Below are 72,089 nucleotides of genomic sequence, written 5' to 3'. Positions count from 1 at the left end.
TATTACAGGCAAAGACGGGGGATTCGAATTAAATCCGAGAAGAACGTTCTCTCTGGTAATAACAATTTTTCTTCGGAAAAAACACGTTAGCATAAATGAAAATAACATGTTTTAGAATTATGTTCGGGTAAAATTGCCAGATAAACTTAACTAATGAAAGGAAATGTGTTTTTAAGTCAAAGAGGGGATAATTGCATATAAGGAGACGCGTTATTGATACAAGGCGCCATTTTTGAAAGCATTATTTGAAAATCGAGCTTAGAAACGTCTTGGTAATTTTTGAATTATTCGTATTATTAATAAAACGTATATAAATTTATATAAACCATGCCGTCTATTTGCGTACCGTATTGTACCTCAAATACAAGAAATAGAAAAGATTTGTCTTTTCACGAGTTTCCAAGCAATGAAAATCTTCGGTTATTATGGTTAAAAAGCATTAAACGAAAAGATTTTCAAATGAGTGAAAATGGCAAAGATGTAGTATGTAGTCTACATTTCAAGGAAGAAGATTATATTTCAGGTTTGTATCTTTATTTAAAAAAATTTCTATCAGTCGTATAACATTCTTTCAGTATTGATTAATAAACAATTGTTTTTTCAGGTTTAAAAATGCGTAAGCTAAAAAAACTAACTGTGCCAAGTGTTTTTCCTGAGTATCCTAGCTATATGCAGCCTAAACCTACAAAGAAGAGAAAAAATTTAGTACGTGAACCTACTAGTGAACTTGCGTGTGTCCTTTCCTGTAATTCTACTACACATGTTGAAAGTGCTAGTGCAAGTTCTTCAGGAAAAGATATTTCTGAGGTGGCTGTAGATGAAATCGAAAAAGAAATTGTAGAAATAAAAAAACTCAAAGTCACCATAAATAAGCTGCAATCAAAAATGTGGCGTCAAAACCAAAAATTACAGCAGCAACAAAAAATAGTTGACTCATTAAGAGAGAGCTCATTAGAATTTAAACAAAAGCCTTACCTGAAACTTATACAAATAATTGAAGATGCTGCCGAGCCAGAAAGCCAAGAAGCCTTATTCTTGTTAGATTTAGTAAGCAATTATAAAAGTAAACGTCCCACATGGTCAACAAACACTGTACGGCTATGTGCAATCTGGAACTTTGCGTCTCCTAAAGGTTACCAATTTTCAAGGAAAAATGGTTTCCTCAAGCTCCCATCAAAGATGACACTGAAGAGGTACGTTGGAAAAATTGATGGTGAAACGGGAGATACAAAAGCCATCAAAGAAAGGCTCATGTCTGAAGCCAACAAGTTGGATCCACACGAAACCTTTGTGTCATTGATAATTGACGAGATGTCTATTAAACCACAATTAATTTATGATAAGAAATTAGACAGAGTTTTCGGATTAAAAGATAGTACAAAACATATAGAGAACATACATACTATTGATTGCTCCACTGAGAAAATGAATGCTCCAAAGCACACCGTAGTGGCAAATCAACTATTGTGCTTCTTAATTCATGGGCTTTCAGAGTCTTACACCATACCAGCAGCCTTTTTTTTCTAAGCAACTAACAGGAGGTGATCTATATGCATTAACAAGGATGGTTATTCGGCAAATTGAAGATTGTGGTTTTTTTATCATAAGAATTGTCACGGACAATCATAAAAGTAATGTTGCGATGATGAGGAAGCTTGGAGGAGGAGTTCTAAGTCAAAAAATTCCACATCCAATAGATGAACAGCGTTGCCTCTTTCTCAGTTTTGACCCAAGTCACATTATAAAAAATTTAAGAAACAAATTGCTGGACATTGAAACAGAAGATGGAATTGAAGGCATATCCGGCAAATATGTTACGGAGCTATATGAGCTGCAAAAAGATGAGCCTGTTAAGGCAGTGAGAAATTTAACAAGAGCCTGCGTTTACCCTAACAACTTGGAAAAAATGAAAGTAATAAGAGCAATCACTTTATTCTCACCACCCGTTATTGCAGCTCTACAATATTTAAAGTCCCACAGCTTCAGTCATTCCAAGGCTGCCAAGTTTAAAACAGCAACACAAACAATAGAGTATATGGAGATAATCCAAAAATGGTTTGACATACACAATTCCTGCAATAGGCATTTTGCTACTGAATCTCGTAACCCAAACAAGAGTCATTTGTTCTCTTTGGACGATGAACGACTTCTTTGGCTGAAAACCACTTTTCTAGAAAATATACATCAGATTAAAGAAGTTGAAAAGCAGTTAATTTTGACCAACGAGACTTACCAAGCAATCAAACTGACAACTGAATCAAATGTGATGTGTATTAAATACTTATTAGAACATGGGTTTGAATTTGTTGTTACGAAAAAGCTGACAAGTGACCCTATAGAAATGCTTGGCGGTAAATTTGGCTCGTTTAAAAATTAATTTATCGTCATTAAAAAAGATACAATTTTACGACTGATATTTTTGAGTTTATTTAAACATAATCTTTCAAATAGACACAAGTTTTACCCAACCTGGACTTTTCCTTTAAGAATTCCGTGATTAGTATACAGTTGGAAATGGGGTGATTTCAGATATTATAAATTGTAAATCGAAATCACCTTTTTTCAAACGGACATATGCCTGACATATCTTAACTTACAGCTAATAGGGTGAAATTGTTCTAAATTTATTGTCAATATTTTAAAATTCAGAACTGAAAACCCTTAATTTGGTTTACCTCTAAGAAATTTAATTTTTTACCGAAAAATATAATTGCATAAGACGCACAGTTATTACACTTGTAACTATAAGAGTTTTTGTTAATCGTTAGCATTTGTGAGCAATTCTGGACTTCAAAATTATTTGATTTTAGTGAATAAATCAGTGTTCCCAAGTGAGGATGCAAATTTAAAATTTAAATATAATTTTTAATGTGGAAAAATTGAACCAAGCATGAAAACCTTTCCGGTTTAACTTTAACTATTATATGTACTGTGAGGAGTTAAAGACTGAAGGTCAGTATAAAAAAATACTTGTTCGCAACGATTATTGAAAACAGGGTTGTAATTTGGCAAATTTAGATTTGTCGTACACAGCAGTCATAATGACAGCGCAAGACATGAAATGGAATCAAAATTATTGCAGACTGCTAATATTTATATTAGTTTAAAAGTAACTTGAGCAATTTGTTTGGATATTATGACGTAGTTTTTATCCTAGAAATAGAGATTTTGGTCCTAAATTTTAATGTCTAAATGATTAAACTAATGTTGTATAAAATATTAGACACATTGTTCAAAAGTGGGAAATGGGTATCAATTCTTCTTGTAATAGGCATAGTTAATCATATTGCGCCCTTTAAATTTTTTGGGGAATCTTTAAAAATGGAATTTTGGCAATAGTTTGCAATTTTTTAATAAAATTATCATTGTGAATTTTAGATGTTTAGGAATAGACTTAAAATAATTTTTTACCTTAAATTTAAATATTGTTTTTGGAACAATGATTAATCTTATAAATTATAAATTAGCATATTGTTGCATATCCGATATGGCAAATAACTTAATAATGTATCTGTAATTATTTTCAAATTTAATCAAAACTTATTATGGTTATAATGACATCACTTAAAGATATAATAATCTATAAAATTTTACTGCTTTAAGTTATAATTTAAAATTAATTTAAGCAGTCTGTCTCTTATTCTCAATTTAATTATGTATATAATATTAAAAATGAAACATTTATTTAACACAGTATTATTTAGTCTCTGGTAAGGTGCATTTAAGAAGGCTAATATTGAGACATTTAAACCCAAGACTTGCATTCACCTTAAATTTTTATTTTCAGTAAATATAACAAAATTTTAACTGTTCTGGTGGCTCATTAATTATTTCCGGTAAATTTCGTTTTAATTTAACGATATTTTAAGGTTAAATTTTAAAATTTACCAATTAATTTGGGCATCTTTGAGTTTTACAAAATTTTTGGCCAAATAAAATTAACCAAGAGTTTGGCAATTTATATTTATTTTTCCCGTTTTTGGGTAAATATATTTCTACCCAAAAATTTAAGTTATTATACTTTGACCCAAGTTTGGGTAATTATTGAGCCAAATTTGGGATTTTTTAAATTTGGTTAAAATTCTTGAATAGATGCAATAGTGACCCATTTGTTGGTTTTATAACCGTAGACCAGGATTTAATTATCGGCCGATCCATAGCAATATCACTTGGATAATTTGAACTTATTTTTCGATTATAATAAATTCGTTCTTATGCCTATAAATTTCATAGTAACGTGAGAAGTGGAGGTGGCTGGCATAGGTCAAAGCCAATAGCTCGGTTCGAGCTCGTCTCACTGAATTCGTATATGAGCTTACGGTTGGTCTGGGGCTCACAATCTAAATTTCCCCGCCGATGTGAGGTCTCAAGCTCAGTAGATTTGAAACCTAAAAACCGTCTGGAGCTCGGACTCACTGTAGTTGTAAATATACGGGCAATCTCGGGCTCGCGCTCACTATATTAAGAAATTGACGGGTGGTCTCCGGCTTAGGCTCGGGCTAGCAACAACTACAATTGGACATGTGATCTCGGGCTCAGGCTCACTATAGGTACTTACAAATAAAATGGTGGCCTTGAGCTCGGTCTCACTATATTAAAAAAAACTAAAGGCTCAAGCTCGAGCTCGATGTTTTATCGCACTATTTATTTATCAAATAGCCCAATAAGTGTTTTCAAGCTCCATTCCGGCATCAATGGCACACCTGGAGGACAGTCGAAGGTGGTCAGGCAGATGGCGCTAGCTTCTAACGCTTTTTTTTTGCCAAAATAAATTTCGAACGTGGGGTTAATGCTAAGCAATATCGCGAGTTCGAAGGGGGTCGAGCTCATCCTCAGATACGAAAACCGAATTCAAATCGGTCTCGGGCTCGGGCTCACCTCAGATGTGAAAACTAGAAAAATCGATCTCGAGCTCAGGCTCTTAGGGCCCGTTCCAGAGACGAAAAAGTCTCGTTAACTAACGAAAAAGGGGGCGTGTCTTGTTAATTAACGAGACTTTTTCAAAAACGCGTTCCAGGGACATTTTAACGAGACAAAAAGTCATGTTTTTTAACGAGCTAGACGAGAGCTCCGGAGCTCTCGTTAACGCGTTCGGAGGAGAAAATAGTGAAATAATGGTGGCGGAGTTTCTTCGAGCTAACGTGATAAAACAAGGTGTAAACAATATCGAAACAGATGTCCCGCTGAAAATATTGTAACGCGAGTGACCCAATACTATGAATTGAATATAAAAAAAAAAGGATTTTTGGCACTACCAATCAAACATTTACCTGAAACCACGTTTATTGAGCTACAAATGGGAATGGCCAAGGCCCGAATTGAAGATACCCCTTAGATTAGATTTTGCTACGCAGGTAAGAATTCGTTTATCATTATTTTTATTTAATATCAAAACGAAAAGAAGAAAGAAAGATCTTTCCGTTTTAATATATTTAAAATGTGACTCTGGGAGCAATTGTAATATAAAATAATCGTATTATAGATCATCATAATCATCTGCTGTATTTGTTTTGGAAAGGCGGAAAATTGTTATCGACACAAAACTGTCAAGTTGAGTGTTTGTCGAATCATTCACAACATTAGTCAAATTATTTTTTGTACTCATTATATAAATAAAAATTATTTCAATTCTTAAAATAAAAGAATTTATTTATTATTGTAGCTATCATTTAAAGAGAATGGGGAACGCATCTCCCTTTTGACCTGATACCCAATGATAAAAACTGCCTAATATACTGAATGAAATGTTTATTGAGCCCCTAACTACTTTTATGGGTAAAAAATTACCGGAAGGAAATAACCACCTTTGAAAAATATCCAAATGAAATTCAAATCTACCGCCAAAGTAGAAGGAAAGTGAGGTTGACCCATCGATCGCAGGTTCAGGTTTAGGTTCGGGATCGAGATCAGGGATTTAAGGTTTGAAATGGGGGTAAAATCGTCGAAAAGTCGATGTATTTATGATATTTCTCGCGACGATTTGTTTTTTCGTATATCAACATATTGTGTTCAGGCCAATATTATTTATCTCCGCTTACCTCGAAAGACACTTGAACGTATATCTTATCGCGTTTTATCGTACGGAATAAGTTGAAATGATGTAAAAAGTGATAACCTAGGCGGGGCGCGCGCGGATTACCCGGGGGACGCGGTTAATTTGAATTTAAGAATGTTTTGACGTCATGGAATATTCGTTGTTAAAGTAGAATGTAAATGAAATGTTTATTGAGCCCCTAACTACTTTTATGGGTAAAAAATTACCGGAAGGAGATAACCACCTTTGAAAAATATCCAAATGAAATTCAAATCTACCGCCAAACTGACATTAAGTGAAAAAACCTGCTTGAAGATGGGATGGAGACAGCTCCGTTGGACGATGGGTCAGCTGACAACAATAAAGAAATAAGTTCCATTGTCGTGGGAAGTGTTACATCTGAAAGCTAGAGAAAAGGTAATAAGTAATATTCATTAAATTAATTTAAAAGTAGTAGACATACTGCTGGTAAATGTAATTATGTTTCAGGGTTATTAATTATTCGTTCATAAGGTGAGGTCACTGAAATAAAATTTTCAATTTCCTTTTCAGCCCGAACAAAAGAGTTGAGTATGGTAACCAGAATTTTATTTCTATTGTACAAATGACTGGAAAAGGAGAGAGAAAATTGTGCATTTCGTTTAGAAACAATTCCTAAAACCCATTCAATCGTTCTTGATTATTTACTACAGACAGAGCAACGTGGTCTAATGTTTCAGCACTGCTAGCAGCAATAGGTTTTTGTTTTTTATAGCTTCTTTTGTCACCTTTAACAGGTATACCAATTTATTACTTATATCTTAATTAATGTCAATCAATTTTTCACAGAATGTAAGAAAAGAGCAACGTAAACAAGACATAAAACACTTTTGGATTTTTCCTTTACCGTTGGCTAGGCGGATTTGGAAGTGGGTTTTCAGCCCTTGCGTCTATTTAAAAATGTAACTGAGCTATATCTGCTAGTAAGTAATACATCTAAACTGAGCGTTTCTAAATATACCCATTTTATTGACAATATCTTGCATTGTCAATCTTTGGTGCCGTTGTTTTGTCATCAATATGGAAATCCTAATTAAATTTCAATTAAATAATGATATCCTCTACTTAATAGAAATATTTTACCACGTCTCTTTGCAGCCCAATTAAGGGGAGCATTACCGACCTCGCTCGGTGGAGTAATCATAGGAGTAATGTGAAAACACCCTGTACTTGGCGTACCAATAAAAAACCACTCGTTCTCGCTGGTGGTATGTGAAACTGGTAGCGCTTGTAAAAGGTACGGGGCTTTATTTATATTGTTACAAATTGTAATGTATATTTAACAATTCAAATTTTATATTTAAAGTAAATAAAATTAAATATTTATGAAAATAAAGTAGAGTTTAATGTACTTGTTTCTTCATTGCTGTACTACCAATGCGATTTTCAACACCTGCTATACCACGAATCATAGTTTCGCCAATTAGTTTCACCACTCTATTCTCAAGTGGTGTCAGCTCATCTCCAGTTGATTTTCTGTTCTTTATGATATCTTGGGCCAGTGTCTTTACGATGTTTTTAAGAAAGACCATTTTGTTCTAATTTGTAGGAGAGTTCTTTTTGTCCCCTTACCAACGGCTGATACTTCTTTTGCCATCTCTTTCCACGCTTTTACTATGTTATTGTAGGCTTTCACTACTCACATAACTCCGTTGACCAAACCCATTCTAGTTTTAAGCCCAGCAACAATTGCTTCCTTTTGCCTTTCATTCAACCCGAGTTAAACTTCGCCCTTAGCTCTTCTTCTTTGCTAACCCCATTTTTAAATAAATAAATAAATGCAAATATTATATAAAAACAAATGTAAATAACCACCAAAAATTGTAAATTTATAAATTCAATTTAACAAATATAATAAAATAACTGATAAATAGCCGAGATTACGTAGTCGAAACTCGAAAGTGGAAAATTTCCACTGTTTACAAGAAAGAAATCACAGACAACGCTAAGGCTTAACTGAGCGATTGAAGTTACCCGCTTACCGCCGATATTTTCCGGCGTTTTTATTGGCTCCGGACGTGGGCGGAGCTTATTAAAAAAAGGCGAAATAACGAGAGCGGGAGTTTACGAAGTCTCATTAAAATGTCTCTGGAATGCGTTTTTATAACTCTAGTCTAGGTCTCGTTAAATCGGTTTCGTTAAATCGCGAGTCTTGTTTTTTAACGAGACTTTGGAAAACGTCTCTGGAACGGGCCCTTAGTACGTTAATTTTTAATAGGTGCTCGGGCTTGAGCTCCAAGTAATGTGAATCACGAAATGGGTTCAAGCTCGAGTTCGAAGTAATTTGTATTTTAACAGGGGCTCAAGCTAGGGCTCACTAGTTACAATATTCGATCCGCAATACCTCAGCTCGGTCTCATCTCAAGCTCACAATATTAATATAAAATACCTGAGCTCAGTCTCAAATTGAGCTCGCGCTCAAAGGGTGAGCCCGAGCCCGTTGACCTATGCATAAAACCGAATCTAGTAGACGATGCGTGAAATAAAGCCCGAGAGAAATTTCCGCTTGAAGAACTCATATTCGTACTATTTTCGTTTTCAATCTTGTAATTTCAAGTGAATGTGATCAATAGCTCCATTTGGGAAATACAAAAGGGCTATAACGAAATATATTAAGAAATGCCGGTACGTATTAAAGCAAAATGAATTATGTCCACGTCATGCGTTAAAAAGGCTTAAAAATAAGGGTCTACATATACATATAGTAATTTTGCCGCTTTCGTGTCTACCGGAAAGTGAAATTCTACTTCAAATGAACATTGCCAGTCTTCAGGTTGGTTTGGTAAAGGTATCGCGCATTTATTTTGAAACAAATTGTTTTAACATTTATTTATACAGTAGGAAATTAGCTATTCTAATTAGTAGTCTAGTAATAATGGTAATATCAATCTTGATTTGACCGTAGAAAACGAAGATTTAAATTTCTAAAATAATAAGTAAAACAATGCTATTAACATATCATAAGTATATAATATATCTTGAACGAGGTGCTACTCGAATTAGGGTAAAAATATTGACGATTCGAAATGCTAATATTCCCTCGCGTTGGTATATCTTCCAACTTATTAACAGGATGATGCAAAAACTTCTATCCGTAAATAGGATCTTGATGATAAAAACAGCGAAAACATATCAATTGAAGAGATTTATCCATGAAAAAACTTGTAAAACCTGTTTATAAGCCATATTTTCCCGTTGTTAATTAGTTTTACTAATGTCTGATGTACTTCGCCTCCCAATATATTTTCTTGAAAATGGCCGAGGACACGGTTCATGCGAAAAATATAAGCATTATAAGAAGCGGGGTTCTTAGCTCAAAGCAAAGACTATATAAGCTATCGCAACATAGACTTACGTGTTCTGCGGATAATAGTTTGACCAAGCATCAGTGCCATCAAATAGTCGCGGAAGGAACTTTTCGTTAAAAAAATCGCTCCCGGCGTCAGTCGGTAGGATGGTCTCAAAAATTATATTAGCTATAGCTAAAATATCCCATTTCAAGTTCTAGAAAGATAGATGCCAGAAAAGTGCAACTTGTTAAGTTCCTTATACGAATAATACGGGGCGCTAGGTGTTAAATTGTCAACATTTCTACGACACAGAGATGCTAGTCTAGTTAGCGATAGCTTATATAGTCTATGGCTCAAAGATTTTAATTGCATTGCATACTTCTGTGCATATGTTTTAACCAACGCAACTTATTTAAATTAACTCAGTAAAATTGACTGTGTCAAAGTAACAATGCAGCGATATGGAAAGGAAGTAGGTATTAATTTTAATTGACATATTTTCGAGCCTTTCTAACTAGTACACTGTGAACATACTGTGTTAACGTAAACATTGCGTTAATGAATATAAAATGAAGAAACAAAAATATTACTCTCATTATTATTGGAAATATGTTAATTTAAATATGATTATGATTTCATACTGTGAAGCTAATTGGTTTCCAAAGATGTTTGAAAAATGATAAAAGCTTGTCATCAAATTAAATTTATAGGCTTATATTCTATCTTGATATCGCTGCTATAAGATCGTGTTTCCCAAGTCAAGTGCTTTGAGCACAATTAAGGTATAAATACCATTACAGCATTTTATTCAATAGTAATTATGTTGATCCATTTAACTTTGAAAGTAAATTCATTTTAAAAAAATATCTTTCAGTTGCACACTCTTAAAAATAAATTATAGACCCTCTCACCTTAATTGCAGAAAATGGAAATGTAAATAAAAAATTGAGACTTTACTGATCTTTTAAGCACACCATAATGATGTAAAGTTATCGTCGATATTTTCAAGAATTACAGCTGTTGAACCTGGAAAGTCAAATGTCGATATTCGTTACCACTTTCATCATGATCAAGTAATATTTTCCCAATCTTTGGAAAATTTTACACCAAAGGTTTAGCACTATGGCTATTGCTTAAGTGTTAGTGTATAGTGTACAATTTTTTAAATTAATAAATTATAAATCAGAAAATAAACGACATTTGTTGTCAAGAAAATCACAATTTGAAAATAATGTATAAAATTTTGTTAACGTTTATGCGTTTCTTTTTAAACAGCAGGTGAAGCCACCCCCTCGAGAACGTGTTGGAAAAACTTGTAGACGAAGCTTAATGCTGAACAGCCTACACTCAGCTACTCATCCCTATGCGTTTTCGAGGGGTGGTCTAACCTGTACAATTCTAGCTTTTACAACGTCTTACAATTCTAAAAATCTATTTTCGTTTAAATTTCATCTTAATTTCTACTTTTGAAACTTCGCGTTCTTCCAATCACTTAACAAATTTTAATAAAATACCACATTTATAGTTTATTAGTTTTTACAAAGGCCATAGACTGGACTGTTCGAAAACCTAAAGCCTGTGTCGACGACGAAAATTTCTCTTTGTTCGACACTGGTATATAATGTGCAACAATTATCAAAAATGCCTCAAAATCCAATAATTTTTTATCTTTTTAAGGAGAACCGAAAGAAGTATCAGTGGGTTTGAAGATTCTTCAGCTTTATGATTTTAATGAGGAACGGATGGTAAGGCTGGTAATTTTAAAATATTTCATTTGGTGTATTGTTAATAAAAAAATTGTATTTTAAGCAATTCACAATTCAAGTTCTGCTCATGCTTTTCTGGAAAGACAATTTTATCCCACTGGATGGCTTAAACATAACTTCTCCTGTTATTTTACCCAAGCACATTGTCAACTGCATTTGGCAACCGGATATAGTTTTCTACAACAGCAAGGAATCTTCTCAATTTATGGTAACATCTCCAAACACCGTAATTGAAATCATGGCTCGAGACATTTTGTACAAGTACAGCAGGTAAGTAACGCAACACTTAAATCTAAACATTACCCCACATTAGTGATGTAAAATACCCGGGTATTTATAACGCAGGGTAAATACCTTAGGTACTTACCCGTGTAAATACCCAAAATACATAAATACCCGGGTGTTTATAAACACCTTTAATTTCTTTGTTAAATATTTTTTAATTTATTCAATTAAGAATACGGTAATTGAAAAACCCACAAACACATCAAGTTATTCTCATATTAAATATTAATTATTGTTTTTTTACTTTTTTTGCAAATTTTACATAGTAATATTACATATGAGATAACTATTAAATATTATTTATTCATTATCTGGATGATCACTTGAAAGTTCAGTCTCTGCTGCCCCTGGCTCTCCTCAGACTCCTCATCATGACTATCTTATTACCCGCCTTAACACTAACAGTAACATGAGCAATTAAAGATTTTATTCATTTCATGTGGGCCATTAAAACATTTCCTGATATACTTTGTCATTTTGTTGACATTAGAATGTTTGTATTCCTTACAGCAATATATATGAAAGCAACACCTTTATTTTTATCTTTGAATAACTCCCAGGCTAGAAATAAAATTGACTAATATAAAACTGCTTTTAAAAATGTAGTTTGCCCAAATTGCCCTACCTAATAAGCCCAAACCAAGCAACAGATGTAGAAAAGGAGGATAACAGATAGCTCCACTCGACCCGATACTAACTAATGCCCTAATCATAAAAACCCTAGTTTTGGGTATTTACCCGTGCATGGGGTAAATACCCGGGTAAATACCTATTTAAAAATACCCTACCCACTGGGTTTTTACCCGACTTACATCACTACCCCACATTGTATGTTTGTCTAATCCTATGAGCATGACTGTAGAAAGCTGAATGATTGACTATTTGGCAGATACAACATTATTGTCAGTTGCCAATTAGATTTTAGGCAATATCCACTGGATACTCAAGTGTGTTCGATGTACATTCAGCTCTGTACGTATTCTATTTGATCTTTACAATTATATTTGTATTTAAATATAAATATTAGTGTATTTCAATTTGTTGAAAACAAGGCTAGAAAATAGTCGAAAAAGCCAATTTCGTATTATTAATAATAATCAGCTAGGATAATAACCAAGGAACCTTAGTCCAAATCAGCTAGCCACTTTTAATGCCTTTAAATCAGGTGGAAAACAAAAACTCGGGGTAAACTTCTTTAACCAGTAGGGAGATAAAATAAAAACAGGCTGGGATTGAACACAGCTCCCCTATCTGCAAGGCGAAAGTACCAACCCCTCCGCCATCCCATTTATCTACGTTTAACTATTAACTTGACTATTACCAATGTGAAATTTAAATACACGGTACATAAGTGAAGTAATATTTGAAAGACAGAAGTACACATTGTGAAAATGTGAAATTAACGGTAAATATGACTAATTATGGATCTATTTTGAATAAGAGTACAGGATTTTAGGGTGAATAAGGGGTCTGGTGGGATCTTTAACGTGTATTTATTTTTAAGCATGTCATTTTTGACGGTGATTGGTCATAACCCGGTATGGAGCTAATATTGTAAAAGTCAGGCAGCTGCCATGTTTTCTCCACAGAGACAAAAATTTCAAAATTATTGAATTGTTCCGAATCGTGCTGGTCATATACAACATAATCGTTTCATGGACAATTAGTTACATTGATTGCATTTATTTAAACAATGGGATAGAAACTATAATGAGATTATTATAAGTGTGTATCCCAATTCACTTCAAGCACTGCTAATAGGCTCCACCTCTTAAAAGTCAATCAAATCGGCACGATATCTCCTTGTTTGGCTAGCATGGCATAAATGATTTTCCATCACCCTCCAACGCATTATTACCCGTTCATTTTTTAAAGGCATTAAAAGTATCTAGATGACTTTGGCCTTAGGCGGTGCCTTGGGTATTTGCCTAGCTGGTTATTATTATTCTCTGATAGTTACGTCTTTGTAATCCCTCTTGTAACGGTTGGGTGAAAACTCGAAACAACTCGTTCTGCGTTGAGTTGGCAAGTTCTCTCCCCACTAGTTTAAGGGGTTTTCCCCGAGCTCTTAAGTTTCCCCTTCCATAAAAACTTGTCGAGGTTAACGGTAATAGTAAGTGTAGGGAGCTGTTTGCTCGCGTGGTGAAGGGCGTCCCACCACCCTCCTAGGCATTGTAACACGGCCACATGAATTAATGGCTTTAAAAGTCATTTGATAAGGTGGTGCCTTGGTAATTAGCCTAGCTGATTATTATATATTATTATCTAGACTATGTTTACCGCGTATCGTCTCAGCGTTGGCATTATTAAATTAATAAAAACATTTTTAATGTTATAATAGAGAGGTTAAGGTATACTCACAAACTTATAGATGAGTAGAGCCGTAGCTTTATTGTGTACATGTAAAATCTACATTCCTATAAGTTCCCACACCATGTCTTCCAGGGGTGGCTAATCCATGTATTCACAAACTATTTTTAGTTAATAGCCGGGACAAAGAAGCTCGACTTAGCTGGATGAGTGAATCTAGCGACGATGACTTGAGGAAAATGAAAAGCATTATAGTTCACACTTTGACGTTGAATAAATTGCAACAATTTAGCTTCGAAGCAGTCAAAACTTTGTCTAAGCGAGTGCACTATCGGTCAGGTGGGATTCTCGTTCAATTAGAAATTTTTAAGGGGGAAGAGTTCGTTTCAACGGACAATTTCGTTCGAGTTGTACGTGTTTAATATTCGTCTAACTAAAACTAACATAATAAAAAAAATTTCAACGATTAGCAAAAATTATCACCGAACTCATTTTCATCCAGGTTTTGTTCAGCACAGAGCTTCCTAGTGTCTAAATATACCATAATTTAAAGGGATAATAAAGCTAAACCCTTAACACTTTTGAAGAAATTAAAAAACTTACTAATAACTCGTACCAATAGGTCTTGGAGCAAACAAAAATACGCGAATCTCGCGTTTTGAAATTTTTCATGATTAGGCTTAGTTTTTCTTTTAGATATAACAGTCGCCAGCCATATTTCCCGCACCGTTGGAATTTCTGGCTATTTTATTTAGTGTTTATGTAGTTTATTACTCGAAGTTCTATTTGATCCGAGATTCGGGTATTTATGTTTGCTCGAAGACCTATTGGTACGAGTTAATTAGTAAGTTTTTTAATTTTTTTAATTTCTTCAAATTTGTTTAGGGTTTAGCTATATTATCCCTTTTAATTATGGACTTATCTACTTTTTCGCGTTTTTATCATCCTTTGCACAGTCCATAGGTGGTCTCTTCTAACTTTACCGATAATTTACCAACCAGTTCGGTTACGAGTCCAAATTGCAGCTGGATGAGAATGTCACGGTTGGAAAAAGGTTCCGAACGATGAGGGAAAATGTCCCATACAAAAGTCGTCTATAGAAAATCAATAGCAATATACAGGGTCTTTTTTTTTTTGGCTCGGAAAAGTGTTTTTTTTCAAAAACTATTTATAGTACCGATTTCAAATTTGGAAGGTCAATTCTCTATACCGGGGGACATCAGTTTGAGAAATGTGAGCGTTTTCGGTAATGTTTTTCACCAATTTTGAAAAATTATTTTTCGACCACTAGGTGCGAGATAAAAAATTTCCATTATAAAGTTGTAGGCCGTCATCGAAAACCCTTAAAAATTGTTCACTCGACGAAAAACAACTTATTTATCAGTGAAAATTCGAGCTTGAAAAATTTACAAGTTGGTGAAGCCAAATTACGATTGTTTGAAACGATAATTGAAAAGGGAACAAGTCTAATACAAACGTAGTAGAGTTTTCACACTTGAAAAAATGTACACGTTTGGTTTTTAAATGCAGATATTTTATTCACATAAATTTTTACAAAACATTTTCAATAATATCACCATTGGCTGCAACACAGGTTTGTGCGCGGACAATTAAGTTCTCAAACGCTTTCTCTACCATTTCTGGTGTGACGTCTCGGCAAGCACTGATTATTCGTCTAATGAGTTCCTCCCTAGTTTCAATGGGCGTGGCGTATACCTTTGCTTTAACGAATCCCCAGAGAAAATAATCCAGCGGTGTTAGGTCAGGTGACCTTGCTGGCCAATGCACTGCCTATCCACCTTTCAGGAAACTCGTTGTTGAGGTGCTCAGTTACTTGCCGGGAAAAATGCGGAGGGGCGCCATCTTGCTGAAACCACAACTGACGTCTTTCAGCCAATGGAAGGTCGTCGATTGCGTCACTCAGTTCGTTCTGTAGAAAATGTAAATACCTTTGGCCGTTGAGGTTCGTCGGCAGGAAAAAGGGACCAATCAAACGGTTTCCAACAAGTCCAACCCAAACATTGACCCGTTCAAATTGAACCTGGTGATGATATTCAAAACCCCAATGTGGGTTGATGTCAGACCAAAGATGGCTGTTTTGATGATTAAAGGGCCCATCTCTAGAAAATGACGCTTCGTCGGAAAACAAAACATGGCGCAAAAATTGTCTATCTTCTTGGACAGCATTTAGTAACCAGTTGCTAAATTCATAACGTCTTTGATGGTCTCCGTCAATTAGTCCTTGGTGGAGCGTAGCTCTGTATGGGTGATAGCGATTCTTACGAAGAATTTTCCACACACGATTTGCGGAACAACCCAAATCAGCAGCGGCGTTAGCGCAACTGTGACGAGGATATGCCACAAAGTACGCGAGTACATTGTTCTCGAAGTCTAAATCCGGTTGACCGAATCCGCGAAACCTAGGTTGCAAGTTACCAAATTGATTGAAATCGTGAATTGCTCGTCTTACTGTATTTACAGATGGTGCTCCATTTGGATGTCTTTCTGCGAAGATTTCAGTCACTCTTCTAAGGTTTTGCGCTGCTTCTCCATAGTAAATGGCAACTATCTCGGTACGCTCAGCTACTGAATAACGAGGCATTGTTCGAAATATTATCAAACACTGATAATAATCTCCCAAAGTTTTCCTTTAAATACCCAATGCATGTTTAGGATTGAACTATAGCCTCGTGTTTTTTTAAATCCGGTCGTTTTTTTAACCAAAGTTTCACCTGGATTAGGTAATTCGGTTTCAATTATCGTTTCAAACAATCGTAATTTGGCTTCACCAACTTGTAAATTTTTCAAGCTCGAATTTTCACTGATAAATAAATTGTTTTTCGTCGAGTGAACAATTTTTAAGGGTTTTCGATGACGGCCTACAACTTTATAATAGAATTTTTTTATCTCGCACCTAGTGGTCGAAAAATAATTTTTCAAAATTGGTGAAAAACATTACCGAAAACGCTCAAATTTCTCAAACTGATGTCCCCCGGTATAGAGAATTGACCTTCCAAATTTGAAATCGGTACTATAAATAGTTTTTGAAAAAAAAACACTTTTCCGAGCAAAAAAAAAGACCCTGTATAGAGGTTTATATAAACCTCTATATTATTTATTTATTTATTCCATTCAATCTGAGGTTAAAAGTTCTGTTACTACATTTTCACAAACAACTTTAAGAGGTTGTAATGAACTGGAATTGGAAGAGGTTGAGTTAGCATTAAAACAGTGTAGAGAATAAATTGATAGTCTGAATTATCAACTCAGTGAATTAAGTAATAAGATTAACAGCTACATTGACACAATAAATGGAAAAAGTTTTATTTTTTACGGGGCTGACCTCATTTGAATATCTTGAAGATATTGTAGAACATTTAAAGGTAATGACCATTACAAATCTGAGATTAGCTTACTCAAATAAAGAGTTGAGTTAAAGCTTTTGCATTTCAGAATCTGTCGTAAGACGAATTTTTTACAATTGCCTTAACGCAGTGTTTAATGGATTTTATACATCTATTAAACGGCCTGAAAGGGATGAGCTACAGGTAGAGGTCGGCGGAACAAATAAATTAACCGCCAATATTTCAATTAATCATTAAAATTAGTATTATTTGTTTTATACGAATAAATTATACGATTAAACAATGATTTAACATGCAAAATTAATCATTTTTTCGAATATTTCTGAATAATTCTTGGTTATGGATAAATATAAACAATCATATAATTTCTTATTCAAACGCTGATCTCTAGCTACAGGCAACTATGCCAATATGTTTCTGAGAAACGTTTTGTAAAAAATGTGCGGTTATTATAGATTGTTTTGAAGTATTTTCTGACAAGCCTTCTAGTGTGCTGAAACATAGTCCAGCTTTAAGCAGAACAATACTGTTAAGTTCCGTGTTGGTATAAACCAACAGGGCTCAATTAGTTTCATTTCTAAAGGCTGGGGCGGTAGAGTAAGTGACAAATATTTCATTGAATGTTCAGGGATTTAAAAAAGTAAGAACCCGGTGATCTTGTTCTAATGGAGGATTTGACATTGATGATTCAGTAGGATTTTATTGTGCTTCTATTAAATACCCAACGTTTGTTAATGGGAAGAAACAACTAGACTCCCTGGATGTGGAATCTACAAGGAAATTAACTAATGTGAGAGTTATTGGGCAACTGCGACAAAAGTATACAATTTTACATACAAAAATTCCAACTGAATTATTAAATGATGCCCAGAAAGAAGATGAAGCAACTATAGAAAATATTTGTACAGTTTGTTGCGCCTTAACAAATTTGACACCCTCAGTGGTTCCTAAAGAATAAATTAAAAGTCATTATTTATCAAAATATTTATTTAGAAAAGCATTATGACTGATTTTGACATGGATTTTATCACGAAAATTTTATAATTAAAATTTTAGCACAGTAATGACTTAGAGTAGGGTTTGAGATCGTTGATGGGGCAATAATTGTTTTGTTTGAGGAGGTACATGTATATAGTTTGGCGACTGTTGAATTTGAAGAGGTTAATTGCGCAGCTGGCTTCGATGTTTTTAGTTACCATCTTGTTGGGGATAAAATGTCTCGAGGAACGTTTAATGGTACTAAAGTCTTGGTTTTCTTTGGAATCACATTCCTTGTTTTTATTTTATTTTTTTAATTTCCAGTCACAGACTTGTCACTCGTCTTATACTTACCTAACAACTGTTGCAAAATCAGCGTTGGGTGGCGGAGTGGTTAGCACTTTCGCCTCGCAGCAAGAGGAGCCGGGTTCGGTCCCAGCTTGTGGCACTGGGTGAAAACTCGGAACAACTCCTTCTGCGTTGAGTTTGCAAGTTCTCTCCCCACTGGTTCAAGGGGTTTTTCCCCGAGCTTTTCGGTTTCCCCTTCCATAAAAACTTGTTGAGGTTTACGGTAATAGTTAGTGTAGGGAGCTGTTGGCTGGATCACGTGGCATGCAGGGCTTGCCACCACCCTCCTACGCAGTGTAACCAAGGCTTCAAAAGTAGCTTGATGACTTAGGCCTAAGGTGGTGCTTTGGGTATTAGCCTAGCTGATTATTATTATTATTACAATCCAAAAAAGTATTGTCTGGATATATTCATTCCATATGGAAATCCAAATGCAAAAATTCGGCATACGTAGTATACTTACAGTGATGAAAAGCTGAGTTTGTACTTCTGGATAATACGCATGATTTTTTCAAGGTATATTCAGAATTCTGATATTCCAAACAGTATTGTGAACTGGTCACTAGTCCAATGAAAGATTATTTTTTTTATGGAAAACGGGCACTTTCCTTGTATTATTCCTTTGCCAGAACAATTACATGACATAAATCCACCTGGAGAAGCAGCTAGGTGTGGATAGCGAGTATTTAGGCAGGGCCATCATTTCTCATATATGAAATTAATATGCTTATGTCTCATATCTTTCCCCAATTAGTAAATTGTAACTGAAATTTCTTTGAATCCGAATAACATATACAATTGATTAAGGAAACTGATGGGCTATGTGGGTTACTGTTGCAGGCCCGGTAGAAATTGGAGGCGGCTATTCAACAAGCTCGGACAGTATACTAGATTTTGTTTTTACTTTGTACTTTACTATCCTTTTCAACCATTTGGGCTTGTGCTCAACAAAATGTAATATCTATGTTTTTCCAATGATCTAGTAACTCGATAAGCGGCAGTGATACAAAATTTTCCCGGTACCATTCAGTTAATATCATCGGATGTTTGGTGTTTAAATTTTTTGTTATAAACTTACTTTGATACTTTCCATCGATCAAAAAAAATATTTTATCTGCATATTTCTAGTGACTCTTCTTCGTAGCTTTGGATACAGTGTTTTGATTAAGAACACAATACTTTGTATCTAGAACAGGCAAATTTAAGTTTATAGTACTTTAAAATAATTATTTCACAATACATTCTATCTAAATGAAATAGAGCTTAAATGGAGAATATAAATGGTAAGCAAAATGTTCCCTTGAAACTATTAAGCCTTAAGCCCCGTTTTCAATTACGATAAATTTCAGGCTTTTCGCTTTTGCTTTTTGACGCGCTTTTATTTAAAAATAATCATATATCAAATCCATTTAGATTTCTGCTTCGCGTGACAAAAAAGCCGATAGAGAAGCTTCTCGCGGTTGGTTTTGACGAGAAAGCGTAATTGTTTTAAAGAAAATTCGTGATTGAAAACGGGGCTTTAGCTATGTTATTGTTTTTTTGTACATTTCGACACCACTGTAATCGAAGCTTTGGAATGTATGGTTGAGACCATGTCTAAGGAGCATAATATATATAAATATATATATATATATATATATATATATATATATATATATATATATATATATATATACGCCATCTATATGGACTTTTCCAAGGCTTTTGGCTTTTGATCGGGTTTCGCATCAGCGCCTGATTCAGAAACTTTCAGATTATGGTATTTCCGGGACGTTACTAATTTGGTGCTCTGACTACTTAAAAAAAAAACGAACATTATCAAATGCAATGGTATAATTTCTAGTAATTCCTATCCTGTTGATTGTGGTGTACCGCAGGGCTCTTCACTCGGACCGCTACTTTTTAACTTATATGTGTCGGATCTACCTTCAGTAGTTCAATTAAATAAACTTCTTCAGTTAGCGGATGATCACAAGCGTATGAACCATGTTAAATCCGTTGCTGATTGCGTTAATCTTCAGCGTGACCTCAACAATTTAAATACATGGTTTATACAAAATAATTTACCTATAAATGAAAGTAAAACTGTCGTGGTCTCTTATTCTAGGAAAACTAATTTAATTTATTACGACTACGAAATTAACTCGGAGATTTTAAAACGGCGAAAATTCATCTAAAGACCTGGGCTTCTATTTTGACAGTAAACATTTATACGCTACCCATATCCAACAAGTTGTTTTAAAATGCCATAGAAACCTTAGTATCAGTTTTAAGCTCTCTAGGAATCTAAAATCGGGTGCTTGTTTTTTAACTCTTTTTAAATCTTTAGTGATGTCTTCGATTTCATATTGTTCGGTTATTTTTAGCAATACCTGCAATTCAAATATTTTAAAACTAGAAAAGGTCTCAAAGAAATTTACTTACCTCTATATAATTTTTTTCAAAAATATCCAATCTAATTTTAAAATCGATTCTGTTAATCGGATATAAAAATTTTACAACGTATAATCAATGGGAAAATCGATTGTACTGAAATTTTAAATTTATTACATTTTAATTGCACAGGAGCCTATTTTATTGTAACTCGGAAACTCCGCTTTCAATGAGCCGTATGATGACAAATTTTAATTGTTATGGCTCCAACAATGACATTTTCTCGTCAAAAAATCTTTGTAACAACTCACTTAAGGTTTCAAATTTTGTATGACTGCCTCTTTCCATTACATTACATTATATATATATACATATATACATACAATGCAATTACGGAAGTCATGGTGGCTTATTAACTAAACCTCTTATGGTAATATTATACCTTACGGAGTTTATAAATAAAGAACAGAAAAGTCTTAGTAAAACCAGGGAGTGTTACTTAGCAGCTTCATATTTAGAAATATATTGTTAAAATGTCCCCTTCTATCTCCAATATTCCTTAAATAAATAAAAAATCATCATTCAGGTGTTCCTGCAATGTTTTTTAAAACTAATTGTTTTCTATGAAACTGGGGTGCAGAAGCTGTTAGGATAAAAGGGAAAAAACAAGCAAAAGTAGAAGCTCAAGACTGTGAATTTGGTTTACCACAGAAGAAATTTAGCATTGATGCAAATGAAGTAGAAAATCATAATTACACCTTGCGGAATGTGGCTGTATTTGTCATAAGAATGTTGTCAAAAGGAAATGACCTAGCAGTATTCTAGAAGCGCTCACCAAGGATGTAAATTTACCCTATGAGAGTAAATCCGAGATCTGGACAAAAAATATTTCAAAAGGAGATCTGGTTAATGTCTCGGATAAATGTTCCAATTTATTTATAAAAATAAAAGACATTGCTGACAAGTTTTATAAATCGGAGCCATCTCAGAATAGACACGTTAATTTAAAATAAATTACAATTAACTAGATATCAAATACACCGCTGTGATGAATGATTGGGAAATTAGAACACAAGGTATTGATTACGATCAAAAATTATTAGCAAAATTATCAATCATTTTATTATAAACATTCAAAGAAATTAAAGAACAATATCAGTGTGCCACAAAGATCGTTTTAGGTGTATAAAAGCTCTCGAAAATGCTCTAAGGAAAAGAAAAGAGCCGAAATTAATAAAAAAAATTGCATAAAATTCAATTCAAGATCCTAAATTTCTGATGATTCCGATGCGGCGATGCAGTCTTACGTGTAAAATATTTACCATCAAAAAGCCAAGATTTACAATTCCTTGCTGACGATCCTGATGCGGATTTGCATTTACAATAAGCCATTTCGACCGTAGTATGGGGGTAAAAGGGGAAATAAACTGATTCTGCGCAGACCGACTAATGTATCAAATTCCGCCATTTTAAAATGTTTGTAGTGTTATTTAACGTAGAAGCTATACGGTACTATTTTCAATAATTAATTTAAAATGGTTGTATGTTGTGTTGTTGGTGGTTAAAGTTAAATTACGACGTAAAAAGTAAACAACGTTCAGTTGAAAGAGATCAAAGGCAGGTAGGTTTACAAATTAGCCCTAAAAATTGCGGAATGCTTATTTTCACGTTAAGCCTTGCTCTTGATTACCATTAGGAAGTAGAGTGTGCGGGTTTCATTAAGGTTTTATCAACGACCTTATTCATCAGGTAGTATTAGTATGGAAGAAACTGTCTCCCATTCCAGATAAATTATAATGGAAACACATGATTTGCTGAGCAATGTTTAACCAAATGGTAATGAGGATAGTATGTTTCAATAACCAACAATTTATAGAACTCTTATCAATTTTTTTTAACATAAAGGAGAACATATTAATTACAAAGATCTGGTTTCGGTTTGGACGCAAACTGATTACACCGACTCGGAAGTTGAAAATAGAAGTTTAAAGAGTTATATTAAATATCTGAAGGAAACTTTAAAAAAGATGACACCGAGAGTGGATAAATTGCACAAAATTATGAAATTACAAGATTTTACCCGGGTTTGTCTAAATATGTGGTTTTCATTTGGCTTTTTAGGTAATTATTCAAAAAATTATCGGATAATTATTTCAAAATATTTTCATTAATTTCAAGTTATCTGAAGGCCAAAGCTAAAAGGAGAACATATTGACCAGTTTTTTGCAGTACTGGTTCAGCTAAAAGTATATCAGCTTTGGCAATAAAGCGTTTACCCAAAAATGTGTTATCAAAAGTTATTCTTTTTCGAAAAATGTTATCATTACATGTAGGTGCTTCTGTATATATCACAAAGTCTGCCCATTCAAAAAAATATACCCCCCTTTCTCCTAGCACTTGAAAGTAATAATTTTATTTTTGGTCCAATTGAACAGTTCCACTAACATAAATGAATGATCTTCCATTAAAGTCAAGCCATTTTCTTTTACCATTAGGTGGTTTCTACATAACATTTACGAGCTATTGGCTCTAACTCTCTTCGCTTCACTATTGCCTAAGATAACCTCGCATATCTGGAATAGAAAATATATTTCAATCTTTATAAAAAAATATAAATTAATGTTAACTTAACTATTCATTTTCATGGGAACTAGTGATTCTTCCTACCCTTCAGTTCTTCTATCAATCATTCAATGTCTGACTAGTTGTTAGTTCGTGAATAAAATTGACTAGCTCTTTAACTACCACCTGACTTTTGACAAAAGTTCCGCTACAGTCGGGTCAAAGTAGTTATCTTATGTCAGAGCTACAAAATTGGAAGATAAATGTAATATTTTTGAAATTTATTCTTACATGGGGTGAAAATAGTTTTGTAATTTCCATTTGGTAATCTTGAGTAAATTCGCAATTCTTTCCATTTGTACTTCGACAGGAAGCTCCAGAAATGTGTGTTTTAACTGAAATATGTATAGAATGTTAGATTTAATAGACACTTAGAATTAAAATTATAATTCATCCGTACGAAGCAGTATTTTATATCTCCGTTAATATCCTTCGTATCATCGTGTGCTATAGCTCTATTGAAACCTTTCATTTTCCTGTTGCCTGAATGGTCAATTTCATTTTTCTTTTGTACAAGATAGTCAAAAAGGTCAACAGGTGTAAATCCAGGAATAACAGAGGGATGAGGGGTTTTTTTAGCCAGTTTAAAATATCATCAAGTAGCGTTGCATCGCAACCTCATTTCTCTGAAAATTACATTATTAATATTCCGCTACAGTAAAATTTCATGTTAAGTTTACCTCGAAAATATTTCTTGATTTCATTATTGAATTTAAGCTCAGTCTTTATTTTTGCCTTAGAGATTCGCTTTCGAGTCGATGTAGTGAAACTTTGCACGGACGGACCAAGTCGCTACTCGCACTAGCCGTTACACGCGTTTCCAACCCATGGTCGTGGCTAAGGCTTACAATACTTTCTTCGTTTTCGGTTGTTTTATCACCCTCACCCTTTTAGTTATCACGAATTCTATTTATATAGTCAATTTTCTTCCATTTAGACCTAAATTTTACATTTATATTTAAACATAACCCTTTTAACTTCTTCACGTTAAATTTCTCTAAACGTGCTCTATGGTTATCCCCATCCATTTTTTCGTCGAGTAGTCTGCTTTTGATACGAAGTTCCAACTGCGCATGTTTACTTCTTACATCGAAAAGGCTTATTTTTGTGATTATCATTTCAACTTACTATTTTGACTAAAGAGTACGTCGAAATTACTAACGAGGAGTGTAACCGAGTTTTTCACCAAGGAAAAAAATACGCTTAAAGCAAAGCAACGTCAAACGTTTCACACAATTGTGTACAACTCTGAAGCTTGACAACGATTATCATCATTTTCACCAATCGAGTTCTCGTTTTCCTTCCACATTATACAAACGTCTGTGTCTTCCAAAACAATTCAGTCTCTAAATCTCTTGCCGACAACTGATAAAGCGTAACAAATGATATGATGTACTCCCATTCGCAAAACGATTGGCTAATAATGGTCGGGATATTCCAAACTATTTCGGCCGCTTTGGCGTATACCGCAGTATCAAATACCAAAAGGTTTTTAGAGAGGGTTTTCATAATCCTTCTTGCTTGGTTAAGTACTTTATGGACTGTTGACATGTGTGTGGCAGCTAGGAGCAACAAACACAAGGAGAACGCAGCTAGCCCTTATACACGCTAACGGAGGTTTGTGTACGAATTTCATTGGACGAGCGTCACTAGCCTTTACGCTGAACGTTTTACGGGTGGGGGGAAGACAATTTCCGAATTTTCTCCTTCCGACGGCAGCAGGCGCTAAAGCGTCTAGCCAATGAAAAACGTACACAAGAAAATCCACGACTTCTGACGGGTTGCGTTCTCCTTGTGTGGGGTGTTGTGTTTGTTGCTCCTAGGTGGCAGGCGCATTTATTGTTGGTAGATATTGTATCATTGGCTCCCTAAATTTGAAGTGCGCGCGCGTGACGTTTTCCCTTCTCGTGTATGGCGAAAATGATTCTCGTGGATCATTGCAACAAAGTCACTAACCCTAATAAGTAGAAATAAAATAATCCTTGCTGACAAAAGATACACATTAGCGAAAATTATCTGAGGTGAGTTATTCGTTCTTCTGCTAAGTATGATTTATTTTCTGAAATACTTGGAAACGATTTTTTTACCATTTACCAGGGTAACCGTATAGATGCAGTGGTAATAAGATCGATAACTACATTGTTAGTTAGCGAATGAATAGAAAAGTTAATTTCGAGGGAATGTCAAAGGGAATGGGAATGGCTGTACGAGGAATATTTACACGAAAATGTGATGAGAATGGATATTTTTAGACGGTGCCAATTTTCAGGAATGGTAATGTCTCTTTTAATGCCGCTTCCTAATGTCGATAATCAATTATAAACTTATAATCCTGAATTGTACTTTGGCGTGTAAATTTTAGATAGTTGGTTAATTTGCTATTTCCCTACCCTCCACCAAACGTTAAATTACCGCCATCTGCTATGAAGAAGAATGCATTCATTTCAACTTCGGGAGAATGATTATCTTGAGACGATTTTTGTCGCCATCAAGCTCTAACAGTAAGCTCCTTCCTCCTAGAGAAAATCAAACAAGGCTCGAATCGCATTGGTTCCAAACACTGACGTTTTCGGACACGATAGAAAGAGCACACTGGTAATGTTTTTCGGTTTCCCATCTTAGAAATTAGACCAGGAAGACCGCAAATACTCTTAACATAGTCATTATCTCTGATGATGTAGGCGAAACCTCACGAAACCGGTCAGAGCAGTAGTGCTTCTGCCTAGTTTTTAAATTGATTTTAAATAAAACTTAAGTATAGAAATGAATTCCTGGTATAAATAAAACATTAAGCTTGAACCTCCAAGGGCTTCAATCTAATTGTTTGTAGGCCCCTACACTATATATCAAACTTTGTTTAAAATTTAAAGTCGCTTAAAGTCTTTTCCCACTAGGTGGAAAAAATATTTTCATACACCAATCTCGCGCTTATCCACTGAGTATACGTATCCTTTAAAATGTTTAAAATTAAAAGCATTTCTTCTAGGTAATACGACGGTACTAGACTGTCTATTCATATTCCGGAGATACACGATGTCAAGTTTCGTGAACACCTACATTCCGAGTTTTTTGGTCGTGTGCGTCTCGTACATGTCTTTCTGGTTGGACATCGAAGCGATTCCTGGACGGGTTACTCTAAGCGTCACCGCCTTTCTCACCATCGCCACCCAAATGGTCTCAGCCAGGAACGCTCTGCCCTCCGTCAACTACCTCACCGCTTTGGACGTTTGGCTTTTTGGTTGCTTGATTTTGGTCTTCACTTCGATGATCGAATTTACTATCGCCCACGCTCTCTCCAGATACTTCAAATCAACTAAAATAAAGGTAATTTCTGGATTAAATTTTAAACACATCGTGAGGGAATTACCACGTTTTAAAAATATTTAAGCCACCTGAGGTTGGACATTCAATCAAATACCCAGGAATAAAAGGTTTTAGTTATCTTGAAATAATTGTGAAAAGCTTTCAATTTGTGCCCAAAACAAATCTAAAATACCAGAAATTAACGTTAAAATCAATTTTAAAGGAAAACCAAAGTGGCGAGGAGAAAGCTACATGGCAGAACCTAGCTGAAACCGCACGTTGACACTAAAACTGTAGAAGCTTTGGCGTTGTAGAACTAGAACATGCCTTATTTCCCTCTTTTGTTAGTGTCACGTTGCAGTTTCAGGATATTCTGGTACTTAGTTTCAAATCTCAAAGACAAATCCAAATTTTGCAAATCAAGTTGAGATTTAAACTCCAATAAATAGAAATTCACCCCTTGGTACACAGATGACGACATATGACACTGAGAACAGTTTTTAGTAATGTTGAATTTGTCACCTCTTTAATACAGTCAAAGGTACAGGCGATGAACAACGAGTAATCAGCCCCTGGCCAAATCACTTATCATCAAGAAAACATTTAACCGTGTTCACACTAGACACTGTTCTAACACATTTTAGAAATATTTGCTTAGCCCGGGTAGGCCTACATGACGAAAATAAAAACCTGTTTAACCAATACTACACGCGCCTTATGTATGGCAGTGAGCATTGTCTAAACACAAACATTTTGTTTTCGTGTACCCTGTCTTATTCATATTTGTCTTCGGTTGTTTTCTTCTATAATATACAAGGCTTAGCGCAGTTAAATTCAAACCAGTATTTACGGTTACTAAAACACACGTTTCTAGAAACGGATCAACCTACCATAATTATCTCTCGATTGGTTGAGCAGGAAAAATGTTAAATTCAGTATTTTTATTGACATGCTAAAGATATAATACTACGTGTCATATTAGCTCTAGAATTTATAAAAGGCTTCGACGCCAGAGGAAATCCGTGGAGTAGAGATGAGTCGGGCCGGCTATTTCTAAAACCCGACCCGACCCGGCCCGGCCCGGCCCGCTAAAATTCAATAAAACTGAAACCCGACCCGACCCGACCCGCCAAAATTGAAACCCGACCCGGCCCGATAAAATTTGTAAAATTTTAAACCCGACCGCCAAGGCCCGATAAAATTGAAACCCGACCCGACCCGATAAACTTGCACTTTTTATGGTTATAGTATAAGCTTGTACTATATGCTAGAGCAAGCTCCCGAATGCAAAATTTCAATTGCTATGACTAGTTGACTAGTTACCGCATGAACTGTGACAGTGGCGGCTTAAGAAGGCCGGTTCCCGGGGCGGCGGCAGTGTTTTGTGACACCCCCCAGGACCGTGCAGAAGTTTTCACGTCCGTCTTCTTGAAGTTTAATCGTTCTCATTTGCACCCTTCCCCTCGAGCTTCTTCGATGGCGCCCCTGGCTACCCTGGTACCCCCTCGCCCCCCCCTTACGCCGCCACTGAACTGTGAATCTCTCAGTTTCCCACAACAACGCTTGTCATGAAGTGAAAAGATAGAGTCACGTGGGAGACTCGGGAGAGGGGGGAAACATAGGTAAACCAAATTCAAATTTTGGTCTACTTCAGCGCCGCCAAGTGAGGCGTTTTAGAACTTATGTCTCTCTACGGGCGAGTCAATTTAAGAGTGAAAAGGTGCCGGGCATATAGACCAAATATTAAGTATTTTTTCCAATTAGTAGGCTACGTAGTCTGTACTCTGTTGTGAAACTAGCTCTCAGTAAAAAAAATTGTGATGGCAAAGCTAGAGTTTAAACGTTTTTGAGTCTGATCATGTCGGTTTTGTTAAAAAGCAATAATGAAATAATTCACTTTCTGCATGAAGAGATTAGCGGTTGCGAATAGAATAGAAACTCGGAAGGCCCGATCATTAATATATAAAAGCCCGACCCGACCTACTCAGTTTCATGTAAAAAGCCCGACCTGACCAGTTGAGGAGGCTTAGAACAAAGAAATGCAAAGATAAATGATAAGGGTTCCCGCTATTCGTTTAAAATTTTTAATGGTTAGGCTTATCTTCTCTTTTTGGTTTGTTAATATCTAGGCAGATTCCCTGCACGGCACCGATAATTCACAATTAGGACGAAACCGGTTTACCGTTGGCAATTCTGGCTATTTTTTTTTAATTTGGAATTCGTGTTTGACCCGAATATTTATTTGGTCCGAGTTTCGCGTCTTTCTTTATCCTCGAAGATGATCCGAGTAACTTCTTAGTTTTAAAATTACTCTTTATTTGTCCATTTCCATTATAAAAATTCTAATAAAATAAATATTTATTTAATTCCAGGAAATTACGAGTCCAAATTCTGAGACGTCCGTTGATGAAGTGAATTCGAGTTTGAAATTACTTTCAAATTTGAGCGAAAGAAGTCGAGGGTTTATGAAAGGTTCGACGGTCAAGCCCGTTTCTCAGACACTTAAAAAAACGAATCTTCAAAAATTGTCACCTCAAATAGACTTAAATTTGGATAAGATGGCTAGAGTAAGCTATCCAATTATTGCGATATCATTTGTGGTAATTTATTGGACATATTATCTTCGATTTAATAATCATATTTAATATTGATCGAAATGCTTCAAAAATAATTGTGCTCATCTTAGGAGCTCTAAACTTGTAGTGTCCGGCACTAAAACTACAACCTAAATCGAACACAATCTACTGCTAATTCGCACTACTATCACATGATTTGAACGTAACTAGCGTCGTTCACTCCTAGTTTCTGTTAAACCTGGTGGCAGAAATTTTAAATTAGTTGATCAACAATAACGAACAAACAATCTAACGAATACAAGCGAAAATCTCACGCAGAAGACATTTTGAATGTTAAAAGCGTCCTCTACAGTTTATGCTGTTAACGAATGGTCGAATAACGTTTCTGACGTCACTGGAATCTTAGGACCATAGTGATTTTGAACCAGCGCCCAAATACCTGTGCGGCTATTTTATAGGATTAACTTTGTGTGTACAGACTACAACCTCCTACAAGTTCCTCCTAGATGTTTTCTGGTGCATGTTTATTGTCCTTAATATTGTGTTCTTAAATTGATAATTGGTTTTATTTTCCATGTATTTGAAATTAAGAAATATTTAATGTTTTACTGATCAAAGTATTAAAATCAAAAGAAACATAATAACTTAAAGTATGACAGTTGTATCCCGGAAATGATTGTAAAACTTATTAATAATAGGTTACTTATCGTTAAATACATTTATTATTATATAATCAAAATATGTAAAATTTAATTCGACTAATGTTTTTAACGTAATTAAGGAATTCGTTATATTTATATAGCAAAGTTACGGATTCAAAGTCCTTGTTTCATAATTAAATAATACTACATATGTTTTTTGGTATATTTAAAATGAAAAATATATTTCAGCTTTTATTGACAAGTTGTTCTCTGCATTATGAATAGCCCTGTTTTAATATTGGTAAAACGCTTTTTAAAAATTATGGTTGCCTAATCAAAATATTTAAAATTTATTCAAGCAATGTGTTTGGCGCTATTAAAAAATTGGTTTTGCTAAATCAACAATGCAAAATTTAAGATTAAAAGTATTTTATATTATAAAAACACGTTATCAGAAATAAAATATTATTCAAAGTTAATATAAGATCTGAGTCCCACGAATTTTAATTTAATAAAGATGCTATGCAATTACAAAATGTAACTTTGAGTTCCAAGTAACATTGGACATTTTCCAAATAAGAGCAATTTTAAAATTTGAGGATAGGAGATTCATAGACTAATGAACAACAGGGACGGCCCAGATCTATAACATTACCCTATAAAGACCCCAAAAAAAGTGTTAACGCGTTCAGCAGCGTTTCCAGGAAAATATTTTTTATCCAGGTGATTCAAACGTCATAAACTGGAAACTGATTAGTGAAATTTTGCCATCTGTCGGAAAACATTTTTAACGGTATTAGCGGTCGCGATTTGATTTATACTAATTAGTTAATGGGTTTAGTAACAGCCAAACTACATCCACGAAATGGCAGTATCAAGCTGAAGCTTCAAATCCAAAATGATGAAGACTTGTCAAGTGAAGATTAGTACGGCGTATGAAAGAGACAAGTAGTAGGGTTGACCCCACTATTACATGCAAGCCGTGGAAGCCTGTTGAGACAAAAAATGTGGTGCCGTTAATTGAATCGGCGATGGTAAAAGGTAGTCAGGAGGTATATGAAAATAATCGCGCACTTTGGGTTAAAAGCATGATAATTTATACACGTAGAGTTGAAGGTATTCTTAATCGATTAAAGTGTAATGCTCTTCCGTGGACGACCCCCGGAAAAGCAACGCGCTTATGCTTAGTTTTAGGGGTCGGCACTGAAAACTATAGTTTGTTTCTTTCTCTTCGTAATTTGACACAATTGAGATATAACGTCATCGGTTCACTCTTATTTTATACGAATAAACAATTTAGCTTATCTTTAAGATTAATTACTATAATAAATACAAATTGTGTTATATTTTTTATAAATTGTTTCTCATAAATATTTATTATAAAGTATTATTTTTAAAGCGATGATTATATTGAATAATTAATATATTATTATATGGCCAATTTAGTAAATGAAAGATTGATATTATAAAGCATGTTGTAACTTTATTTTAAGTACTAGCTTTAATAAAGAAAAATCTTATAATCTTAAATTAAAATATAGTTAATATAAATTATCATGCAGAAATAATTCGAATTAATAACAAATAGTACGTTTTATTATACACAATACAATAGCAGTTTATCGATTAGTTTTAATATGCCATTCGGTTATTAATCAATTTCACATCCTCCACATTTGCATAAAGCCGTACATGGTAGTTCGGCCTTCACACTAGTGCAATGTCCATTACAACCTTTGGTACATCCACATTTGATAATTTCTCTGCAAGCTTGTGCAGCAAGTGGTAGAGTTGTTCAGTTAATTTCCCATTACGTTGTCCTTTCATTCTTCTTCCACCCAAAGTCAGTTGGGTCAGGTAAAAGTGGATTCTTCTTGAGTGATTGACCCCAGACATGACATAGGCGACTCTTAAAACGTGCTGCATTAACGCGTCTTTTGAAGGAGGTATGTTATCAATGTCTCTGTTAATTTGGCTAAAAAGAGTTTGTCTTGCCATATTTACATCTTCGTCGGTACTACATAGGTCGGTTATTAAAATCCCGAATCGCTCGATTAATGGGAAAATTTATCTAATACTTGACGGTGAAACTCGCAAGGACAAAGCTGTCAGTGCCGGCGTTACATCGTTAAAAGCGTTCCATGTAGACCATGCCGTTTTTTTCCCTTTCCCGACAAAGCTTGAGGTGGTATCGCAGCCTGTGAGAGCGTGAAATGTGGTCAAAGCTTGACAATTGTCCCGTCCCAACTTCGAGGTGACCAGCGTGGCGTCTAGATACCGAAAAGCGTTTCCTGTACCAAAAGGGAGGTTTAACTTCTCACAGGGAATGACGTGGGCGAAACTGACGCTCAGTACAAAAACATCAGTATCAAGAGTTCTTATTAAGATTTTTTTCAATCGTAATTTAGCTCCGTGATAGGCGTGTAGTAAAAGCTTCGTGAGTGCACGGTGAAATATCTTCAATGTTTGTTATCTCCATGGAACCAAGGGCCTCATCTTCGTTTGTTACAATCACTAGTCCTGGAAAGTCGGAAGAACAAATTTTTTGACTTAAAAAGGCGAAAAGTTCCTTTTTGTTGTCATCTACCCTCAGGAACTGTGGCCAATTTCGAGGCAGGTCTTTTCTTCCTTCCACCCTCATTCTAGCTCCAGGTCGCCTTTTTTGTCTAGTACTTGCTTTTAGACTGTTTTGTATATAGACGTCGAAAACCATGTCAATGCCTGAAACATAATTTTGAAATTGTCGTTTAATGTATTTTACGATTGATTCTGCATAATCATTAAACGAAGCACAGGTTCCGGGTTTTATCATGTTAATCATTGCGGCACCGTCAATGAGTACCAAGTCAACAACTGGAGGCGTTGATAGATCATGTCCCGCTTCTAATTGGTCTTCGAGAAACTGTGCTAGGTCAGACTTGGTACTAGTTCTAACAGCACCGTTTTCGGAGATAGATGGAGGAAATGGGTGGTTTTCATGACTGAAAAACTCCTGAAGATTGCCCGTTCGAACTTGGCAAGCTATGTATAGCCTAGAAAAAGGGTTTTATGTCTTTTCTCAAAGCTGTTAACTGTAACTGGTTTCTTGACTTTTATTTTACTGGTGGTCTACTAAAGAAAGGTAACTTATTCTTCTTGACGACTTCAGATAAGTCAACCTTACATTTCACCAGCCGAGTTTGAAAAAAAAACTTTTAATTGGGCTTCTCCTACGTCTTTCATGGTTTTCAATGATGCAGCTATTTTAGGGTCGATAATTTTTTGGGTGTCCAATACAATTAAGTACTTGCTTTGGTCTGAAAACGGGTTACCCATGTCGTTGATAACCAAAATCATTGATTTTACGTTCTCCAGAAATTGTATCTGTTTACTGGGCGTGTCTTCGTGATGTGGTAACAAATGACCATTAGTGTCTTTTTCTTACTATGAGTCTTGTAAATTCGTTTACGAGTCTTGCTAGTTCTGGTCCCACTACCATCCATCTGCGAAGAGCCGAAGGTTTTTCTGTTAGTCCGATTACTACTCCGTCTCCTTTGATTACTGCGTTATTTTGTTCATGACTTTCATCCAGAGGGATTTTACTAATAAATGGTCTTAAAGATTTTTTTACTGTAAATTTGCCTTTGCAAAATTCGTCGAAGATTTTAGGGTGTCGACCGTGAAGAGAAATCATATCTCGTAAGTGAACACAAACGGCTCGAGCGTTATTCGTGTGGTCGAAGGAAAAAAACAGGCCTCTTAATCTTCTTAGGGTCTCTACCTAGGACAGAAAATTACCCTCGTGCATCGCACGATCCCATGAAAAAACTGCGACTTCTACATCTAAAACCAATTTCCAAAAATGAAACTGTGGAGAAGCGTCAGCTCGTAATTTGCACTACTATTCGAATGACGTCTATGAATACACCTCATTCGTATTTGGACGTTCTTCAAAGGCTTGTTGTCTTAAAATGAATAAAGCGCAAGCAGTTATTTGGTGAGCACGTAAAGTTCTTTTACATGTGAAGCCTTAAGAAATGAATTAGCAGTTCCAGATGTTGCTACATTCACCTGTTCAAGCGCGGATACCCAGCCACTACCATCCAATAGGTCACCCAAAATTTTCAATTAGTTCATTTTTAGATGCAAGCCACCGAGCATGACAACCATTGAGTCCTCGCCAAATTTTTCTGGCCAATTCCACTGAATTTCTTTCACTAACTTAAAAAGAGGCTGGTCACAGGCGATAATAGGTATCTGACCAGGATTTAACTTTTCCGTTGCCTTTTTTACAAGTTCCATGGAATGGCGTATCATTGCTACGGATTTTGAATCATCTGGAAACAGCGGCAAAATTGCGGTAGTAGATACGGCGTCTTTTGGTACCGTATTTTCTTTTGGTACTGTGATATGCTGCCCAAGAGACGTGTATATCATCAACTTCTCCAGTTGCAATTACTTTCTGAATGTGTGAGCACCATTTAAGCTCTTCGTTTTCCATCTTCACCTGATTTTCCGAGTTTGGTAAGGTGAAAGTCTTCGGAATAGTTATGTTCTTTTTAGTTGCGCTAACAGGCGGAACTTCAGAATAGCTTTGCGTCAACGTGGAAACCTTCCTTCCAGTTTTGATAAGTTCTAACGGTTTTTGTTTGTGTCCTTCGTCATATTCTTCCGGATGTTGGAATAAGAAAATCCCAGTTCCATGAAAGGAACTTTGCGCACTAGTTGCGGAAGGGTTGTGGTCGATGTTATCTATGGCACAAGTCGTAAACACCCCTAAGTTCAACGATGGAGGACACACGGCTTCAGTCTCTTCGAAGTGTTCAACTACTGCATTTCCTAATTCTGCGGAGCAACCAAGTGCACGATCATATGACAAAGAAAGTCCAAGTCTGTATAAAGTGTCAATCACATTCTTAGATCTAGTTTCTTCGTGAACGCCAGCGACATTTGAACCTGGATTACATCGTTTTTCTTGTATTACAGAATCAGCTTGGCTACGAGACCTTCCCTCAACGCCACTTTAATTATTCGACTCCTTGATGAATCTACGACTGGATTACTTCAACCTCTCTCTCTCTTTTCAATAATCACTCCGGCAAATTTACGTCATGAATTCCTCTACAATTTCCTGATCGCCAACTCTACTTCAATAATAAACGCCAGATCCCGAGAATTTCAGTTACTTCTACCATTGTCTCTTTGGACTAAAAAACAATCGTGAAAAGTGCCACTTTACATCTCCACCGCGTGTAAAGCTGTGATTTATCTCGCCGTTCTTATTCGCCTACACGCTTGATAAAGAGATTCCACACAGCTGCCCAGTTGGAAACCTAAAAAGAAAAAAGTGAAAAAACATTAAACCAAAGAAAAAATTCTCACTCGGAAGTTATATAAAAACTGCTTTATTGCCGCCGACTCAGAACGCCAGCGACATTTGAACCTGGATTAAATCGTTTTCCTTGTATTACAGGTAAATCAAACAATTCTTATTATTATTATCATCATTTTTTTTATAAACGCTGGTGCTCGGAGCTTATAAGCAGACTCTTATATTAAAAAATTATTCATAAAAATATGGGGACGGAAGCCGCACTAACTTCTGTTTTACAAGAACTTAAAAAAATGAGATCAGATAATAAAGCTGAGTTCGACAAGTTAAACACTTGCAACCAAATTATCAATCTAAAACTAGATAAAATATGCAAAAAGATAAACGAACATAAGACCCAACTCGGCAAACTTGAAGAAAAAGTTGATGAAATAGACACTATTAAGTTTGAAACGGATAAATTCCAAGAGTTAGTCAAGGAAAGGCTCAATTCCAGAGATAAACAAATTTCGAGTTAAACGTCCCAAGTCGATTCTCTTGAGGCAGATAAAAGACGTAGTAATATAACCATCTCAGGTCTTCCAGGAAAGCCTGGTGAAGACCGCACCCAGCTAGCGAGATAAGTAAAAACACAAACTTAAAGAATTACTAAACATCGAGGTCAAACTGCTGCCCCATCAGGTATATAGAAGAGGGGAAAATAAGATAATAATTTTAAAACTAGATAATTTAACTCTAAAAAATGAAATTATGAAAAATGCCTATAAACTAAAAGGATCGCAAATTTACATCGCACACGATTACACAATAAAACAAGAAACTGCCCGTTACAACCTACGACAATTTATTAAACATCCTGATAATAATTCGGCTAAATTCAAAACTCAATTCACTGTTGTTAAGGACGATCAAATCTACATTTATAATGAAGCTAAAAATTGTGTAGAGTTGAAAATTTAAAAGCAAATTGTTAATTATTAATAAATATAGATGGTTTAAATTTCGTAATACCATTATGAGCTTGGTTTATTCAAATATCCGCAGTGCGCACTGGAACTTCCCGGCTCTTTATGCTAATCTCCTAAGCCTAAATATTAATCCAGACATATTCGCACTCACTGAAACTTGGTTTAAAAAAAACGTTGTATTCTATCATGCTGGTTATACGTTCTGCGGCTTCGGAGATAGAATTGGAGGTGGGATAGGCTTTTACTACAGAAATGATTTGCAAATTTCTCCAATTCAACAATGCTGTTTATTTTTTAATGACATAGAAAGTTACGCAGTCAAAAATAACAAATCCAATGAAATTTATGTTGTAATTTACCGTCCGCACTCAGCCAACATCGACAAATTTTTCGATTTTCTGGAACAAATTCTAAATTTCTCTCTCAAAATTCGCCATAATAAAAAAGTCATAATTGCTGGTGACTTCAATATCGACCTTTTATCTACAACCCCGTGCTCAAACAAAATACTAGACTTATTTATCAGCTACAACTTCCAGCAAAATGTTTTTCAACAAACCCGTAAATCTGGAAAATGTATCGATAATATATTTAGTAACTGTTATGTTAACATTTCAGTCCTCGATGTAGACGTATTGTACCATATTGTAATTCACCTAAAAGGCCTTGATTGTGAAAAAGTTACCGAAAAAACTAAAATTCGGAACTTCAGTCAAAATAATTTAAATTAATTCGCGTCAAATATTTCAATTATCGACTGGAAAAATCTTTACAATAAAACGTGCGTCAACGAGGCTTACAATTATTTGGAAAATAACTTAAAAAGGGAATATGATAAATGTTTTAACTATATAACCTTATCAACTAAAAATAATTCATGGGTAACGAAGGAAATAAAAAATTTACTAAAACGGAAACATAAACTACAAAAAATTGCGAAACACTATCCATCGCCTGAAAATATAAATAATTACACAAAATTTCGTAATACTACTAATAACGCCCTTAGAAATGTACGGAATAATTACTTTTATTGTAAATTAAAAGAAAGCTAAAACGCAAGACATAAATGGCAAACTTTAAACGCTTTAATGAATAGAAACCAAAAGCCTCAGATTGATATTCCCATAACCCCAAATAACTTAAATAACTACTTTACAAAAGAATCTAGATTAAATTCAGACGAAATTCTAGTACCATGAGCCTCTTCCCAGTTACCGCGGATGAAATTCGCTCGATCTCTGCGAGTATCCCAAATAACTCGGCCGCCGGCTTTGACGAAATGCATACCAAACCAATAAAATTCATTCTTCCTTATATTTTACTTCCTATTGTATTTTTAATAAACCTTTCTTTTAATGCACCTTTCTTTTAATGCAGGCATATACCCGAATGCTCTTAAAAAAACTTTAATAATTCCTATCCATAAAAAAGGTGACAGAGCCGATTGTCAAAATTACAGACCAATCTCTATTTTATCTTTCATTTCTAAAATATTTGATAAGGCGTTTCATAACAGATTACTCTCTTTCACTACAAAATATAATCTCATATCTGATTCTCAATTCGGCTTTCAAATCTTTAAATAAGTTTAATTTAAAGTAATTAAAAGATATATTTTAAGGACCCGAAAATAATTTTATTTCAAACATTTACTCCAGGTATATTATAAATATTTGCATGAAATATATGAACGAAAAATCTACCAAATTCGTAGCAAGTTAGAAACTCACCTCTTTAATCTCATCTCGAAATGCTTCGGAATATATATATATATATGCTGCCGGTACAACAAAAATTAGTTAATTAAACAACAAATTAAGAGGTTCTCTGGAATGGTAGGTTTTGTAGTAGTGGAGAAATAAACAATATGGCCAACGGCATCATGAAAATACAAAACGAAGGACATTTTTCTGAGAGTGATAAAAACGCATGTATCTTGAAAAGTTAAAGTCGGTTAGTTTTGGAATATTTTTCTCGTTATTCTCCGAAATTTCTCTACAAGATAAAGGTATAATAATCTGCAACCACTTGCACCATTTCGCAAAAACAACATTTAAAAAAGTCATATTTTGGGCAAAATTTGACCTTTAGGTGCGTTTCTACCTTAGTTCCACTTGTTCCAGGTTTACCGAATTTTAATATTACGTCTATAATAACCTTCCAAAAACATTGGTGCAAGAAATCCCGTGAAATTCCGTAAAGGGGACGATTGGCCTCCTGGTGTCAGTTATAGAAATATATTACATATATTTGGATTCTGCATAAAAAGTCGAGTAAAAATATTAAAATACTTATTTAATAATGTTAATATTTAATTTTGTCCCCAAAAAGTCGATTTCAAAACACTGTGCCCCTTCCTAGAATTTCGCTGGGAGAGGCAACTAATGTTATTGCCCCCTCCAACTTTTTGGTCAGTTGAAATCTGCAAAAGGCTCAAATTATCAGTTTAAAAGCATAAAAAACTTATAAAACCTGACTGTGTTTAATTTCAGTTTTTTCCCACCAATTTACATAGTAGTAAAATGTACACGTGCATTCGGAGAAGCTACACTACATTAAAAATTCAAAACCATTCTCCAGACCCCTTTTGGTTTATCTTTGCCCCCTAAAACTTTTAGAACGTTCCTACGCCCCTGCCAGTTAGGAATTTGTTTGGAAACAAAATAGTATCAAATCTCTCAGAACCGCAATTAAAATGGTTAAAGCAGAGGGTTATTATGTAATTATATTCGTTGGTGGAAAGCTGCTGGTAGAAAGAGAGATAAATTTGGAAAACGTCGCGGTGGTTGGCTAAAGTTTTCTTTTACTCTTCCTGTTGATTTTGTGGCCACTTCTGAACCGCCAGCTTCCGAACCATCAACTTCCGAAAGGATAGCTTCGGCTTGCTTAGGAAGGCCTCCGATAGATTTTTCGAGTGAAAAGGAACGCTGTTAACGTAATCAAATAAATAAATTCGTAAATGATATAGATGGAGAACCATTAACCAAATTGATCAAGTCTACGGAAATGGTTGCGAAAAGATGAGGTCAAACTGATTTGGCGGTTGTCTTGGGATAATTAATTAAAAGTCCGAACAGACCTTCTCTGATTAGGTCAACTATTGCCAAGGCAAAACCAACGACTTGCTCCGAAGAAAAAGCATTGGCACTGATTATTGATTGCAACTTATCAACGCGTATAAAATGATTAGACAAATTCAATATCCCATGGCGCTTACATATTTCCATCGTACAATAGATCATTAAATCCAAAGAACTCTGTAGACCCTCTGCAATCAACGTATCAGAATCTATGGCGTTCGTGCCGTTACAAATCTGCTAAATCACACAACATGAATAATTTTTAAATTGCAAATTAAGTGTATGATCACATACGCCAAGAAATTAAATTTAAATACGCTTCCAGTGACATAAGCAGCTTCTTGGTGCTTCGACTTACGAAACCGCTGACGCAACATTGTTTGTAACAACGGTTATTCCCCTTAACGTGCGATCGGATATTCGTCACACACTTTGAAATAACCTAGCCCCACAATCATTTCGCTTCTGCGATTGGAATTTTAAATAGAATCGAAGGAAACGATTTTAGGTGAAAAGACATGGGTTGTCAATCAAATACACAAATTAATTCCATTTACAATGACAATGTCCGGAGTGACGATTTCCGTTAAGTACCGTCTCCATTTGACGGTCATCGATGGCAAAGTTCTCAGTATTATTTCTAGAGTTTCATCTCATCAGTGTTGCCCTATTTTTGGTGCTACACCGACACAGTTTAATGATATTGCACGTTAACACTTTAAACCGAAAGACGAAAGCACATTTGAATACGGTGTTTACACCGGTGGATACGTTTCCTAAAGTTCTGTCTGCATTTGGGGTATAGCAATGTAGACGGACTTAGAACGCGAAGAATAAAAGGTGGGGCTTAAAATCCTATTTTCATTGAACGAAAAAGGAAAATTCAAAGTTTGCTGTGGAAGAAATTGGCTTAACGGGTTGATTTCCCTAATCCTGGTGGAGCAGGAACGAGTAACGATGGCAATACCACGAGAAGATCGTTGTCTTTGAAAAATCAGTCGGTGTTTGCTGAAATTCTTGGCATTGAGAAATGGTTAATCGAAAGCTTACACGTTATTTTGTTTATAATTTCTTCAAGTCTGCCAATTAATTCTGAAAAATTTGGGGTTAACTGCAAGAGCGTAGCTAATAAATATATCGCAGAATACCATTGGTTTTATTTGCCAGTTACTGTCCATAAAATCCAATTTTATGGGAAATGAAATAATTCGAAAGGCGGCTTTGCCCGTGGGCATGCTTAGTGAGTCCAGAAAAAAAATCTATCACCGAGATCGAGAAATGCACGCGAGGAAATCTTCGAGGATTCACAATAAAACATACATTTTCTGTAGAGCAATGGATTCCTCAGATCCGATTGTCTTGGACTTTTCTTTAAATAAGAGGTTGGAAAAACGTGTAATCTACCGAAGATTTCCCGTGAGCTACTTAACGAACCCCAAGAACCAATATTCCTAATCAGTGTTGACCTTCTACAAGAAAAAGACGACAATTTTAATTATATCGAAGGTGACAGAGAAAACCCCATTGAGCACCACGAAAAGATATCCATATTAAATAATCTAAGCTTAGAAGTTCTTTCGGAACCAGAAAATTGATATTATAAATCCAAAATACTTTTGTAACAGTATATAAAATTAAAAAGTTATTCTATAAGAGGTATTTCTAAAATCATATAGTTCTGCCATTTAGTATAGCCCGAATGTTAATCTTAAGACTTTAGTTTTCTGTTACCGGTTCTAACCAAATTAGTGCGGTTTGGGCTATTTTTTGTTAATTTATTTTAATTTTTAAATTAACTTTTAAAGGATATGCGTGTAGATCACCAAATTTGGCAAATATAACTAAAATTTGGGGTAGTGTTCTAGGGAATGTCGAAGAAAGATCAGGGCCGTCTTTAGCTCTCAGGCGCCTCTGGGCTAATTATATTAGGTGCCCTTTTATATATTTTTTATAGTATCTGTTTAACAGTGTTTGAATACTTTAGAATTAAAATATAAAAAATTAAGGGTCAGATGGCTTCCCTCCGGGGAGACGCCCTAGGGCTTAGCCCTACCTAGCGCAATGTTAGAGAGGGGCCTGAGAAAGATCCAGTGGAGACTGGCGCGTTTTTGAGAAATACTCTTCTGAACATGGACTGAAACGTGTTTTTTCACTCTTATTTCGTCTGTGCAGAGACTTTGGATATACCTAGGACGTTGAAATTTTTAAATTCTACTAATATGATGGCGGACTATTCATTTCCGTCGGCAGATTTTCGATATCCCTTCAGGGAAGCTAGTTCCGTCGCAGCATATATATATATATTCCGAAGCATTTCGAGATCAGATTAAAGAGGTGAGTTTCTAACTCGCTACGAATTTGGTAGATTTTTCGTTCATATATTTCATGCAAATATTTATAATCTACCTGGAGTAAATGTTTGAAATAAAATTATTTTCGGGTCCTTAATATATATCTTTTAATTACTTTAAATTAAACTTATTTAAAGATTTGAAAGCCGAATTGAGAATCAGATATGAGATTATATTTTGTAGTGAAAGAGAGTAATCTGTTATGAAACGCCTTATCAAATATTTTAGAAATGAAAGATAAAATAGAGATTGGTCTGTAATTTTGACAATCGGCTCTGTCACCTTTTTTATGGATAGGAATTATTAAAGTTTTTTTAAGAGCGTTCGGGTATATGCCTGCATTAAAAGAAAGGTGCATTAAAAGAAAGGTTTATTAAAAATACAATAGGAAGTAAAATATAAGGAAGAATTAATTTTATTGGTTTGGTATGCATTTCGTCAAAGCCGGCGGCCGAGTTATTTGGGATACTCGCAGAGATCGAGCGAATTTCATCCGCGGTAACTGGGAAGAGGCTCATGGTACTAGAATTTCGTGTCGAATAAGTTGTACTTTCGTCTGAATTTAATCTAGATTCTTTTGTAAAGTAGTTATTTAAGTTATTTGGGGTTATGGGAATATCTATCTGAGGCTTTTGGTTTCTATTCATTAAAGCGTTTAAAGTTTGCCATTTATGTCTTGCGTTTTAGCTTTCTTTTAATTTACAATAAAAGTAATTATTCCGTACATTTCTAAGGGCATTATTAGTAGTATTACGAAATTTTGTGTAATTATTTATATTTTCAGGCGATGGATAGTGTTTCGCAATTTTTTGTAGTTTATGTTTCCGTTTTAGTAAATTTTTTATTTCCTTCGTTACCCATGAATTATTTTTAGTTGATAAGGTTATATAGTTAAAACATTTATCATATTCCCTTTTTAAGTTATTTTCCAAATAATTGTAAGCCTCGTTGACGCACGTTTTATTGTAAAGATTTTTCCAGTCGATAATTGAAATATTTGACGCGAATTAATTTAAATTATTTTGACTGAAGTTCCGAATTTTAGTTTTTTCGGTAACTTTTTCACAATCAAGGCCTTTTAGGTGAATTACAATATGGTCCAATACGTCTACATCGAGGACTGAAATGTTAACATAACAGTTACATTTTCCAGATTTACCGGTTTGTTGAAAAACATTTTGCTGGAAGTTGTAGCTGATAAATAAGTCTAGTATTTTGTTTGAGCACGGGGTTGTAGATAAAAGGTCGATATTGAAGTCACCAGCAATTATGACTTTTTTATTATGGCGAATTTTGAGAGAGAAATTTAGAATTTGATCCAGAAAATCGAAAAATTTGTCGATGTTGGCTGAGTGCGGACGGTAAATTACAACATAAATTTCATTGGATTTGTTATTTTTGACTGCTTAACTTTCTATGTCATTAAAAAATAAACAGCATTGTTGAATTGGAGAAATTTGCAAATCATTTCTGTAGTAAAAGCCTATCCCACCTCCAATTCTATCTCCCAAGCCGCAGAACGTATAACCAGCATGATAGAATACAACGTTATTTTTAAACCAAGTTTCAGTGAGTGCGAATATATCTGGATTTATATTTAGGCTTAGGAGATTAGCATAAAGAGCCGGGAAGTTCCAGTGCGCACTGCGGATATTTGAATAAACCAAGCTCATAATGGTATTACGAAATTTAAACCATCTATATTTATTAATAATTAACAATTTGCTTTTAAATTTTCAACTCTACACAATTTTTAGCTTCATTATAAATGTAGATTTGATCGTCCTTAACAACAGTGAATTGAGTTTTGAATTTAGCCGAATTATTATCAGGATGTTTAATAAATTGTCGTAGGTTGTAACGGGCAGTTTCTTGTTTTATTGTGTAATCGTGTGCGATGTAAATTTGCGATCCTTTTAGTTTATAGGCATTTTTCATAATTTCATTTTTTAGAGTTAAATTATCTAGTTTTAAAATTATTCTCTTATTTTCCCCTCTTCTATATACCTGATGGGGCAGCAGATTGACCTCGATGTTTAGTAATTCTTTAAGTTTGTTTTTTTACTTATCTCGCTAGCTGGGTGCGGTCTTCACCAGGCTTTCCTGGAAGACCTGAGATGGTTATATTACTACGTCTTTTATCTGCTTCAAGAGAATCGACTTGGGACGTTTAACTCGAAATTTGTTTATCTCTGGAATTGAGCCTTTCCTTGACTAACTCTTGGAATTTATCCGTTTCAAACTTAATAGTGTCTATTTCATCAACTTTTTCTTCAAGTTTGCCGAGTCGGGTCTTATGTTCGTTTATCTTTTTGCATATTTTATCTAGTTTTAGATTGATATTTTGGTTGCAAGTGTTTAACTTGTCGAACTCAGCTTTATTATCTGATCTCATTTTTTTAAGTTCTTGTAAAATAGAAGTTAGTGCGGCTTCCATCCCCATATTTTTATGAATAATTTTTTAATATAAGAGTCTGCTTATAAGCTCCGAGCACCAGCGTTTATAAAAAAAATGATAATAATAATAAGAAATGTTTGATTTACCTGTAATACAAGTAAAACGATTTAATCCAGGTTCAAATGTCGCTGGCGTTCTGAGTCGGCGGCAATAAAGCAGTTTTTATATAACTTCCGAGTGAGAATTTTTTCTTTGGTTTAATGTTTTTTCACTTTTTTCTTTTTAGGTTTCCAACTGGGCAGCTGTGTGGAATCTCTTTATCAAGCGTGTAGGCGAATAAGAACGGCGAGATAAATCACAGCTTTACACGCGGTGGAGATGTAAAGTGGCACTTTTCACGATTGTTTTTTAGTCCAAAGAGACAATGGTAGAAGTAACTGAAATTCTCGGGTTCTGGCGTTTATTATTGAAGTAGAGTTGGCGATCAGGAAATTGTAGAGGAATTCATGACGTAAATTTGCCGGAGTGATTATTGAAAAGAGAAAGAGGTTGAAGTAATCCAGTCGTAGATTCAGCAAGGAGTCGAATTATTAAACTGGCGTTGAGGGAAGGTCTCGTAGCCAAGCTGATTCTGTAATACAAGAAAAACGATGTAATCCAGGTTCAAATGTCGCTGGCGTTCACGAAAAAACTAGATCTACGAATGTGATTGACACTTTATACAGACTTGGACTTTCTCTGTCATATGATCGTGTACTTGGTTGCTCCGCAGAATTAGGAAATGCAGTAGTTGAACACTTCGAAGAGACTGAAGCCGTGTGTCCTCCATCGTTGAACTTAGGGGTGTTTACGACTTGTGCCATAGATAACATCGACCACAACCCTTCCGCAACTAGTGCGCAAAGTTCCTTTCATGGAACTGGGATTATCTTATTCCAACATCCGGAAGAATATGACGAAGGACACAAACAAAAACCGTTAGAACTTATAAAAACTGGAAGGAAGGTTTCCACGTTGACGCAAAGCTATTCTGAAGTTCCGCCTGTTAGCGCAACTAAAAAGAACATAACTATTCCGAAGACGTTCACCTTACCAAACTCAGAAAGTAATTGCAACTGGAGAAGTTGATGATATACACGTCTCTTGGGCAGCATATCACAGTACCAAACCTCCTGGAGAAAATACGGTACCAAAAGACGCCGTATCTACTACCGCAATTTTGCCGCTGTTTCCAGATGATTCAAAATCCGTAGCAATGATACGTCATTCCATGGAACTTGTAAAAAAGGCAACGGAAAAGTTAAATCCTGGTCAGATACCTATTATCGCCTGTGACCAGCCTCTTTTTAAGTTAGCGAAAGAAATTCAGTGGAATTGGCCAGAAAAATTCGGCGAGGACTCAATGGTTGTCATGCTCGGTGGCTTGCATCTAAAAATGAACTAATTGAAAATTTTGGGTGACCTATTGGATGGTAGTGGCTGGGTATCCGCGCTTGAACAGGTGAATGTAGCAACATCTGGAACTGCTAATTCATTTCTTAAGGCTTCACATGTTTAAGAACTTTACGTGCTCACCAAATAACTGCTTGCGCTTTATTCATTTTAAGACAACAAGCCTTTGAAGAACGTCCAAATACGAATGAGGTGTATTCATAGACGTCATTCGAATAGTGGTGCAAATTACGAGCTGACTCTTCTCCACAGTTTCATTTTTGGAAATTGGTTTTAGATGTAGAAGTCGCAGTTTTTTCATGGGATCGTGCGCTGCACGAGGGTAATTTTCTGTCCTAGGTAGAGACCCTAAGAAGATTAAGTGGCCTGTTTTTTTCCTTCGACCACACGAATTACGCTCGAGCCGTTTGTGTTCACTTACGAGATATGATTTCTCTTCAGGGTCGACACCCTAAAATCTTCGACGAATTTTGCAAAGGCAAATTTACAGTAAAAAAATCTTTAAGACCATTTATTAGTAAAATCCCTCTGGATGAAAGTCATGAACAAAATAACGCAGTAATCAAAGGAGACGGAGTAGTAATCGGACTAACAGAAAAACCTTCGGCTCTTCGCAGATGGATGGTAGTGGGACCAGAACTAGCAAGACTCGTAAACGAATTTACAAGACTCATAGTAAGAAAAAGACACTAATGGTCATTTGTTACCACATCACGAAGACACGCCCAGTAAACAGATACAATTTCTGGAGAACGTAAAATCAATGATTTTGGTTATCAACGACATGGGTAACCCGTTTTCAGACCAAAGCAAGTACTTAATTGTATTGGACACCCAAAAAATTATCGACCCTAAAATAGCTCACAATTGAAAACCATAAAAGACGTAGGAGAAGCCCAATTAAAAGTTTTTTTTTCAAACTCGGCTGGTGAAATGTAAGGTTGACTTATCTGAAGTCGTCAAGAAGAATAAGTTACCTTTCTTTAGTAGACCACCAGTAAAATAAAAGTCAAGAAACCAGTTACAGTTAACAGCTTTGAGAAAAGACATAAACCCATTTTCTAGGCTATACATAGCTTGCCAAGTTCGAACGGGCAATCTTCAGGAGTTTTTCAGTCATGAAAACCAAACATTTCCTCCATCTATCTCCGAAAACGGTGCTGTTAGAACTAGTACCAAGTCTGACCTAGCACAGTGTCTCGAAGACCAATTAGAAGCGGGACATGATCTATCAACGCCTCCAGTTGTTGACTTGGTACTCATTGACGGTGCCGCAATGATTAACATGATAAAACCCGAAACCTGTGCTTCGTTTAGTGATTATGCAGAATCAATCGTAAAATACATTAAACGACAATTTCAAAATTATGTTTCACGCATTGACATGGTTTTCGACGTCTATATACAAAACAGTCTAAAAGCAAGTACTAGACAAAAAAAGGCGACCTGGAGCTAGAATGAGGGTGGAAGGAAGAAAAGACCTGCCTCGAAATTGGCCACAGTTCCTGAGGGTAGATGACAACAAAAAGGAACTTTTCGCCTTTTTAAGTCAAAAAATTTGTTCTTCCGACTTTCCAGGACTAGTGATTGTAACAAACGAAGATGAGGCCCTTAGTTCCATGGAGATAACAAACATTGAAGATATTTCACCGTGCACTCACGAAGAAGCTGACACGAAGCTTTTACTACACGCCTATCACGGAGCTAAATTACGATTGAAAAAAATCTTAATAAGAACTCTTGATACTGATGTTTTTGTACTGAGCGTCAGTTTCGCCCACGTCATTCCCTGTGAGAAGTTATACCTCACTTTTGGTACAGGAAACGCTTTTCGGTATCAAGACGCCACCCTGGTCACCTCGAAGTTGGGACGGGACAAGTGTCAAGCTTTGACCACATTTCACGCTCTCACAGGCTGCGATACCACCTCAAGCTTTGTCGGGAAAGGGAAAAAAACGGCATGGTCTACATGGAACACTTTTAACGATGTAACGCCGGCACTGACAGCTTTGTCCTTGCGAGTTTCACCGTCAAGTATTAGATAAATTTTCCCATTAATCGAGCGATTCGGGATTTTAATAACCGACCGATGTAGTACCGACGAAGATGTAAATATGGCAAGACAAACTCTTTTTAGCCAAATAACAGAGACATTGATAACATACCTCCTTCAAAAGACGCGTTAATGCAGCACGTTTTAAGAGTCGCCTATGTCATGTTTGGGGTCAATCACTCTACCACTTGCTGCACAAGCTTGCAGAGAAATTATCAAATGTGGATGTACCAAAGGTTGTAATGGACATTGCATTAGTGTGAAGGCCGAACTACCATGTACGGCTTTATGCAAATGTGGAGGATGTGAAATTGATTAATAACCGAATAGCATATTAAAACTAATCGATAAACTGCTATTGTATTGTGTATAATAAAACGTACTCATTGTTATTAATTCGAATTATTTCTGCATGATAATTTATATTAACTATATTTTAATTTAAGATTATAAGATTTTTCTTTATTAAAGCTAGTACTTAAAATAAAGTTACAACATGCTTTATAATATCAATCTTTCATTTACTAAATTTGCCATATAATAATATATTAATTATTCAATATAATCATCGCTTTATAAATAATACTTTATAATAAATATGTATGAGAAACAATTTATAAAAAATATAACATAATTTGTATTTATTATAGTAATTAATCTCTAAGATAAGCTAAATTATATAAAAATTGTTTATTCGTATAAAATGAGAGTGAACCGATGTGTTATATCTCAATTGCGTCAAATTACGAAGAGAAAGAAACAAACTATACTTTTCAGTGCCGACCCCTAAAACTAAGCATAAGCGCGTTGCTTTTCCGGGGGTCGTCCACGGAAGAGCATTACACTTTAAATGATTAAGAATACCTTTAACTATAGGTGTATAAATTTTCATGTTTTTAACCCAAAGTGCGCGATTATTTTCATATACCTCCTGACTACCTTTTACCATCGCTGATTCAATTTACGGCACCACATTTTTTGTCTTTACAGGCTTCCACGGCTTGCATGTAATAGTGGGGTCAACCCTACTACTGGTCTCTTTAATACGCCGTACTAATCTTCACTTGTCAAGTCTTCATCATTTTGGATTTGAAGCTTCAGCTTGATACTGCAATTTCGTGGATGTAGTTTGGCTGTTACTATACTCAATAATCTACTGGTGAGGCAGTTAACTAATTAGTATAATTCAAATCGCGACCGCTTAAACCGTTAAAAATGTTTTCCGACCGATGGCGAAATTTCAATAATCAGTTTCCAGTTTATGACGTTTGAATCACCTGGATAAAAATATTTTCCTGGAAACGCTGCTGAACGCGTTAACACTTTTTTTTGGGGTCTTTATAGGGTAATGTTATAGATCTGGGCCGTCCCTGTTGTTAATTAGTCTATGAATCTCCTATCCTCAAATTTTAAAATTGCTCTTATTTGGAAAATGTCCAATGTTACTTGGAACTCAAAGTTACATTTTGTAATTGCATAGCATCTTTATTAAATTAAAATTCGTGGGACTCAGATCTTATATTAACTTTGAATAATATTTTATTTCTGATAACGTGTTTTTATAATATGAAATACTTTTAATCTTAAATTTTGCATTGTTGATTTAGCAAAACCAATTTTTTAATAGCGCCAAACACATTGCTTGAATAAATTTTAAATATTTTGATAAGGCAACCATAATTTTTAAAAAACGTTATACCAATATTAAAACAGGGCTTTTCATAATGCAGAGAACAACTTGTCAATAAAAGCTGAAATGTATTTTTCATTTTTAATATACCAAAAAACATATGTAGTATTATTTAATTATGAAACAAGGACTTTGAATCCGTAACTTTGCTATATAAATATAACAAATTCCTTAATTACGTTAAAAACATTAGTCGAATTAAATTTTACATATTTTGATTATATAATAATAAATGTATTTAACGATAAGTAACCTATTATTAATAAGTTTTACAATCATTTCCGGGATACAACTGTCATACTTTAAGTTATTATGTTACTTTTGATTTTAATACTTTGATCAGTAAAACATTAAATATTTCTTAATTTCAAATATATGGAAAATAAAACAAATTATCAATTTAAGAACTCAATATTAACGACAATAAACATGCACCAGAAAACATGTAGGAGGAACTTGTAGGAGGTTGTAGTCTGTACACACAAAGTTAATCCTATAAAATAGCCGCACAGGTATTTGGGCGCTGGTTCAAAATCACTATGGTCCTAAGATTCCAGTGACGTCAGAAACGTTATTCGACCATTCGTTAACAGCATAAACTGTAGAGGACGCTTTTAACATTCAAAATGTCTTCTGCGTGAGATTTTCGCTTGTATTCGTTAGATTGTTTGTTCGTTATTGTTGATCAGATAATTTTAAATTTCAGCCACCAGGTTTAACAGAAACTAGGAGTGAACGGCGCTAGTTACGTTCAAATCATGTGATAGTAGTGCGAATTAGCAGTAGATTGTGTTCGATTTAAGTTGTACTCCCTGTAAGTAGTTTTAGTGCCGGACACTACAAGTTTAGAGCTCCTAAGATGAGCACAATTATTTTTGAAGCATTTCGATCAATATTAAATATGATTATTAAATCGAAGATAATATGTCCAATAAATTACCACAAATGATATCGCAATAATTGGATAGCTTACTCTAGCCATCTTATCCAAATTAAAGTCTATTTGAGGTGAAAATTTTTGAAGATTCGTTTGTTTAAGTGTCTGAGAAACGGGCTTGACCGTCGAACCTTTCATAAACCCTCGACTTCTTTCGCTCAAATTTGAAAGTAATTTCAAACTCGAATTCACTTCATCAACGAACGTCTCAGAATTTGGACTCGCAATTTCCTGGAATTAAATAAATATTTATTTTATTATTATTTTTATAATGCAAATGGACAAATAAAGCTAGTCCCTAAAAGAATTAAGTTACTCGGATCATCTTCGAGGATAAAGAAAGACGCGAAACTCGGACCAAATAAATATTCGGATCAAACACGAATTCCAAATTAAAAAAAAATAGCAAGAATTGCCAACGGTAAACCGGTTTCGTCCTAATTGTGAATTATCGGTGCCGTGCAGGGAATCTGCCTAGATATTAACAAACCAAAAAGAGAAGATAAGCCTAACCATTAAAAATTTTAAACGAATAGCGGGAACCCTTATCATTTATCATTGCATGTCTTTGTTCTAAGCCTCCTCAACTGGTAAGGTCGGGCTTTTTACATGAAACTGAGTAGGTCGGGTCGGGCTTTTATATATTAATGATCGGGCCTTCCGAGTTTCTATTCTATTCGCAACCGCTAATCTCTTCATGCAGAAAGCGAATTATTTCATTATTGCTTTTTAACAAAACCGACATGATAAGACTCAAAAACGTTTAAACTCTAGCTTTGCCATCACATTTTTTTTTACTGAGAGCTAGTTTCACAACAGAGTACAGACTACGTAGCCTACTAATTGGAAAAAATACTTAATATTTGGTCTATAGGACCTGGCACCTTTTCACTCTTAAATTGACTCGCCCGTAGAGAGACATAAGTTCTAAAACGCCTCACTTGGCGGCGCTGAAGTTGCCCAAAATTTGAATTTGGTTTACCTATTTTTCCCCCCTCTCCCGAGTCTCCCACGTGACTCTATCTTTTCACTTCATGACAAGCGTTGTTGTGGGAAACTGAGAGATTCACAGTTCAGTGGCGGCGTAAGGGGGGACGAGGGGGTACCAGGGTAGCCAGGGGTGCCATCGAAGAAGCTCGAGGGGAAGGGTGCAAATGAGAACGATTAAACTTCAAGAAGACGGACGTGAAAACTTCTGCACGGTCCTGGGGGGTGTCACCAAACACTGCCGCCGCCCCGCAAACCGGCCTTCTTAAGCCGCCACTGTCACAGTTCATGCGGTAACTAGTCAACTAGTCATAGCAATTTAAATTTTGCATTCGGGAGCTTGCTCTAGCATATAGTACAAGCTTATACTATAACCATAAAAAGTGCAAGTTTATCGGGTCGGGTCGGGTCGGGTTTCAATTTTATCGGGCATTGGCGGTCGGGTTTAAAATTTTACAATATTATCGGGCCGGGTCGGGTTTCAATTTTGGTGGGTCGGGTCGGGTCGGGTTTCAGTTTTATTGAATTTTAGCGGGCCGGGCCGGGTCGGGTCGGGTTTTAGAAATAGCCGGCTCATCTCTACCCCACGGATTTACTCTGGCGTCGAAGCCTTTTATAAATTCTAGAGCTAATATGACACGTAGTATTATATCTTTAGCATGGCAATAAAAATACTGAATTTAACATTTTTCCAGCTCAACCAATCGAGAGATAATTATGGTAGGTTGATCCGTTTCTAGAAACGTGTGTTTTAGTAATCGTAAATACTGGTTTGAATTTAACTGCGCTAAGCCTTGTATATTATAGAAGAAAACAACCGAAGACCAATATGAATAAGACAGGGTACACGAAAACAAAATGTTTGTGTTTAGACAATGCTCACTGCCATACATAAGGCGCGTGTAGTATTGGTTAAACAGGTTTTTATTTTCGTCATGTAGGCCTACCCGGGCTAAGCAAATATTTCTAAAATGTGTTAGAACAGTGTCTAGTGTGAACACGGTTAAATGTTTTCTTGATGATAAGTGATTTGGCCAGGGGCTGATTACTCGTTGTTCATCGCCTGTACCTTTGACTGTACTAAAGAGGTGACAAATTCAACATTACTAAAAACTGTTCTCAGTGTCATATGTCGTCATCTGTGTACCAAGGGGTGAATTTCTATTTATTGGAGTTTAAATCTCAACTTGATTTTCAAAATTTGGATATGTCTTTGAGATTTGAAACTAAGTACCAGAATATCCTGAAACTGCAACGTGACACTAACAAAAGAGGGAAATAAGGCATGTTCTAGTTCTACAACGCCAAAGCTTCTACAGTTTTAGTGTCAACGTGCGGTTTCAGCTAGGTTCTGCCATGTAGCTTTCTCCTCGCCACTTTGGTTTTCCTTTAAAATTGATTTTAACGTTAATTTCTGGTATTTTAGATTTGTTTTGGGCACAAATTGAAAGCTTTTCACAATTATTTCAAGATAACTAAAACCTTTTATTCCTGGGTATTTGATTGAATGTCCAGCCTCAGGTGGCTTAAATATTTTTAAATCGTGGTAATTCACTCACGATGTGTTTAAAATTTAATCCAGAAATTACCTTTATTTTAGTTGATTTGAAGTATCTGGAGAGAGCGTGGGCGATAGTAAATTCGATCATCGAAGTGAAGACCAAAATCAAGCAACCAAAAAGCCAAACGTCCAAAGCGGTGAGGTAGTTGACGGAGGGCAGAGCGTTCCTGGCTGAGACCATTTGGGTGGCGATGGTGAGAAAGGCGGTGACGCTTAGAGTAACCCGTCCAGGAATCGCTTCGATGTCCAACCAGAAAGACATGTACGAGACGCACACGACCAAAAAACTCGGAATGTAGGTGTTCACGAAACTTGACATCGTGTATCTCCGGAATATGAATAGACAGTCTAGTACCGTCGTATTACCTAGAAGAAATGCTTTTAATTTTAAACATTTTAAAGGATACGTATACTCAGTGGATAAGCACGAGATTGGTGTATGAAAATATTTTTTCCACCTAGTGGGAAAAGACTTTAAGCGACTTTAAATTTTAAACAAAGTTTGATATATAGTGTAGGGGCCTACAAACATTTAGATTGAAGCCCTTGGAGGTTCAAGTTTAATGTTTTTATTTATACCAAGAATTCATTTCTATACTTAAGTTTTATTTAAAATCAATTTAAAAACTAGGCAGAAGCCCTACTGCTCTGACCGGTTTCGTGAGGTTTCGCCTACATCATCAGAGATAATGACTATGTTGAGAGTATTTGCGGTCTTCCTGGTCTAATTTCCAAGATGGGAAACCGAAAAACATTACCAGTGTGCTCTTTCTATCGTGTCCGAAAACGTCAGTGTTTGGGAACCAATGCGATTCGAGCCTTGTTTGATTTTCTCTAGGAGGAAGGAGCTTACTGTTAGAGCTTGATGGCGACAAAAATCGTCTCAAGATAACCATTCTCCCGAAGTTGAAATGAATGCATTCTTCTTCATAGCAGATGGCGGTAATTTAACGTTTGGTGGAGGGGAGGGAAATAGCAAATTAACCAACTATCTAAAGCAATGCTTTATTTAAAATTTACACGCCAAAGTACAATTCAGGATAATAAGTTTATAATTGATTATCGACATTAGGAAGCGGCATTAAAAGAGACATTACCATTCCTGAAAATTAGGCACCGTCTAAAAATATCCATTCCCATCACATTTTCGTGTAAATATTCCTCGTCCAGCCATTCCCATTCCCTTTGACATTCCCTCGAAATTAACTTTTCTATTCATTCGCTAACTAACAATGTAGTTATCGATCTTATTACCACTGCATCTATACGGTTACCCTGGTAAATGGTAAAAAAATCGTTTCCAAGTATTTCAGAAAATAAATCATACTTAGCAGAAGAACGAATAACTCACCTCAGATAATTTTCGCTAATGTGTCTCTTTTGTCAGCAAGGATTATTTTATTTCTACTTATTAGGGTTAGTGACTTTGTTGGAATGATCCACGAGAATCATTTTCGCCTTATACGAGAAGGGAAAACGTCACGCGCGCGCACTTCAAATTTAGGGAGGCAATGATACAATATCTACCAACAATAAATGCGTTTGCCACCTAGGAGCAACAAACACATCACCCCACACAAGGAGAACGCAACCCGTCAGAAGTCGTGGATTTTCTTGTGTACGTTTTTCATTGGCTAGACGCTTTAGCGCCTGCTGCCGTCGGAAGGGGAAAATTCGGAAATTGTCTCCCCCCCCCGTAAAACATTCAGCGTAAAGGCTAGTGACGCTCGTCCAATGAAATTCGTACACAACCCTCCGTTAGCGTGTATAAGGGCTAGCTGCGTTCTCCTTGCGTTTGTTGCTCCTAGCTGCCACACACATGTCAACAGTCCATAAAGTACTTAACCAAGTAAGTTGGATTATGAAAACCCTCTCTAAAAACCTTTTGGTATTTGATACTGCGGTATACGCCAAAGCGGCCGAAATAGTTTGGAATATCCCGACCATTATTAGCCAATCGTTTTGCGAATGGGAGTACATCATATCATTTGTTACGCTTTATCAGTTGTCGGCAAGATATTTAGAGACTGAATTGTTTTGGAAGACACAGACGTTTGTATATTGAGTTTAGCATTTGCTTTCGAAATACCTGTTGATATGTAAATGAAATGTGGAAAGAAAACGAGAACTCGATTGGTGAAAATGATGATAATCGTTGTCTAGCTTCAGAGTTGTACACAATTGTGTGAAACGTTTGACGTTGCTTTGCTTTAAGCGTATTTTTTCCCTTAGTGAAAAACTCGGTTACACTCCTCGTTAGTAATTTCGACGTACTCTTTAGTCAAAATAGTAAGTTGAAATGATAATCACAAAAATAAGCCTTTTCGATGTAAGAAGTAAACATGCGCAGTTGGAACTTCGTATCAAAAGCAGACTACTCGACGAAAAAATGGATGGGGATAACCATAGAGCACGTTTAGAGAAATTTAACGTGAAGAAGTTAAAAGGGTTATGTTTAAATATAAATGTAAAATTTAGGTCTAAATGGAAGAAAATTGACTATATAAATAGAATTCGTGATAACTAAAAGGTTGAGGGTGATAAAACAACCGAAAACGAAGAAAGTATTGTAAGCCTTAGCCACGACCATGGGTTGGAACGGCTAGTCCGAGTAGCGACTTTGGTCCGTCCGTGCAAAGTTTCACTACATCGACTCGAAAGCGAATCTCTAAGGCAAAAATAAAGACGGAGCTTAAATTCAATAATGAAATCAACAAATATTTTCGAGGTAAACTTAACATGAAATTATACTGTAGCGGAATATTAATAATGTAATTTTCAGAGAAATGAGGTTGCGATGCAACGGTACTTGATGATATTTTAAACTTGTTAAAAAAAACCCTCATCCCTCTGTTATTCCTGGATTTACACCTGTTGACCTTTTTGACTATCTTGTACAAAAGAAAAATTAAATTGACCATTCAGGCAACAGGAATATGAAAGGTTTCAATAGAGCTATAGCACACGATGATACGAAGGATATTAACGGAGATATAAAATACTGCTTCGTACGGATGAATTATAATTTTAATTCTAAGTGTCTATTAAATCTAACATTCTATACATATTTCAGTTAAAACACACATTTCTGGAGCTTCCTGTCGAAGTACAAATGGAAAGAATTGCGAATTTACTCAAGATTACCAAATGGAAATTACAAAACTATTTTCACCCCATGTAAGAATAAATTTCAAAAATATTACATTTATCTTCCCATTTTTTAGCTCTGACATAAGATAACTACTTTGACCCGACTGTAGCGGGACTTTTGTCAAAAGTCAGGTGGTGGTTAAAGAGCTAGTCAATTTTATTCACGAACTAACAACTAGTCAGACATTGAATGATTGATAGAACTGAAGGGTAGGAAGAATCACTAGTTCCCATGAAAATGAATAGTTAAGTTAACATTAATTTATATTTTTTTATAAAGATTGAAATATATTTTCTATTCCAGATATGCGAGGTTACCTTAGGCAATAGTGAAGCGAAGAGAGTTAGAGCCAATAGCTCTTAAATGTTATGTAGAAACCACCTAATGGTAAAAGAAAATGGCTTGACTTTAATGGAAGATCATTCATTTATGTTAGTGCAACTGTTCAATTGGACCAATAATAAAATTATTACTTTCAAGTGCTAGGAGAAAGGGGGGTATATTTTTTTGAATGGGCAGACTTTGTGATATATACAGAAGCACCTACATGTAATGATAACATTTTTCGAAAAAGAATAACTTTTGATAACAAATTTTTGGGTAAACGCTTTATTGCCAAAGCCAAGAAAACATAGATAGACACCCTTGGAATGCCCATCGCAGCCAAAGCTGTTCAAACGATAGGCACACACGCGGGGCGGGGCCTAGCTCCATTGACGTCGCTGTCTTTAAGGTCACTAACGGAAGTTCTAAAAGTCGTCCGCTTAAGAAAACCAGGCTTAAGGTAGACGCGGAAAATGGCAGACAAAAGGAAGTCAGTGAAACAATATTTAAAACCAATTGATATAAATCTTTTAGATGAAAAACTATGTTATATTAAAATTAGTGAAATTAGTTTGAAAACTAGACAATTTTTAGAAAAATATGATAAACATATACTCAAAGATAACGAAGAAGTTTTTGACGGTTTTCAAAAACATTTAGTGGTTGGCTTAAAAGTCATGGAATTTTGGGATGAGACTGAAGGAACGGATTTTAAATTATTAGTTAGGATTTTGTGGGAAAAATGTAGGAAACTTTTTAAACTTTACAAAAGAACGACAGACTTCATGATTGTCTACAACGAAGAAGTAATTTACGCTTTGGAAGGACTCTTAAAATTGGTCAAATTTCTACCATCAAGTAGGATACATTTTCCTTGTATATATTACAGGAATGGTCCTTTTTATAATTTGGTTTGCTTTTAGTTGTTCAAGTTACTAGTCTAAATGCTACAGAAAAGGTGGAGGTCATTTATTGCAACTTATCTTTGGTTTTACAATCATCAGGCACTGGTATGTCATTGTCCTCATAAATAAAAATACGTTGAAATATGTTTAGACTAAATGCTATAATGTATTTGACATTTACTTTTAGAAATTATTAATTTGAGAGATGCTATTGCTCATATTCTCTGTCAAGAATATCTTTGGCAGACCACTGAAGAAGTTTTCTTGGGTATTTTCAATTCTATATCCCACTCAGTTTTAAGCGTATTCCGGGATATCCTGCACAGCCTTAAGGTTTTTAATATTTCCAAATGTAACAAATCAACACTTAGTTCATGTTCTATTAGCAGCAATAACAGTCCAGGTTTAATAAAATCTAGAATTAGTTGCTAGATTTGTTTTATTATATTATTTTTAAATGTCTAGAATACAATGAACTTGACAGCAGATTGATTACTCTTGGAGGAGCTGCACTGGGAATGATGAAAAACAAATATAATGGAAAACTGGAATTTCCAAATTATAAAAAACTGACACCAGGTGCTAGGATCTAGGCTATTGAATCCCTGAGTATTATTCGACAAATTAGAATGACTGAGTTTGAGAAGAGTGAATTTCTACCACCTTGCCTCAAAGAATTGGATGGTGGTGGTTTGTCTTTCCTTAAACCTCAATTCAGAGAATTTCTTTGGAAATTTGACTTAAAAATCAAAGAAAGTTTTAACAAGGATTTTTTACCAGTGAGTATTACCAAAAAGCAATAACTTAAGTGGCCTAAGCTGGAGTATCTGTTTTTTAGGAAACGTGTCCAAAACTAAAGGCTGACGAAGAGCTTGTTATGCAATTGACAGCTGAAATCACCGAGCTGATAGATAAGCATGACTTTGTTAATTTATTCGCAGTTGAGCTTATCTCAAAAATGTGCCATGCCAGGTATTGGGATTTCATAAGTTCCAAATTTAAAGACAGTGTGGAGTATAATATAGGAAAAGGTGACTCAATGTTGAGAGACGATATGAAAAAGGTTTCAAAAAGCAAAAAGAAAAGGAATTCTAGTCGTCCTTCTAGTTCTTCGATAGAGGAAACTTTAGACTTAGTTATCCAGAAATACTGTAAAGAAAAACCTAGCCAGGAAATTGAATATCATATTATAGTTCCTAGTCCTCATCCGAAAGTACCAAGTCAAAGCAATAATACGTGTAGTGAGATTTTATGCAATGTGATAAGCAAAGTTCCTTCAGAAACCTTTACCTTTTGCCAAAAATTCATTTAAAGGTTCCAATAAATCTTGTCAGATTTTCGACAATTTGGTACAAGAAACAATAGAGTTTGTCATTAACAATCATATCGGAGAAGAGTCTGAAAACCCTAGTCAGTCAGAATCTCCATGCAAAAAAGCTAGCAAGATTCAAACCAAAAACGTATCTCCCGAGAGAAAAGCTTTCATGAATATTAAGAACACATTCGCTTGTCCAGAAACACCACTAATAACAAGTGATAAGAAAAGAAGCTATAGAAAAAAAACCGCTCCAAGAAAATTAGATTTGTAAATTATTTATACAAAACTTAACTTTGTTAATTTTGCAAATTTTCAATAAAAGTTAGGCTTAGCTAAACAATTGAAGGGTTTCAATCTGCTTAAAGAGTTAATTTAATTCATTCAAATCAATTCAAGGTTTGATTACTTCTTCTTCTCATGTTGGTTGCTGCAATGGCTATCGGGGCTTTTCTATAATCATCCTTGGTAAAATGTTTTCCATGAAGTTGTTCAAATATAGATTCTAGTGCACTCCCATTAACCTTTATAGGCAGTATAAATCTTCCTGGGAATTCGGAGATGAAGTCTTTAGCAAATCCAATGAAACCAAAAACCATTACCCTCAATAGGTCCCATGTCTGCCACGATATAAACAGTTTTTGGTCCTTTGATGTGGCGCAAAAATCTGTTTTACCTAACAACTTATTTATCCAATTCACAAAGAATTTGTAACCTTTCAAAATACTTTCAAAGAAAGGGTCATTTACAGAAGTTACTTTATCCAAAATAGCACGCTCAAATATTAGATTGCAGTTGCTCAGATACTGTCGAGTCATCATAATTTCAGTAGCTCTAGCTGGTGGTGGGGTAGTTGATGGATTGGCAATTTGATACAACGCTGAAAGCACTTCTTCTTGCTGTAAACATTTAAAACATAAGACACCAAAGTTGTTATAGGGTCAATTTAATTAAGTATGATCTCCCATTATGGTTTCCCCAAATATTATAATAACAAAATATTTGATGAATGGATATTGAAATATACTTAATTAAACACATTTTATATATTTTCAATATTAAATGAAATTTAGTTTTTAAAAATTTTAGTTGAAAAAATGTTATACTCTTCTAGTCGTGTTTAGAGATTTTATGCCCCAAAGAAAAGTTCTGTAATTTTTTTTCTAACTGACAAACCGGTTTTACATTTTGGTATTTTGTAGTCTGCTTAACCTTTTACCTGCTAGGAAAATTTGGTGTTTTTGCTAATATTTTGAGGTTTTCAAAATTTAATCTGAAAAAAGTCTTTAAAAATTTGCGGTGCGCGGTAAGTGTGACCACACGAAGATAGTATTTTACAGCTACGAAGAAAATTAATCTTTATTGGGACACCATATTTATCCGCTGTATGCAATTTCATTGCGATTGATCAAGGATTTCACAATATCACAATTAACCAACCTCCCTATCACACTTGCCCCGCATTTTGGGGGTAAGTGTGATCAGTAACAGAGTTAAATTAAATAATTAATATTTATATCACTATTTAATTGATATTATATTTGATTGCGTGGTTGTGTAGGATATCAATGGTACCAATTCTTAAGAGTGTTCTATTTAATAATAATAATAAGCTAGGCTAATACCCAAGGCACCACCTTAGGCCTAAGTCATCATGCGACTTTTAAAGCTCTTAATTCAGGTGGCCGGGTTACAATGCGAAGGAGGGTGGTGGCAAGCCCTGCATGCCACGAGATCGAGCCAACAGCTCCCTACACTAACTATTACCGTTAACCTAGACAAGTTTTTATGGAAGGGGAAACCGAAGAACGCGGGGGAAAACCCCTTAAACCAGTGGGGAGAGAACTTGCAAACTCAACGCAGAAGGAGTTGTTCCGAGTTTTCACCCAGTGCCATAATCTGGGATCGAACCCGGCTCCTCTTGCTGCGAGGCGAAAGTGCTAACCACTCCGCCACCCCACGGCTCAAGAGTAATTTCAAGTAAACGCCCAAAAACTATTTTGATCACACTTACCTCCATTGACCTTACGACAAAATTAACGAGAAAGAAATGAGACAATACCTGCATGATTTTAGCCGGATGCACGTTTAACCTAAAAGAATAAACGGACTTAGCCCAATTTGTAAATTATGTAAAATTTAAAGACACTTAAAACAATATTATTATTATTATACCTTGTCCAGTTATCCCTATATACGTAACTCTTCAGCAAGTTCTTCACTCTTTTCGCTTCACCATTTCCAGCTCTTTTAACGTCAACATCATAAACTTCTTCGATAGCAGTCCAACCAAAGGCAATGTCATTATTTTCAAAAAGCTTTGTACCACCTTGTATTTTTGGCCTTGAGGAGTATAATGCGGCAACCATGCTTTTTTGCTAAAAATATTACGAGTTATTAATTTATAAATTCCAAAGTCATTATAAAACACTTACCTGGTGTGACGGGCAGATTATAAAATGTATTTTGTGGAATGACCTGTATGGATGGGGCATGCATGGACTGATCGTATGACGCTCAAATAAATCTTCATTTTCTTTATGTCCAAAAGGACCGGAAACACGCATCAAACTCTTGATTAAGCTTAGATTGACACTGGCTCCATGCAATACGAATGCTCGTACGTGAAATTTATATGATTCGAAAACTCTTAGAACATCATACAAACTACCGAGCAAAGCCTGAAAAAACGTTTAATATAAACAAACTGGGTATATGGATAAAATTCATTAGTTTAACCTCTTTCTTGACTGGTCCACACGATGTTATATAAGGACCAACAACATCAAAAGAGTATGAAATATCTCGCCAAAGAAATTGGAGAATGTAGTTGGTAGGTTTTTTCTCAATTTTGTCGTCCTTAAGCAGTTCATAAATATCCTTCAGTTCAATATACTCATTATGAGTTAATGCCAGACCAATCAATTTATTACTCGAGGAATTCCACATGATTTTGGAGATTACTCTCACTTCGTCAAATATTAATATTCCTTCCCCCGGGGGTTCTGGCAAACCTTTACTAGTTTGTTCCGATTTAATTTTTCCATAAAGATCACGCTGTTCTACTAGATAATCGTGGTTGATTCCGCTGTCTTGAAGCCGAGCCTGGGTAAAATCTTTTAGAGATCTTTCGCTGGGGAGATTCAGTATGTGGAATGATTTCAGAGCTGAGTAAGCTGCTGGACTGCTAACATAAACTGCAAGCGCTAGACGAAACGTTATCATGGACCATTTGTTTCCTTTATAACCTGTCCCTAAAAATAATAAATTGAGGTAATAATTTATTGCCTAAAACATTTAAACACCTACTTAGTTACTTACGGTTATGAAGTTGATCTTTGAAAAATTCGCTAGTTTGTTCTTTGTGTTGTGTATATCGATCTTTGTTCCATACGTTTCTTAACTTTCTTGCTATTTGGTGATTTTGACATTCATCTATCACAAAGGACAAATCACCCGGAAACTCATTACTAATTCTTTGAACTATTTCAATCATTTCTTTATTCTGGTCATCAGAAAGCGATACAGTCATTTTTGCAATTTTTTCTCGGAGGCGTGAAACTTCCTTTTGCAATAACATACGGCTATGGCGAATGCTCTTGATACGGACATCATGGCTTCTTGGACTTAAAACTGAAAGTTTCACACTAGATGATACATCTGTTTTACAAATCTTTTTTTTGGGGATTTTAAGTTCTTCAATTGTTGTATTATGTTTACGTTTCCTTTCATTTATATTACTTCTTCTAACCACCCCATTCATCCAAATGTTGCACTCTCTGCATTTACTTTTGTCAACACCTTGACCAGGATTTATGAGACTAGTGCATTTTGGAGATTCAAAACGACAAAATGGAATTGTTTTAGATACTAATGAGGTTAATGTAGCACCACCAGAATTCAACTTTATTTCTTCCATCGTAAACCCCTCGCATATTGTATAATTCCCATAGGATGTTAATTTTTTAATTAGTAGTGAAAGTTCTCCCGACAGCTCCCAGTGTTCTGTTTTAGTAGCTTGAGCCTCAAGATCACTGGTAACCGAGTTCTCGGTAATGTCATCAACTTTCTTGATAATATTCGAGACAACGCCTATTTCATAACCAAATACCTGCAAGCTGGCTCTTAAAGTTGAGCCAGATATTACAATTCTTACAATTCATGTGGCCGTGTTACAATGCCTAGGAGGGTGGTGGGACGCCCTTCACCACGCGAGCAAACAGCTCCCTACACTTACTATTACCGTTAACCTCGACAAGTTTTTATGGAAGGGGAAACTTAAGAGCTCGGGGGAAAACCCCTTAAAATAGTGGGGAGAGAACTTGCCAACTCAACGCAGAACGAGTTGTTTCGAGTTTTCACCCAACCGTTACAAGAGGGATTACAAAGACGTAACTATCAGAGAATAATAATAACCAGCTAGGCTAATACCCAAGGCACCGCCTAAGGCCAAAGTCATCTAGATACTTTTAATGCCTTTAAAAAATGAACGGGTAATAATGCGTTGGAGGGTGATGGAAAATCATTTATGCCATGCTAGCCAAACAATGAGATATCGTGCCGATTTGATTGACTTTTAAGAGGTGGAGCCTATTAGCAGTGCTTGAAGTGAATTGGGATACACACTTATAATAATATCATTATAGTTACTATCCCATTGTTTAAATAAATGCAATCAATTTAACTAATTGTCCATGAAACGATTATGTTATATATGACCAGCACGATTCGGAACAATTCAATAATTTTGAAATTTTTGTCTCTGTGGAGAAAACATGGCTGCTGTCTGACTTCTACAATATTAGCTCCAAACCGGGTTATGACCAATCACCGTCAAAAATGACATGCTTAAAAATAAATACACGTTAAAGATCCCACCAGACCCCTTATTCACCCTAAAATCCTGTACTCTTATTCAAAATAGATCCATAATTAGTCATATTTACCGTTAATTTCACATTTTCACAATGTGTACTTCTGTCTTTCAAATATTACTTCACTTATGTACCGTGTATTTAAATTTCACATTGGTAATAGTCAAGTTAATAGTTAAACGTAGATAAATGGGATGGCGGGGGGGTTGGTACTTTCGCCTTGCAGATAGGGGAGCTGTGTTCAATCCCAGCCTGTTTTTATTTTATCTCCCTACTGGTTAAAGAAGTTTACCCCGAGTTTTTGTTTTCCACCTGTTTTAAGGCATTAAAAGTGGCTAGCTGATTTGGACTAAGGTTCCTTGGTTATTATCCTAGCTGATTATTATTTATAACATGAAATTGGTTTTTGCGACTATTTTCTAGCCTTGTGTTCAACAAATTGAAATACACTAATATTTCTATTTAAATACAAATACAATTGTAAAGATAAAATAGAATACGTACAGAGCTGAATGTACATCGAACACACTTGAGTATCCAGTGGATATTGCCTAAAATCTAATTGGCAACTGACAATAATGTTGTATCTGCCAAATAGTCAATCATTCAGCTTTCTACAGTCATGCTCATAGGATTAGACAAACATAAAATGTGGAGTAATGTTTAGATTTAAGTGTTGCGTTACTTACCTGCTGTACTTGTACAAAATGTCTCGAGCCATGATTTTAATTACGGTGTTTGGAGATGTTACCATAAATTGAGAAGATTCCTTGCTGTTGTAGAAAACGATATCCGGTTGCCAAATGCAGTTGACAATGTGCTTGGGTAAAATAACAGGAGAAGTTATGTTTCAGCCATCCAGTGGGATAAAATTGTCTTTCCAGAAAAGCATGAGCAGAACTTGAATTGTGAATTGCTTAAAATACAATTTTTTTATTAACAATACTTCAAATGAAATATTTTAAAATTACCAGCCTTACCATCCGTTCCTCATTAAAATCATAAAGCTGAAGAATCTTCAAACCCACTGATACTTCTTTCGGTTCTCCTTAAAAAGATAAAAAAAATTATCGGATTTTGAGGCATTTTTGATAATTGTGGCACATTATATACCAGTGTCGAACAAAGAGAAATTTTCGTCGTCGACACAGGCTTAAGGTTTTCGAACAGTCCAGTCTATGGCCTTTGTAAAAACTAATAAACTATAAATGTGGTATTTTATTAAAATTTGTTAAGTGATTAGAAGAACGCGAAGTTTCAAAAGTAGAAATTAAGATGAAATTTAAACGAAAATCGATTTTTAGAATTGTAAGACGTTGTAAATGCTAGAATTGTACAGGTTAAACCACCCCTCGAAAACGCATAGGGATGAGTAGCTGAGTGTAGGCTGTTCAGCATTAAGCTTCGTATGCAAGTTTTTCCAACACGTTCTCGAGGGGGTGGCTTCACCTGCTGTTTTAAAAAAACGCATAAACGTTAACAAAATTTTATACATTATACTAACACTTAAGCAATAGCCTTAGTGCTAAACCTTTGGTGCAAAATTTTCCAAAGATTGGGGAAATATTACTTGATCATGATGAAAGTGGTAACGAATATCGACATTTGACTTTCTAGGTTCAACAGCTGTAATTCTTGAAAATATCGACGATAACTTTACATCATTATGGTGTGCTTAAAATATCAGTAAAGTCTCAATTTTTTATTTACATTTCCATTTTCTGCAATTAAGGTGAGAGGGTCTATAATTTGGGGCTTTATTTCACGCATCGTCTACTAGATTCGGTTTTATGCATAGGTCAACGGGCTCGGGCTCACCCTTTGAGCGTGAGCTCAATTTGAGACCGAGCTCAGGTATTTGATATTAATAATGTGAGCCTGAGATGAGACCGATACGTTTTCACGTTAAAGCCGAGCCCGAGCTGAGGTATTGCGGATCGAATATTGTAACTAGTGAGCATGATCTTGAGCCCCTGTAAAAATACGAATTACATGATTCACATTACTTGGCGCTCGAGCCCGAGCACGTATTAAAAATTAACGTACTAAGAGCCGGAGCCCGAGACCGATTTGAATACTGTTTTCGTATCTGAGGATGAGCTCGACCTCCTTCGAATTCACGATATTGCTTAGCCCTAAGCCTATGTTCGAAATTTATTTTGGCAAAAAAAGCGTTAGAAGCTAGCGCCGTCTGGATTTCTGGGCTGAGGGCTGCCGGACCTCCTCCGACTGTCTTCCAGGTGTGCCAGTGATGCTAGGATGGAGCTTTAAAACACTAATTTGGCTATTTGATAAATAAATTGTGCGATTAAACATCGAGCTCGAGCTTGAGCTTTTATTATTTTTTAAATATATTGAGACCGAGCTCGAGGCCACCATTTTATTTGTAAGTAACTATAGTGAGCCTGAGCCCGAGATCACATGTCGAATTGTAGTTGTTGCGGGACCGAGGCTGAGCCTGAGACCACCCGTCGATTTGTATATATAGAGAGTCCGAGCTCGAGACGGTTTGTAGGTTTTAAATCTACTGAGCTTGAGACCTCACATCGGTGGGGAAATTAAGATTGCGAGTTGGAGCCCGAGACCCGGTCAATAATTGGTGAGACCAAGGTGAGCCCCAGACCAACCGTAAGCTCATATACGAATTCAGTGAGACGAGCTCGAGCCCAGCTATTGGCGTTGACCTATGCCAGCCACCGGCACTTTTCACGTTACTATGAAATTTATAGGCATAAGAACGAACTTATTATAATAGAAAAATAAGTTGAAATTATCCAAGTGATATGACAATGAATCGGCCGAGAATTAAGGCTCATTCACACTATCCAACTTTAGTCAGCTGACAAACTGCCCGATTTTTGTCTGACCGACAAGTCCCTTAATGTGAATGCTTCACCTGATGAGATTTTTGTCGGGGAAGCTTCCGACTTTGAATCGCGAAGAGTGGCGATTCAAATCAGGCAGACTAGCTAGTCAGGTGGCAGCAGCCAATAGAAACCGAGAAAAAATGACGTCAATGCGATCACGTGTGAAATCGCAGTGAGTGGACTACGTAAAATATAAGCTTTTTTTTTATAAACTTTTCGAGGTATTGATCCTTGTGTGGAGAAATTTTGATAGTAAAAGAAACCGTACGTTTTATAACTATTTCTTTCCCTTTTTAATTACAACAGAATTAATCTAATTGTGAAATGTTTCATTGCCAAGGAATACTGAAAATCATATTGAAGCCTGCGTGTGTTTAGCTAGGCTTAAGACAATAATGCCTCCTAAACAAAAAGAGCCTGTATCAAAACAATACCTAATAAAGCAATTTTATTTTCTTCATCAGACTCCATATTTTCTATCACTCAAAACAATAAATTTAACCAGCCACACTATTGAGCCAAAGCCAACATTCCCAAATAAGAAAAACTACAGACAGCTTCTACCTAAATTTCCTTTCTCTGATTGGTTAATGATATATAAACGACCTCATGCTTCTAACGTTCGAACTAAACTACCCGACCAAACGCATCCAACACCAAGCTGACGAGTTGGATAGTATGAACGCGAAAGCTGACCCGACTAGTCGGGCTGACTAGTCAGACAGACATTGTCAGGTGACTAAAGTTGGATAGTGTGAATGCGGCTTGAAACGAGGTCGGGTAAGGTTAACTTTTTTTCAATAGATAAAGCTCTAAAATTATTCGTAAAACGTTTTGATCAAGTAATTTATATTTCTGTATTATCCGATTAATTTTTTTTTATAAATTTGTAAAATTAATCGGAAAAACGACGTTTCTTCGATAAAAAACTAAAATTTTCCGAATAATACATGTTTTTTAATCATTTTCCAAAATATTAACCGGTAAATTTCTTGGTTTACATTTTTTCCCGAAAAAAATAAGTTTAACCATGGATAATGTTTAACCGTCCCCGACCTCTAATTAAACCCCGGTCTAGGGTTATACAACCAACAAATGGGTCAGTATTGCATATATACAAGAATTTTAACAAAACTTTAAAAAACCCAAATTTTTGCTCAATAATTACCCAAACTTGGGTCAAAGTATAATAACTAAAATTTTTGGGAAGAAAAATATTTACCCAAAACAGGAAAAATAAATATAAATTGCCCAAACTCTTGGTTAATTTTATTTGGCCAAATATTTTGTAAAACTCAAAGATGCCCAAATTAAATGGTAAATTTTAAAATTTAACCTTAAAATATCGTTAAATTAAAACGCTATTTACCGGAAATAATTAATGAGCCACCATAACAGTTAAAATTTTGTTGTATTTACTGAAAATAAAAATTAAAGATGAATCCAAGTCTTAGGTTTAATGTCTCAAAATTAGCTTTCTTAAATGCACCTTACCAGAGCTTAAATAATACTGTTTTAAATAAATGTTTCATTTTTAATATTATATACAAAATTAAATTGAGAATAGGAGACAGACTGCTTAAATTAATTTTAAATTATAGCTTAAAGCAGTAAAATTTTATAAATTATTTAACTTTTATATCTTTAAGTGATGTCATTATAACCATTATAAGTTTTGATTAAATTAGAAAATAATTACAAATACATTTTTAAGTTACTTTCCATATAGGATATGCAACAATATGCTTATTTATAATTTATAAGATTAATCATAGTTCCAAAATAATATTTACATTTAAGGTAAGAAACTATTTTAAGTCGATTCTTAAACATCTAAAATTTACAATGATAATTTTATTCAGTGGCGTCACCAGGATTTCAAAACTGGTGGCGCTTAAGCCATTAGCACTGGTCATGGGCGTCCTATAGTGAGTGATATGGGGGAGGGGGGGAGCTTCCAAAAAGGTTTTTAAAGTTGAAATATTGAGGCCGACTATGAAAAATTAAATTTTTGATGCCCATTTTTAAGTTCGAAGAAACTTTTCGACAAGTGAATTGGAAAAAAGGGGAATTTTAGGTGGCGCTTCTCGGAAATTTTAGGTGGCGCTACAGAAATTTGACAGGTGGCTCAAGCGCCGCCTAAAACACCCTAGCGACGCCACTGATTTTATTAAAAAATTGAAACATATTGCAAAAATTTCATTTTTCAAGTTTCCCCAAAAAATCAAATGATATGATTAACTATGGCTATAACAAGAAGAATTGATACCCATTTCCCACTATTGAACAATGTGTCAAATATTTTGTACAACATATGTTTTATCATTTAGACATATTAAAAAAACCCAGAGCGGATTTTCCACTAGAAGTGAGGTCGTTTATTAAACTATCCACAAAATCAAATTAAGGACCAAAATCTTTATTTCTAGGATAAAAACAAGGTCATAAAAGCAATTGCTCAAGTTAATTTTAAACTAATATAATTATTAGCAGTCTGCAATAATTTTGATTCCATTTCATGTCTCACGCTGTCATTATGTCTGCTGTGTACGGAAAATCTAAATTTGCTAAATTACAACCCTGTGTTAAATAATTGTTGCGAACAAGTATAATTTCATACTGATTTTCAGTCTTTAACTCCTCACAGTACATGTAATAGTTAAATTTAAACCGGAAACGTTTTCATGCTCGGTTCAATTTTTTTCACTTTAAAAATTGTATTTAAATTTTAAATTTACTAAAATCAAATAATTTTGAACTCCGGAATTGCTCACAAATGGTAACGATTATCAAAAACTCTTAGTTATAAGTGTAATAACTGTGCGTCTTATGCAATTACATTTTTCGGTAAAAATATTTAATTTCTTAGAGGTAAACCAAATTATGGTTTTTGAGTTCAGAATTTTAAAATATTGACAGTAAATTTAGAACAATTTCACCCTATTAGCTGTAAGTTAAGATATCTCATGCATATGTCCGTTTGAAAAAGGCCATTTCGATTTACAATTCATAATATTTGAAATCACCCCATTTCCAAACTGTATACTAATCACGGAATTCTTTAATATTCAAATTTAAAATATTAAGTAATGGGCTTCTTTGCGAAAAGGCTCACTAATGTAGTTCCCAAAACAAACCCACACGGGGAGTGTTTTCCTGATTTTCTCAATTTTCTCGTTTTACCACCTTTTCCCGTTGTTCTGGCGCTCGGGAACACGACTATACACACGGACAAAATTTGCCGGATTTTATCACAGCGAGCGCTGCCGGGGAATGATAAAACGGATAACCTTTTTTGGGGGGCGTTGGGCTCGACCAGTCAGCGAGCGTTATGCCGTCACGTGGTAGACGCTAAAATTCTTAAGCCTACTTTTAAAGAATTTCAAAATCCCGTGACAGCGAAACGCTCGCTTATTAGTCGAGCTCAAAGTGCTTCAGAAAACCGGGAAAGAAAGTAGAGATATTTCAACATTTTTTTCTCCGTTTTCTCGTTTACCGGCAGCGCTGACGGCGGAAAAATCCGTTAAATTTGGTCCGTGTGTACAGTCGTTTTCCCGTGCGCCAGAACAACGGGAAAAGGTGGTAAAACGAGAAAATAGAGAAAATCAGGAAAACACTGCCCGTGTGAACCAGCCTTTATGCTGGACGAGCCCTGAACTATAAAATGATCGAGTGAGGTTATTTAAATTTTGGACCAATAAAGGACTTGATTGTAAATGCTTGCTTCTTTTAAAGAAGCGCCTCTCATAGCAGGACGGTGCTCAATTCTTACGGTAGGAGCGCTGCCGTGCGATTCCATTTTTAAATGACGTTTTTGCTCATGATTTCAGTTCATTAGTTTATTCGTACAAGGTAAAATTAATACACTGAAGTCGGTGTTAGCTTTTAACAACACAAACTAGTTTCTTTAAACTTTAATAGCTGCACGTCGTCTTAGCTTCTAAAATACATTATGACTTTTTTCAAATTTGAACGTTGAGCAGAAGCATAAATTAAATAATACAACAGATACGTGTTATGAAGGGTTAAAATTGAAAAGATTTTTTTTACCAAATATCAACAGACTAATAATAAAATCTTAAATATTAATAAATAATAAAAATAACCACCAATTTAAGAGACACTTTTGATTTTGGGATAATTTCCAGTATGTCCAAAAAGCTAGAAGATCTTTACATATTTTGATTCTTACAAAAAACCATCCCTAAGATGAACTAGTGCTCTTTGAAACACAAAATTAGCCTTGTGTGGCGTATCAACAAGATCGGAGTTTAGCGATCGTAGGTGCCAGCAAAATAATCAAATGTTTAGTGTATATACAACGCATAGTATTGAAATCCATTTTTAAATTTGATGAAAATTAAAGCATGTTTAAGTAATTTGTAAAATTAATTTGTTCCCGGGGTAGGTCGCAGACCAAAAGTTTCCATGAGAAAGTTGAAGAGCATACTGTAAAAAATAACAGTTGGTTCGCTCAAAATAGAATAATTTACCCCTACGTTTTGAGGTCATGGCAAAAACAATTTGCTTAAAGTTTTTAAGGTACATGCAAGACGTTGTCTTGGCGTACTTTGTTGCTTATCCTCGATCGAGTATCTGAACTGCGAGCACTGATCTGGTTTTAACAATGAGCTCAACCACCAACGAATCCATCCTAACCCTCAACCTAGCACTACATGATGAAGACATCAATCGTCGTTACGAGTTCTGCAACTGACTCAGGACCATGTCCGATGAAAACCAGGCTTTACTGCGTCTTATCTTAATGTTCGATGAGTGCTCTTTTTCGAGGGATGGACCTTTTAACCACCAGGCAAATCGTAGGTGGAGCGACGAGAACCCAACTAGGGATTCTTTCATCACCATCAACAATTGTTAATTTTTGTTAAGGGTTGAAAAGATACTTATGCTTAAGGCACAGTAGTTATTGTGGTAAAAATTAAATATTATGGGAAATCTGTCCCTGCCTTAATAAAATACTTAGGTGAAATTTTTTAGTTTAATAACCCCTTTCCTTATTAATTAGTAGACCAGTTTCTAGGGATGCAACGGATAACCGGAACCGAGAAGAACCAAGTAAATTCTAGGAACCGGAACCGATTATATAAAAATTTGATAACCGTATCCGGAACCGGAACCGATATTTGTAAAAAAATGATAACCGAAACCGGAACCGAGTTTTTCGTTGTTTTAAACGGTTCTAAAACTTTATTTACCAACATTTAGCGCATGTTGAAATTTACTAATTAAACTTCCTAATTTACTATCAGTTTATTCATAGAAGCTCATCTTTATCCTATCTCAGATAACCCCTGTAGCACAAAGAGTCGATTTAGGGTCGGGCTTTAGTCGAATAGTCGCTTTTCGGTCCTGGTCGAAATGCCGACTCTAAAAGTCTTAAACCTTTTTGAGATAATTTCACGTAAGTACGCTTTTGATCCCTTTTAAGGTCGGTATGGTGACCTAATATTTTGGACTACTTGCCGACTCAAAAACGACTTTACTAAGTTTAGTATTAATTTATAAGAGTAACGAAATTCAGATAGTAAATAAGAAACAAACTTTCTTATTATGCCCTGTAGCACATTTAATTCGGGCCGACGTCGGACAAAGCCCTCAAATGGCTAGGTTGGCCGACGGTCGGCCGACCTTTGGTCTTTCAGTCGAAATGCCGTAGGGAGTTATGGTCGGCCGGCCTTTAAAGCGTGACTCTGTGCCGACTAAAAATGTACCTGTTTCTTACTCCAGAACGACGTTGGGCCACAGTCGGCCCAATTTCAAACCGTGACTCTATAACGACTATTAATGTGATGGTTAACCGACTCCAAAACGTCGTCGGGCCGACTGCCTAAAATTGCGTATTTCTATTGCGTATCGATTCTGATGCTAGAGGGTTTATACGAAAAACCAAGACACCGGAATCAATTCTAAT

General features: G+C 35.4%; 2 protein-coding genes across 2 annotated transcripts; one reads left to right on the top strand and one right to left on the bottom strand.

Annotated features, from left to right (window-relative positions):
- The first annotated feature begins 12,656 nt into the window (after positions 1–12,656).
- LOC149927831 (gamma-aminobutyric acid receptor subunit delta-like) lies at positions 12,657–30,857 on the top strand. Its single transcript, XM_090157868.1, has 5 exons — positions 12,657–12,819; positions 13,896–14,063; positions 26,397–26,734; positions 29,086–29,280; positions 30,759–30,857. Exons 2-5 carry the CDS (start codon positions 13,931–13,933, stop codon positions 30,855–30,857), a joined length of 765 nt encoding a protein of 254 aa, XP_090013994.1. The 5' UTR covers positions 12,657–12,819; positions 13,896–13,930.
- A 16,833-nt stretch (positions 30,858–47,690) lies between these two features.
- On the bottom strand, positions 47,691–63,484 carry LOC149927830 (glycine receptor subunit beta-type 4-like). The gene is made up of 4 exons (XM_090157867.1): positions 63,363–63,484; positions 52,750–53,087; positions 50,305–50,404; positions 47,691–47,830 (listed from the first exon to the last, which is right to left on the bottom strand). Exons 2-4 carry the CDS (start codon positions 53,038–53,040, stop codon positions 47,691–47,693), a joined length of 531 nt encoding a protein of 176 aa, XP_090013993.1. The 5' UTR covers positions 53,041–53,087; positions 63,363–63,484.
- Positions 63,485–72,089: the final 8,605 nt, after the last annotated feature.

This window comes from Leiobunum rupestre, chromosome 9 (genome assembly GCF_980474605.1).
Source record: "Leiobunum rupestre chromosome 9, qqLeiRupe1.1.hap1, whole genome shotgun sequence".
Taxonomy (NCBI): domain Eukaryota; kingdom Metazoa; phylum Arthropoda; class Arachnida; order Opiliones; family Sclerosomatidae; genus Leiobunum; species Leiobunum rupestre.
This window is presented reverse-complemented; position numbering and strand designations above follow the sequence as displayed.

What these genes read in the sequence shown, in the direction of transcription:
- LOC149927830 (XM_090157867.1), bottom strand. Translation starts at nt 53,040, where the DNA reads ATGTCAAGTTTCGTGAACACCTACATTCCGAGTTTTTTGGTCGTGTGC. An exon ending in TCAAATCAACTAAAATAAAG is followed by an intron (nt 50,405 to 52,749) that starts GTAATTTCTGGA and finishes ATTTAATTCCAG; the next exon opens with GAAATTGCGAGTCCAAATTC. An exon ending in AAGTCGAGGGTTTATGAAAG is followed by an intron (nt 47,831 to 50,304) that starts GTTCGACGGTCA and finishes ATTTGCATAAAG; the next exon opens with CCGTACATGGTAGTTCGGCC.
- LOC149927831 (XM_090157868.1), top strand. Translation starts at nt 13,931, where the DNA reads ATGAGTGAATCTAGCGACGATGACTTGAGGAAAATGAAAAGCATTATA. An exon ending in TCAAATCAACTAAAATAAAG is followed by an intron (nt 26,735 to 29,085) that starts GTAATTTCTGGA and finishes ATTTAATTCCAG; the next exon opens with GAAATTACGAGTCCAAATTC. An exon ending in ATTTGGATAAGATGGCTAGA is followed by an intron (nt 29,281 to 30,758) that starts GTAAGCTATCCA and finishes TATACTAATTAG; the next exon opens with TTAATGGGTTTAGTAACAGC.